Raw genomic sequence first — 72089 nt, 5'->3', positions numbered from 1 at the left:
CTGTTCCACAGAAGCTTCATTTTTGAAAGCCCAAGAAGAGGAGACAGCCCTATTGGAATGAGCCGTAATTCTCTCAGGAGGCTGCTATCCAGCAGTCTCATAAGCAAAATGAATCATACTTCTTAACCAGAAGGAAAGAGAACTAGTAGTAGCCTTCTGACCTTTGCATTTTCCGGAAAAACAAACGGCAGAAGACTGGCGAAAATTCTTAGTCGCCTGTAGGTAGAACTTTAGAGCACGCACAACATCCAAGTTGTGCAACAGACGTACCTTATGAGAAGGATTAGGACAAAAAAAGGAACAACAATTTCCTGATTAATATTTCTAACCAAAACCACTTTAGGGAGAAACCCCAATTTAGTACAAAGAACCGCCTTATCCACATGAAAGATAAAATAAGGCAAATCACACTGCAAAGCCGAAAGTTCAGAAACTCTCTGAGCAGAAGAGATAGCAACAAGAAAGAAAACCTTCCAAGATAACAACTTAATATCTATGGAATGCATAGGCTCAAACGGAGCCTGCTGCAAAACTTTAAGAACAAGGTTAAGACTCCAAGGAGAAGTAACAGGTTTAAACACAGGCTTGATTCTGACCAAGGCCTGACAAAAGGAATCAACATCTGGCACATGCACCAAACGCTTATGTAACAGAATAGATAAAGCAGAAATCTGACCTTCTAGAGAACTGAAAACCCTTTCTCTAGACCTTCGTGGAGAAAAGACAAAATTCTAGGAATCCTGACCCTACTCCAAGATTAGTCCTTTGATTCACACCAATAAAGGTATTTACGCCATACCTTATGGTAAATCTTACGAGTTACAGGCTTGCAAGCCTGCAAAATGGTCTCAATAACTGACTCAAAAAACCCATGCTTAGCAAGAACTAAGCGTTCAATCTCCAAGCAGTCAGCTTCAGAGAAACGAGATTTGGATGGAGGAAAGGACCCTAAAAAGACCCTAAACTAGAAGGTCCTCCCTCAGAGGTAGCCTCCAAGGAGGAAGAGATGACAACATGTTCATTAGGTCTGCATACCAGATCCTGCGAGGCCAAGCAGGAGCTATCAGAATTACTGACGCTCTCCTTTTTGATACAAGCAATGAGTCGTGGAAGGAGCACAAACGGAGGAAACAGGTATGCTACACCGAAATGCCAAGGAACCACCAGAGCATCTACCAGAGCGGCCTGCGGATCTCTTGACCTTGAACCGTACCTTGGAAGCTTGGCATTCTGCCAAGAGGCCATCAGATCCAACTCCGGCATCCCCCACTTGAGGGTTAACCTGGAGAACACCTCCGGATGGAGAGCCCACTCCCCAGGATGAAAAGTCTGTCTGCTCAGGAAATCCGCCTCCCAGTTGTCAACTCCTGGAATGTGGATGGCAGACAGACAACAATTGTGAGCTTCTGCCCACTGAAAAATCCGAGACACCTCCTTCATAGCTAAGGAACTCCAGGCTCCTCCCTGGTGGTTGATGTAAGCCACTGAGGTGATGTTGTCCGACTGAAAAAGCCATCAAAGCATTGTAAATCGCTCTCAACTCCAAGATGTTTATGGGAAGAACAGACTCCTCCCGAGACCATAGACCCTGCACCCTTAATGAGTTCCAGACTGCTCCCCAGCATAGCAGGCTGGCGTCTGTGGTCACCATCACCCAGGAAGGTCTCCGGAAACATGTGCCCTGAGACAGATGTTACTGAGAAAGCCACCATGAGAGAGAGAGAGAGAGACTCTTGTCGACTGGTCTAGATCTATCCTCTGAGACAGATCCGAATGGTCTCTGTTCTATTGTCTGAGCATGCATAATTGCAGAGCTCTTTAAAATGGAATTGAGCAAAGGGAATGATGTCCATGGAAGCAACCATCAGACCAATTACCTCCATACATTGAGCCACTGATGGCCGAACAGTAGACTGAAGAGACAGGTAAGAGGAGAGAATTTTGGATTTTCTGAATCTATTAAGGTCCCAAAGAAAACCACCCATGTAGCTGGAACAAGGAAACTCTTTCCCAGATTCACTTTCTATCCGTGGGAACGTAGAAAAGACAACAAGATCTCTGTATGAAAGTTTGCTTGTTGAAAAGCTGGCGCTTGAACCAATATGTCGCCCAAGTAAGGTGCCACTGCAATACCTCGAGACCTGACCACTGCCAAGAGAGCCCCCAGAACCTTTGAAAAAAATCTGGGAGCTGTGGCAAGGCCAAAAGTAAGAGCCACAAACTGAAAGTGTTTGTCTAGAATAGCGAATCTCAGGAATTTGTGATGATCCCTGTAGATGTGAACATGAAGATATGTATCCTTCAGGTCTATGGTCGTCATGAACTGACCCTCCTGGACCAAAGGAAGAATAGACCGAATGGTTTCCATTTTGAAAGACGATACCCTGAGAAACTTGTTGAGGCACTTTGGGTCTAAGATAGGTCGAAAAGTTCCCTCTTTTTTGGGAACCATGAACAGATTTAAATAGAATCCTAGACCCTGCTCCTTACTGGAACTGGAACAATCACTTCCAGGGAGGAAAGATCCTGAACGCAGTTCAAGAATGCCTCTCTTTTTACCAGGTCTGCAGATAATCTTGAGAGGTGAAACCTGCCCCTGGGAGGAAGAGATTTGTATTCTATTTTGTAACCCTGAGATACTATATCCACAGCCCAAGGATCTGGCACATCTCGTATCCAGGCTTGACAAAACAGGGAAAGTCCGCCCCCCCCCCACTTGATCAGATCCCGGACCGGGGGCAGTGCCTTCATGCTGACTTAAACTCAGCTGCAGGCTTCTTAGACTGTTTCCCCTTATTCCAAGACTGATTGGGTTTCCAAGAAGACTTGGACTGTTCCTGCTTGGAAGAGGAAGAAGAAGACTTTTGAATTCTGAAGTTACAAAAAGGAACAAAAATTACTTTGATTTCCTTTAGATCTATTCTTCTTATTTTGTGGCAGAAAAGACCCTTTTCCATCCGTAATCTCAGAAATAATTTCTGCCAGACTGTAAGGAAGCGCCAAAAAGCTTGGACTTGGAGGTAACATCAGCTGACCAAGATTTAAACCACAAAACCCTGTGGGCTAGGACAGAACCTAGACATCTTGTCTCCCAGTCTAATAACTTGCATGATAGCATCAGAAATAAAATAATTGGCCAATTTGAGAGCCTTAATCCAATCTTGGATTTTCCTCCAACAGAGTCTATTCTAAAAAAGATTCAGACAAGGCATCGACCAATAAGATTCCGCACTTGCTACAGTGGCAATACAAACTGCAGGTTGCAATTGAAAATCCTGATGAACATACATTTTTTTTTCAAATAAGCATCCAGCTTCTTGTCAATATGATCCTTAAATGAACAGCAATCCTCTATAGGGATTGTAGTTCTCTTAGCCAGAGTAGAAATAGCCCCTTCTACTTTAGGCACCAAGCGCCATTAATCCTTAAAGGAATCAGCAACAGAAAACATCTTTTTAAAAACAGAAGATGGGGAAAAAGGAATCCCTGGCTTCTCCTATTCCGGAGAAATAATTTCTGTAACACGGTCTGGAACAGGAAATACTTCCACAGAAGAAGGAACATCATAGTATTTATTAAATTTACTAGATTTCTTAGGATTGACAATGGCAGATGAATAAGAATAGTCCAAAGTAGCCAAAACCTTCTTTAACAATACACAAAGGTGTTCAAGCCTAAATCTGAAGTTAACTTCTTCAGTATCAGGCAAATAAAAAACCATGTCTGAATCTGGGATTTCACCCTCAGAAGCTACCTCCCCATCAGACTTATGAGGGAGGACAACCTACGTATCAGCAGCTGAAACAAACACCTTACTATCTGATAAATGTTTAGTTTTCCTCTTGCATTTTTTCCAAAACAGGAAAAGCAGATAATGCCGCAGATACAGCAGAAGATATCTGTGCAGCAAAATCTGCAGGCAAATATACTCCTACAGGAGGTTGAGAGGAACTGCAGGGCACTGCATGTGATGTCAATGAGGCTTGGGACATTAGAGGGGAAAGCTGTGGCGTTGCCTGAACAGCATCATCCTGAAAGACTTTATTGGGCTCAGAGGGCAATAATTTATCTTTATTTTGCAAAGTCATATTTAAGCAGCACAGAATTGCATAAGCAAAAAAAATTGTGCCTCAAGGCATAGCAAACACTTATCACAAGCAGGGGATTGTTCCATATCCATATTGCTTAAACCAAAAAATACAAAAAGGTACTGTCACTTTAAAAGGAGCAAAAAAACAAACAAAAAAAACTTCTACAATAGTAGCCAACAAAACAAAACCCAGGCTACCTCTACACCCCAGATATACTGGGGTGCCCTTCCTGAGCTCAGGAACCAAACAGAAAGGAGAACCGCCACACAGCACCCTCCTATCTCACACTCCAGATTGCTAATGCCGGAAAAACAAGACGCCGCTCTGCATAATGTCTAAAAGTGGAAGAGCAGGCCACATGACCATCCGGCCAAAACAACTGCGCCAAAATGTAAAGCGCGCTTATCTGATAAAGACAGGCATCAGCAAATCGCAGAGCGGTCAGAAAAACACGCCCACATCCTGTGAGGAGAAGTCTATATGGCAAATTCACTGACTGATAAAAGTGAAATAAAGCCAGGACCGCCATGCTACTGAAAATATTCTAAAAAATACACATGAGAATGTTACACAAAACATGCCATAAAGATCCAAAAAAGAAAATGAAAATAAAGTCTGAACTTAACATATTTGAGCCCTCATCAACCCCTCATCTCCAAGTCACATTAACCAGTGCCTGCACCCTGCCAATAAATATTATTATTATTATCAGGTATTTGTAGAGCGCCAACAGGTTCCGCAGCACTAAATATCCTATCAAAGGCTATAAAATGTCCCAAACAGAAATTGCAAAAAAAACATTCTTAAAGTGCAAGTCTCCAATATCTAGAAGACAAAAGCACTTACCTGCAATCCAACTGTAAGGCAAGACAGTTCACAAGGTGTGAAAGGACACATACTCCTTACAGAGACCTGTAGAAAAAAAAGAAAGAACAGAATAATCTTACTCTGGCTTTCTATAGGGCAGCAATATGTTAGGAAACAAAGTAAGCACAACCTCACAACTTCCTAACTGCTTAAAAGCCACCACTATTCTACTGAAGAGATTAACGTGGACTACAGCTAGACCCAAATCCTTGCTTGCAGGAAAAGTAATTAATTTCTTCAGACACCAAAACTTCACCTCCTCCATTGACAGAGGCAAAGAGAATGGCTGGGGATTATGGGTAGGGGAATGACATTTAACAGCTTCGCTGTGGTGCTCTTTGCCTCCTCCTGCTGGCCAGGAGTGATATTCCCACTAGTAATTGAATGAGGTCATGGACTCTCCATATCTTAGGAAAGAAACAGAAATATACATACAATATATTAGTCCTCACCCCCCCCCCTTTCCAAGTTAACTAGGCCACTCTTAGACCTCTGAATTGTGGGCACTATGGTTATCAAGGGGTTGTTAAATGTAAGCAATATAGAAATGACAAACCATAAAACATATAAAATTGCATTCTAAATGGATATTAAGCAACATAGAATATATTAATGTAACAGCCAGAACTGGATACAGAATCTAGATATGACAGTACAGTGCAAAAAATCTCTCTATAACAGTGTTAAGTCTTCTAAACAATGAAAATATAATTATAGGTATAAAGGAATGAGGACACTATGATAAATTAATTTTGTCTCACCTCAGAGGATGGTTGGCTTGTTATAAGGAAAAGCCGAAGTGAAAAACTGAGATCGTAATACCTTTTACAATGCAAAGATGGCCCTCTAGTGGCCATATTCAGAATTTACATAAATATAAAGATAGAAGCGCTCAACCTGGAAACAAACAATAGCATAATAGCGTGTTCTATGGCTAGTTACCACCCAAGAAGCAGCCTCTTTTTGCTCAATATGTACCACCACCGAAATACCAGGCAAACCCTCTCTGAAACAGAGAAACGGCAAAACCTCAGACGTACGTTTCAGCCTAGTGTGGGCCTCGTCAGTGAGGTGCAGCCATACCCCTCTAGGCACACTGAGCAACGGGTCCTAGTCTGGATACCCACATCACACATAGGGAGACTTCCCCAAGAGTCATAATTTGCATAAATAAAAAGAGAGAAGCGCTCAACCTGGGAACGAACAATAGCATAATAGCTTGTTCTATAGCTAGTTACCACCCAAGAAGCAGGCTCTTTTTGCTCAATATGTGCCTTTCAGAGAGAAGAACTTTCCTGAAGCATATCAGTCTGATCCTGACTTAACAGTACAGTCCAGCACCGAAATACCAGGCAATCCCTCTCTGAATGAGATAAATGGCAAAACCCCAGGCGTACGTTTCGGCCGAGTGTGGGCCTCGTCAGTGAGTGTGCCTAGAGGGATATGGCTGCACCTCACTGACGAGGCCCACAATATGCTGAAAAGTACATCTGGGGTTTTGCTGTTTCTCTCGTTTAGAGAGGGATTGCTTGGTATTTCGGGGCTGGACTGTACTGTGAAGTCAGGATCAGACTGATATGCTTCAGGAAAGTTCTTCTCTGTGAAAGGCACACGTTGAGCAAAAAGAGGTTGCTTCTTGGGTGGTAACTAGCCATAGAACAAGCTATTATGCTATTTTTGGTTCCCAGGTTGAGCATTTCTCTCTTTTTCTTTTTTTCTTTATGCTTATTCTGAATTTAACTGGATAAAAAGCAAGTCATGCAAGATTGTTAAATGATTATAAATAAAGGTTAAACACAGTGATATAAATAAGAATACCATTCCCATAGATTAGCTATAAATTGCTGGGATGAGTTATTCAGGTCTGAGTAAATCCGGATACAAGGAAATGGTCAATCTCACAGATTAAAGGAGATAAAATGACAGCTCCGGCCGCTAGCTGCCCTGTGAAAATAATTTTGGTAAGAGAACCCATCTTGTAATAGAACCTATGAGCTACAATATGGTAAATGCAACGACCCATGATCCCACATAAAAACAGAAAGGGGAAATTTTAGTGTATAATTTATATAAAAGTGTAGGTCATCAAATGAACTGTGATAGTTAAATCAACCTTTACAATAACAAAAGTACAATCTCCACAGCGAGAATAAGGTTTATACATAATCAAAATAGTCCTGATATGGTATGTAGTATATTGAATAAGATGTTAAACTAGTGCTCAGTCTCTAACCTTCTCCAGGCCTCTCAAACCTCTGTGTGTTATTGCGTTAGCTAATCAGATGAGGCATATGTGAGTTGGTCGTGAGGAAGCAATTGAAATTTGTGGGCACCTTATGAATACTGGGCAGTCCGGCAGGATAAAAGATGTAAAAATCAGGTAAGTACCGTGAGCGATTTGGGGGTCAATTATAAGGAGTGTTTCTTCCAGTAGATTCCCAGATGAAAGCCCAAATGCTGTTAGTCCCTTAGAGTTGGGTCGCCACAGTTTTTTGTAAGGAGGATTTCCATCAAGGGTGGTCTCACTATGCTCTTCAAGCCCTATGGTTTTAGGGAGGTTTTCCACCGTAGCCAATGTTGACCTTGTTAGGCTATGTTGTGCTAGATTGGGTGGCATGCTAACATGTGAGACTGCGGGCTCCAGATAATTGTATATCTATGTAAGCAGCATAGAATTATGGTCGCGCTGGTCATCTTGAAGATCTTTGGTTGACTCACGAACCGCTGATTTAGCCGTGAAAGCGTGTGGGAGACAAGGTTTTTTTTTCTGTAACTTGCTGTATCTTCCGGTCGCCATTCAAAAAGCCCTGCTCAGGTTCTTCTAAAGGTAAGTGCTCTGATAGCGGTTTGAAGTTCTCTATGAAGTCTCTAGGCAGAGATCTTTGGTAGAGTTTGATTAGCAGATCCTCTACCTTTGCAAAGCGTTAATCTAAGATCTGCTCTAGATCGCTCTAACTCGCGGTCGCCATCTTGGAGTAGTCTTCTGGCAGATGTATTAAAAGTTATAGATTCTTTAGGCTGCTGGGGTGACAATAGTATATCGTACTGTCTGGTGTTGGAAAGAAGCTCAGTAAGACAGAGATCAGCTGTCAGCACTGGTAACCCGGTGAGGAGCCGCTACCTAGTAGTGGACCGCCGCCTTAGGCCTTATGCTTCCGATCTGTGGCTCTTGGTTTCATAAACGCAGCAACTATAAGGTGACATATAGCGATAGACTGTTATGTAGCTATTGTTTGATGGTAAATGTAGAGGGATGTGCTGTTTAAGTTCAATAATCGGCGGATTAAAGAGGATTCTTGTAGAGCTTGCAGAAAATGCGTCCTGTCAGGTACGCTGTTCGGACACGCCTCGTATAAGCACAATTTTTACATAAAAGTAGATGTTTAATGTGTCTTTAAAAACAAAAGGTTTCAACAATTAGAAAATTGGGGTTGAAATTAAGCAAACTAAAAGCTTTATAAAAAGATTAAAAAAAATAATAATCAGATTCTGTGTTCAACTTAAAGGGACATTAACACCCAAAATGTTCTTTCATGATACAGATAGGCCATGCAATTTTAAACAACTTTCCAATTTACTTCTATTATCTAACTTGCTTTTTTCTTTTTGGTATCATTTGTAGAAGGAGCAACAAAGCACTACTGGGAGTTATCTGAAAGCTAATTACGAGGCATATATGTGCAGCCTCCAATCAGCAGCTTCTGGAATGTTGTTTCAATTGTTTTTTTCTTTCGTGATTCAGATAGAGCATAGAATTTTAAATAACTCTAATTTATTTCTTTTTAAGTTTTTTTCATTTCCTTTGTTGAAAAAGTATACCTATACTTTTTCAACAAAGGAAATGAAAAAAACTTAAAAAGAAATAAATTAGTTATTTAAAATTCTATGCTCTATCTGAATCACGAAAGAAAAAAACAATTGAAACAACATTCCAATTTACTTCTGTTATCAATTGTGTCAAGTTATCTTGCTATTCTTTGTGCATGTGTGTTTAAAAGAATGCTCAAACCAGTGTTATACATAATTGCAAACTCTGTTGACATAGACTGACTGTAGCATTCTATGGCAGCTGTGTTTGCAACTATGTATAACATTGCTATAAATATTGTTGCAAACACTGCTGCCAGATGGCTAAGAATGATTGTAAACTTTAATGAATTAAAGCCCAGTATAAAAAAATAATCTTAAAAACAGGGGCACTTTAATTCATTAAAGTTTACAAAACAACTTATTAATTAAAATACCTTTGCGTTCTGGTAAACATAATGCCGATCCTTTGCCCGCCCCTCCTGACAATGACAAATCTCCAATCCTTGTGTGCCCCCTTTGGCATCCAGCTTGTGGGGCACACAACGATGGGAGGAAGCCGCATTCATCATACGTGGGGTTTCTTCCAATTCCTTGCTGAGGTAGATTTGACACTATTAAGTATAATTACTAGTTATGAGTTTCACTTTAATTTTACAGATTCCCTTTATTGGTTTATTAAATAAGGCTGTAAATGTTTCCAATCGAAAATCAGTTTTCTCTAGAATGTGTTGAATGCAAAGGATAACTTCAGACCACACATTTTGATTATAGGGCAATGCCACCATATATGTTTCATGGTTCCAATTGATCCACAACCTCTCCAACATCGGCTAGATGTGTCTGGGTAATTACTATGTAGCCTAGCTGGGATTAAAGGGACATAATACTCATATGCTAAATCACTTGAAACTGATGCAGTATAACTGTAAAAAGCTGACAGGAAAATATCACCTGAGCATCTCTATGTAAAAAAGGAAGATATTTTACATCACAATTTCCTCAGCTCACCAGAGTAAGTTCTGTGTAAAAAGTTATACTCAGCTGCTCCCAGCTGCAGGTAAAAATTTTAAAAAAAATGAAGAAATGAGGAATTCCGGTGTGCGGCTCTAGAAGATGGCTGCGAGCTTGTGTAGCTCTGAAGAAACCGTCTCCTAATACCTGCTACACTGCCATCACCCTTATGCCATCTGCATCTCCCTTGACAGATAAGCTGTCCGGGAATCTCAAGCAGATAGAAGTAATTTCATCTCTTCTCCCCTGGAAGGCACTTAATAAGGCCATTTGGTGTTCTGGCGTGTTTTTTATCGCCACGTTGTACTTAACTCCACTTCAATTCATTAACCTCAAGAAATGGAGGGACACATAACTAAAGAATCAGACTCCAACAGTTATGTTCTTGCTGAACTAAGAGCCATATTCTTACCTAAGTTAACCCGACTAATATCATCCTGCACTGAACTATGTGAATTGGCGAAGATGAAGGAACAGCCTCCACAACTAAGTGGATCCGTTTCCAGCCGACGTGCCCCTACCTTACAAACTAAGGCCTAGATTTGGAGTTCGGCGGTAAAAGGGCTGTTAACGCTCCGCGGGCTTTTTTCTGGCCGCACCATAAATTTAACTCTGGTATCGAGAGTTTAATCAAATGCTGCGTTAGGCTCCAAAAAAGGAGCGTAGAGCATTTTTTCCGCAAATGCAACTCTCGATACCAGAGTTGCTTACGGACGCGGCCGGCCTCAAAAACGTGCTCGTGCACGATTCTCCCATAGGAAACAATGGGGCTGTTTGAGCTGGAAAAAAACCTAACACCTGCAAAAAAGCAGCGTTCAGCTCCTAACGCAGCCCCATTGTTTCCTATGGGGAAACACTTCCTACGTCTGCACCTAACACTCTAACATGTACCCCGAGTCTAAACACCCCTAACCTTACACTTATTAACCCCTAATCTGCCGCCCCCGCTATCGCTGACCCCTGCATATTTTTTTTAACCCCTAATCTGCCGCTCCGTAAACCGCCGCCACCTACGTTATCCCTATGTACCCCTAATCTGCTGCCCTAACATCGCCGACCCCTATATTATATTTATTAACCCCTAATCTGCCCCCCTCAACGTCGCCGACACCTGCCTACACTTATTAACCCCTAATCTGCCGACCGGACCTGAGCGCTACTATAATAAAGTTATGAACCCCTAACCCGCCTCACTAACCCTATCATAAATAGTATTAACCCCTAATCTGCCCTCCCTAACATCGCCGACACCTAACTTCAATTATTAACCCCTAATCTGCCGACCGGAGCTCACCGCTATTCTAATAAATGTATTAACCCCTAAAGCTAAGTCTAACCCTAACACTAACACCCCCCTAAGTTAAATATAATTTTTATCTAACGAAATAAATTAACTCTTATTAAATAAATGATTCCTATTTAAAGCTAAATACTTACCTGTAAAATAAATCCTAATATAGCTACAATATAAATTATAATTATATTATAGCTATTTTAGGATTAATATTTATTTTACAGGCAACTTTGTAATTATTTTAACCAGGTACAATAGCTATTAAATAGTTAAGAACTATTTAATAGTTACCTAGTTAAAATAATAACAAATTTACCTGTAAAATAAATCCTAACCTAAGATATAATTAAACCTAACACTAGACTATCAATAAAATAATTAAATAAACTACCTACAATTACCTACAATTAACCTAACACTACACTATCAATAAATTAATTAAACACAATTCCTACAAATAAATACAATTAAATAAACTAGCTAAAGTACAAAAAATAAAAAAGAACTAAGTTACAGAAAATAAAAAATATTTACAAACATAATAAAAATATTACAACAATTTTAAACTAATTACACCTACTCTAAGCCCCCTAATAAAATAACAAAGCCCCCCAAAATAAAAAATTCCCTACCCTATTCTAAATTAAAAAAGTTACAAGCTCTTTTACCTTACCAGCCCTGAACAGGGCCCTTTGCGGGACATGCCCCAAGAATTTTAGCTCTTTTGCCTGTAAAAAAAAACATACCATACCCCCCCCCAACATTACAACCCACCACCCACATACCCCTAATCTAACCCAAACCCCCCTTAAATAAACCTAACACTAAGCCCCTGAAGATCTTCCTACCTTGTCTTCACCATACCAGGTTCACCGATCCGTCCTGAAGAGCTCCTCCGATGTCCTGATCCAAGCCCAAGCGGGGGCTGAAGAGGTCCATGATCCGGTCAAAGTCTTCATCCAAGCGGGGCAGAAGAGGATCTTCCATCCGATTGAAGTCATCATCCAGGCGGCATCTTCTATGGTCTTCCATCCGGAGCGAAGCGGCAGGATCCTGAAGACCTCCAGCGCGGAACATCCATCCGGACCGACGACTGAACGACGAATGACTGTTCCGATTGGCCGATCCAATCAGCCAATCAGATTGAGCTCGCATTCTATTGGCTGATCGGAACAGCCAATAGAATGCGAGCTCAATCTGATTGGCTGATTGGATCAGCCAATCGGATTGAACTTGATTCTGATTGGCTGATTCCATCAGCCAATCAGAAAATTCCTACCTTAATTCCGATTGGCTGATAGAATCCTATCAGCCAATCGGAATCCGAGGGACGCCATCTTGGATGACGTCCCTTAAAGGAACAGTCATTCGTTGTTCAGTCGTCGGTCCGGATGAATGTTCCGCGCTGGAGGTCTTCAGGATCCTGCCGCTTCGCTCCGGATGGAAGACCATAGAAGATGCCGCCTGGATGATGACTTCAATCGGATGGAAGATCCTCTTCTGCCCCGCTTGGATGAAGACTTTGACCGGATCATGGACCTCTTCAGCCCCCGCTTGGGCTTGGATCAGGACATCGGAGGAGCTCTTCAGGACGGATCGGTGAACCTGGTATGGTGAAGACAAGGTAGGAAGATCTTCAGGGGCTTAGTGTTAGGTTTATTTAAGGGGGGTTTGGGTTAGATTAGGGGTATGTGGGTGGTGGGTTGTAATGTTGGGGGGGGGGTATTGTATTTATTCTTTTACAGGCAAAAGAGCTGAAATTCTTGGGGCATGCCCCGCAAAGGGCCCTGTTCAGGGCTGGTAAGGTAAAAGAGCTTGTAACTTTTTTAATTTAGAATAGGGTAGGGAATTTTTTATTTTGGGGGGCTTTGTTATTTTATTAGGGGGCTTAGAGTAGGTGTAATTAGTTTAAAATTGTTGTAATATTTTTATTATGTTTGTAAATATTTTTTTATTTTCTGTAACTTAGTTCTTTTTTATTTTTTGTACTTTAGCTAGTTTATTTAATTGTATTTATTTGTAGGAATTGTGTTTAATTAATTTATTGATAGTGTAGTGTTAGGTTAATTGTAGGTAATTGTAGGTAGTTTATTTAATTATTTTATTGATAGGGTAGTGTTAGGTTTAATTATATCTTAGGTTAGGATTTATTTTACAGGTAAATTTGTTATTATTTTAACTAGGTAACTATTAAATAGTTCATAACTATTTAATAGCTATTGTACCTGGTTAAAATAATTACAAAGTTGCCTGTAAAATAAATATTAATCCTAAAATAGCTATAATATAATTATAATTTATATTGTAGCTATATTAGGATTTATTTTACAGGTAAGTATTTAGCTTTAAATAGGAATCATTTATTTAATAAGAGTTAATTTATTTCGTTAGATAAATATTATATTTAACTTAGGGGGGTGTTAGTGTTAGGGTTAGACTTAGCTTTAGGGGTTAATCCATTTATTAGAATAGCGGTGAGCTCCGATCGGAAGATTAGGGGTTAATAATTGAAGTTAGGTGTCGGCGATGTTAGGGAGGGCAGATTAGGGGTTAATACTATTTATGATAGGGTTAGTGAGGCGGGTTAGGGGTTCATAACTTTATTATAGTAGCGCTCAGGTCCGCTCGGCAGATTAGGGGTTAATAAGTGTAGGCAGGTGTCGGCGACGTTGAGGGGGGCAGATTAGGGGTTAATAAATATAATATAGGGGTCGGCGATGTTAGGGGCAGCAGATTAGGGGTACATAGGGATAACGTAGGTGGCGGCGATTTGCGGTCGGAAGATTAGGGGTTAATTATTTTAAGTAGCTGGCGGCGACGTTGTGGGGGGCAAGTTAGGGGTTAAGAAATATAATATAGGGGTCGGCGGGGTTAGGGGCAGCAGATTAGGGGTACATAAGTATAACGTAGGTGGCGGTCGGCAGATTAGGGGTTAAAAATTTAAATCGAGTGGCGGCGATGTGGGGGGAGCTCGGTTTAGGGGTACATAGGTAGTTTATGGGTGTTAGTGTACTTTAGGGTACAGTAGTTAAGAGCTTTATAAACCGGCGTTAGCCAGAAAGCTCTTAACTCCTGCTATTTTCAGGCGGCTGGAGTTTTGTCGTTAGAGCTCTAACGCTCACTTCAGAAACGACTCTAAATACCAGCGTTAGAAAGATCCCATTGAAAAGATAGGCTACGCAAATGGCGTAGGGGGATCTGCGGTATGGAAAAGTCGCGGCTGAAAAGTGAGCGTTAGACCCTTTAATCACTGACTCCAAATACCAGCGGGCGGCCAAAACCAGCGTTAGGAGCCTCTAACGCTGGTTTTGACGGCTACCGCCGAACTCCAAATCTAGGCCTAAGTCTGGTAATAACGTACACCACTCCCAGGGAACAGTCGGCAGTCTTAAGACCCTCGCTCCCCCACAGAACAGACCAGAAGCAGGAACATTGGAGAATAGAGCACCTTCTTCCTGCCGGGGCTTCTCAGGATCTGCCACTGAACCACTTTCGGATTCAAGGGGGGACTTGTCGAATCCTATGTTCTTACAGGGGTCTGCTATAGCTGTGAACCTGGATTTGAGCTCAAACAGAGAAGACGGCATACGATACCTCTGTTCCGGCAGTGAAATCCAACGGCTCCCAACCCGCATTGTTTCTCACTGTGCAAGCGGTGTGGAGGGCACACCTGTGGGAATGCCTGTCAGGTCTGGGACGGCCATAATTGTCACAGTGGACCCGGATCATGGTGACAAGATACAGCGTAACACAAGCATGCAGAAACCACTCATCTGCTGTCCCTACATGACAGATTTTTCTGAACTCCCATATGCCACCACATCATTGCGGGTTCTAGAGATACTAGCAGTCCAGATGGTTACAGCATCGGCAACAAAACAGTCCGCAGCTTCTCACAACTCCAGCCCTCATGTAGAGAACAATGCACAGAACATTGGTTGGAAAATGGGCATCGGCTGACTGAAGCTAAGAGTAAAGCCGCAGCGGCACTGTTATGGTTAGCCGTTCTGGTCTCAGTTATGACGGCACAAACTGTCACCCTCTAAAGTCCATGTTAATGTTGGGCTATATAGTCTGTGTTTGCCTCAAATTCCCTATGAAGCTGGGTGTTTTTTTTTTATTCTTTTTATTTTATTTCAACATAGATCTCTTGTAGAAACTTTGGAATGCAATTGTATTTTGTTAATACCCACTCTCCTGAAGTGCATACAATTCTCTTTTAATGTCTCCCATGAGCATCAATATCGTATCAGTTTGGGCGACACAGGTCGCTATATTATTCATAGTAGCTTAACAAAATTAACCTCTACACTACGGCAGCACGTGCTGTTCTAGCGTCTCTGTAGGCTCAACCCTTGCCCTTATTATTAAATATAAATGTCAACCCTATAAGCAGTCCAAAAGTGTCAGCATATTTATTGAATTTCCTTACTATAAGTCTGCAGTTTTCTCAGTAGCTGTTCTCATAGACCCCCCATCAGCGAAATCCATGTTGTTGTCTGAGGACTGCACAAATCCATGTGGTCTTCTTGACTGTGTGCTTGTTATTTTAATATCTGGAGATTTTGGAATGTTATTTTATTTTATTCTGTTAATACCCACTCTCCTGCAGTACATACACCTCTTTCTTAACGTCTCCCATGAGCAATATGTTGATATATCATGGGTGGTGCCACCTGCTCCAGAAGATTTTGAATTCCATACTTATACCTCTATCTGCCACTTTGACATCAAATTCAACCTGCAAACTATTTCCTACCACCTCACTTAAACTTGTGGATACCCCAAGTCATACTGAGGCTTTATAACTAAACACGCACTACTAACTTTTAGAATATTACCCCTCTGCTTGTTATTAGGTTGCTGTGACACGGATGTCTTTCTTTAATTACCATCCCGAAACCCTACTTTTAATCTTAGACCATAGCCCCTGGACCCTGGGGCATCTGGATAACTCTTAAAATAAGAATAAAGGAAAATTCCCAATTTGCATATCATGGCACAAACAATTGTTCTCATTACGCAATGCGCAGGGTGACATACACTTAATATAGGAGAAAGTATTGGTTGTAGTTTTTTTTTTTTTTAGTTATAAGGTGGTTAGTGTTTTGGGGAGAGGGTCCGGGGACTAGTTGGGGATGAAAATGTAAAATGAGAGGGCTAAACATATGTAGATACCAAAAATGTAAATTGTTATTAGCATCCGGATTATCTTAATTGTCATGTATTGATCTACTGAATTTCTGTTATGTCCTGAATAATATCATCCTTCAGGGGATGGTATACCTACTGTATCTGTGGATGCAACCTTCATGATAATGTGTGGAACTGTTGATTATTGTACTCATGTGTTGGCTCTCAATAAAAAGAATTTAAAAAAAAAAATAAAAAAAATGAAGAAATGAACAGCAGCCAATCAGCATCAGCAGTGCTGAGGTCATGAACTCTTGCTGTGATCTCATGAGATTTGACTTAACTCATGAGATTTCATAGTAAGCTTCCTTTACCTGATTGGTGAAATAATATGAGAGTGCACGAAGCTCATCCTTTCAGTTGTCCCGGGACAGACATACTGATTTGCTGCTTAGAAATCCTTTACAATGGGAGGTGGCTACTGAGGAACTTTTGAGGTAAAATATCTTTCTTTTTTACATAGAGATGTTCAGGTGATATTTTCTAATCGGCTTTTTACAGCTATGCTGCATCACTTTCAAGTGTTTAAACATTTGGGTATTATGGCCCTTTAAGTACCATCTAGTAAGAATCTTAAAATTTTGTTCTTGAATGTTTGACGATGAGGATGATCTTGCAGTATTAGAGAAAACTTGGAGCCACTCTGGATTATCCAGACTAGACCCTATTATATATAATTAAAATTTTTAGGATCATCTGGAGTAGTTAGAAGTTTATAACTAAAATAAATTATACCCCGCTTACAGGTTCCAAATGTGCAGTGTTTTTCAAAGAGTGTTAGAGGCCGAGTTAATCTCAGCTTTTGTGGATGTAGCTCTATAAAATTTTGCAGTTGTAAATATTTTAACCATTTAGCGAAGTTACCTCTAGCCAAAATCGGTAACAATAGGGATGGAAAAGATGATATATTGGGGTATTGAGAAGTAATTGCATCCCATTTTGTAACTATGTGATTTATTAGAGGGTATTGTTTTATAATATTTGGTCTACTCTGTTGGGATCCAGCAAAGATTTTTAATTGGTTGAAAATTAAAGGACCAGTAAACACAGTAGATTTGCATAATCAACAAATGCATGATAACAAGACAATACATTAGCATTTACTCTGAATTTCAAATGAGTAGTAAATTCTTTTCTAACACATTTCAAAGTTATGTATATTTCCACTCCCCCTGTAACATGTGATAGCAATCAGCCAATCACAAATGCATATACGTATAGTCTGAGTTCTTGCACATGCTTAGTAGGAGCTGGTGACTCAAAAAAGTTAATATAAAAGACTGTGTACATTTTTTTTAATGGAAGTAAATTGGAAAGTTGTTTAAATTACATGCTGTATCTGAATCATCATGAAAATTTAATAAAACCTGAGTGTCCCTTTAAGTTAGCTTCTAACGATATATAAGCTTTATTGGCGGCATTCGTTTGCCAATCTATTATTCTTTGTAATACTACAGTTTTATAATAATTCTGAATATGAGGTACACCTAGACCTCTGTTTTTCTTAGGAACATACAAAGTACTTACATTTATTCTAGGTTTCATTTGGTTCCATATAAAAGAATGAATTGCTCTTTGGAGATTAATACAAAAAGGTATTAGGCAGTTTGATAGGTACTGTTTGTAAAATATATAAGATACAAGGTAAGACCTTCATCTTTATTGCTTGAATGCGACCAAGCAAGGATAGTGGTTTGTGTTTCCAAGATTGTAAGTCTTGTTGAGTAGTTGACAATAATGTTAAATAATTTTGTGAAAAAAGGTAGGAATCATCCGAGGTAAGGTATACCCCCAGGTATTTTAATGCTTTATCTTTCCATTTATATGGGCTATTAACTTTATAAGTATTAAGTGTTTGCAAAGATACAGAAGTACAAATAGCTTCTGATTTACTTTTACTTATTAGAAAGTTTGAAAACTTACCGAATTAAAAAAAACACCTAATCTAAAGCTTTCATGGAGGGGTACGTGTTTGTGAGGGTCAATAATACGTCATCGTCATAAAGTGACACCCCTGTCTATTTCCATTTGTTATGTTGAATGATTCTGATAACAAACCATTAACTCGTACTTTTGCAGAGGGACATGTGTAGAGCTGGAATATACGTTGAATACCTTTCCCAAATCCGAATCTCTGAAGGGCATGGTTTAGAAAAGACCAATCTAAGTGATCAAACGCTTTTTCAGCATCCATTGAAAGCGTAATAAGTGGGATCTTCTGAGTCTTAGCGTATTTAATTGTAGGACTTTGATGGTATTGTCCCTAGCATCTCGGCCCGGGACAAACCCCACTTGATCTAAATTAATAATGTTCATTAAAATATTATTTATTCTGTTGCTATTCAAAAGAGATATTGGTCTAAAATGTGCTGGATTGTTAGGATCCTTATCTGGTTTCGGGATAAGCACTATCCTTTCTTCAAGCATCTGTCGTGAACATTTTTGGTTTTTATCTAAAGCATTAAATAAGTTAAGTAATTTTGGTGCTAAAAGATCTGGGAAAGTCTTATAATATTAGGTAGGAACTTCTATTTCCGAAATATATTTCAGTTTATCTTGTAAATATGTTGGGGATTCAGTCCATTCAATAGATCTCCCAAGCGACAGAGCTAGAGGGCTCCAAGTAACACCTTTACCCCCTCAGGATCCCTTCATATTTTTTGTCCTGTCATTTATAGGGTTTAACATGGGGTGCGAAGACATTATAGACATTTGCGAGGGGAAAGTAAAAAACGGAGCTTCAGTGGTTTGCGGCCATCTTTAACCACGTCCGGCTCCACCCTCAGCCTGGCTTAACTTTTAGCCAAACAGCTGCCAGTACTTGGCGGGAAACAGGTAGAGGGGGGAGGGTTAGAGAGCTGTTTTGGGGGGGGGCTATACTGCAGAAATTATATATATAAAAAAAACAAAAACCTTTTATTTTAGCACTGGCAGACTTTCTGCCAGTACTTAAAGGGACACTAAACCCAATTTTTTTCTTTAACGATTCAGATAGAGTATGCAATTTTAAGCAACTTTCTAATTTACTTCTATTATGAATATTTCTTCGTTCTCTTGCTATCTTTATTTAAAAAGCAGGGATGTGATGCATAGGAGCCGGCCCATTTTTGGTCGAGAACCTGGGTTATGCTTGCTTATTTTTTAGGTAAATGTAAGCCTCCAATAAGCAAGCGCTATCCATGGTACTGAACCTAAAATGGGCTGGCTGCTAAGATTTACATCCTTGCCTTTAAAATAAAAATGAAAGAACGAAGAAAAATTGATAATAGGAGTAAATTAGAAAGTTGCTTAAAATTCCATGCTCTATCTGAATCATGAAAGAAAACAATTTGTGTTCAGTGTCCCTTTAAAATGGCAGTGACAATTGTGAGGTGGGTGAGGTAAGAGAGCTGTTTGAGAGGGGTCAGGGAGGGATCAAGGGGTGGGATGTGTCAAGTGGGAGACTGATCTCTACACTAAAGCTAAAATTAATCATACAAGTTACCTAATTAACCCCTTCACTGCTGGGCATAATAAAAGTGTGGTGCGCAGCGGCATTTAGCGGCCTTCTAATTACCAAAAACCAATGCCAAAGCCATATATGTCTGCTATTTATGAACAAAGGGGATCCCAAAAAAGCATTTACAACCATTTGTGCCATAATTGCACAAGCTGTTTGTATATAATTGAGAAACCTAAAGTTGGTGAAAAATGTAACTATTTGGCGGTGAAATGGTGGCATGAAATATACCAAAATGGGCCTAGATCAATACTTTGGGTTGTGTACTAAATAAAAAAATATATACATGAGAAGGGTTTTTCAGGGATTCCTAAATTATATCAGGGTTACAATATAACTATCGCTAATTTTGGAAAAAAAAAATGGTTTGGAAATATCAACGCGCTACTTGAAACTTATTGCCCTATAACTTGCAAAAAAAGCAAACATGTAAACATTAAGTATTTCTAAACTCAGGACACAATTTAGAAACTATTTAGTATGGTTGTTTTTTGGTGGTTGTAGATGTGTAACAGATTTTGGGGGTCAAAGTTAGAAAAAGTGTTTTTTTTTAATATTTTTATATAGTAAATTATAGGATATGATGAAAACAATGGTATCGTTAGAAAGTTAATTTAATGGCGAGAAAAACGGTATATAATGTGTGGGTACAGTAAATGAGTAAGAAGAAAATTACAGCTAAACACAAACACTGCAGAAATGTAAAAATAGCCCTGGTCCTTAACGGTAAGAACATTTGTCTGGTCACTAAGGGGTTAAGAAAGGATATCAAGAGAACTAAGCAAAATTGACAACAGTAGTAAATTGGAACGTTGTTTAAAATGTATTGCTCTATCCAATTCAATTTTTTTTTTACTTTACTGTCCCTTTAATTCCCAAGGGTAAATAATGAAATTGTTTTCAAAGTAATTTAAATAAAAACAAAAAGACAGCAGTGAGTTTTTGTGTGATTTATTGTTTTTAATATACAGAAGTTGATGTTTTATAACTTATTTTATGTATGTTTTCTTGTAATTTAACATTTGTATTGATTGGTTAACACAAAAAGTGTTATTTTACATACTATACGTGTTAAAAATCATATTCTGGCAGATCCTGCCTACAGCCCACATAATAGGGCATAAGAAGCAAGCCAAGATGATTATTATGCTTGACATTGAAATCGGTTGTAAAAATGTTTGTAAGTGCTTAAAGGGACACTGTAATAATTTCTCATAGTTTAATCTAAAACATGGCATTTAAAAATATATATTGTTACTTTGCCAGATTAGAGTAGCTTTTTATTAATGTATGGTAGAAATTCTTGTCCACAATATTATCAACGTGTTGTTTAGAGAATGTATACATTAATTATCTTAGATAGTGATGATATTGTTTTACATTTAAGCTTTCCATATATTCATATTAAGGGACAGTATATCTTAATAACGTGGCACTCAATTTACAGGGGTATTATATGTTTTAGCAAAAATTAATCTATCGAGTGCCACTTTGTTATAATGTTTACTGTCTATATATACACATACACACACTTTATAAAGATCTTCATTTAAGAGTTGGGTCATGTTTTTAAGGACCAGGCACACGGTGCTCACTTTCTACACAGATATAGGCAGTCTGGTAAATGGAAATTCACTGTATTTTGTAAAGTCCACTCATCTCCTCCATCTACAATGGAAACAAAAGGTAAATTGGTGAAATAGGTTAGGCAAGCATAGATATTCTACTTGTGTGCAGGAAATCTACACAAATTACATAAAGCCATTTGTATAAAAAATATAAATAAATATATTTGTGGTTCACAAGTAAAATAGACAAAGCAAAGTAGATGCCTGGTAATCAAAAAAGTTGTCAGCATAGAGGGAAAGCAATTATATATTTGTGGGCTTTTTTTTGTTAAGCATTTAGTTGCTATATTGCTAACGTATGTCTCTCTCCTTCACATCCAATGTGAATGTCTAAAATCCTTGAGGGACCTAGCAGTACTGAGCAGAGAACTTTAGATCATCAGGCCCTGAGTGAGATATGGAGAGAAAGAAACAAGAAAGGTTAAGGAGAGAAACAGATTAGTGATTAAAAAGGACATTAAACGGTAGGGCACAACTACAATAACATGGTTACTATTAAATATGCTATTGTTTTTCCTCCTGTGCCTGTAACTCTTTTTCAGAACCACTCTCTTATTGTAATGCTTACAGCTGGCGGCTCTCCAAACTCCTCATCTTCATACTGGGTGTTGCCATCTTGGAGCTTAGGTATTCTTGCACTCTGACATTTTAACAGCTGTATTGTGCACTCGAGATTAGCGTGCTTGATTCAGAACAAAAGCTTTACATTTTGTCAGTGGGTGAATTGCATCCCAATTACATATTGTGAGTGCTAGCCCAAAGCACACAATACAGCTGAACCACTTCTGTCAAAGAAAGCGGGAATATGTGAGCTCCAAGATGGCTGTGCCCAGCATCAAGATGTAAAGCTTTACCATTAGGTACCTGTAAAGGGTTAAATAGCAATAGAATAGTGACTAGTAACTATTCTCTTCAAACTGTGTCCAGCAGTTTAATAGGGGGAGAAAGAAAGCAACAGAAAGAGTTTCAGAAAGATATTGTGATTGAGAGAATGGCACAAACTATTTCAATAAATAAATAATAGAATTAAAGGGATTGAAATCTGGACGGGTGCATTTCAGCTTCAAATAGACCAATATTCAAGCTCAGACAGCTGGCAGTGGTGTGTATTGTGTCTGAAGACGTAATTTGTGTCATACAGACCACTAATGACTCTGAGAAGGTGCAGTGTTTAAATACTGGTGCACAGGCCCTCACAGAATATGTGAGTATGCCACTGAAAAACAGTAATGACTTACTAGAAGCAATTTTGGTAATGAAAATATATTGCAAAAATGCTTGCATTTAAAATTAAAATGCCCATTTTAATTGTGAGCTTTCTATCCCTTTAATTCAGCTATTATTCAATGCAAAGCATTTATGTATGTGACGGCACACTTACATCCTTAAACACTTATCCTTTCCTCCACTGGCTACTCTCTGTCCATCGGGGCTCCAGTCAACAGCATAAACCTAAAAAACAGAATTTATGTTTACCTGATAAATTACTTTCTCCAACGGTGTGTCCGGTCCACGGCGTCATCCTTACTTGTGGGATATTCTCTTCCCCAACAGGAAATGGCAAAGAGCCCAGCAAAGCTGGTCACATGATCCCTCCTAGGCTCCGCCTACCCCAGTCATTCGACCGACGTTAAGGAGGAATATTTGCATAGGAGAAACCATATGATACCGTGGTGACTGTAGTTAAAGAAAATAAAATATCAGACCTGATTAAAAAACCAGGGCGGGCCGTGGACCGGACACACCGTTGGATAAAGTAATTTATCTGTTAAACATAAATTCTGTTTTCTCCAACATAGGTGTGTCCGGTCCACGGCGTCATCCTTACTTGTGGGAACCAATACCAAAGCTTTAGGACACGGATGATGGGAGGGAGCAAATCAGGTCACCTAGATGGAAGGCACCACGGCTTGCAAAACCTTTCTCCCAAAAATAGCCTCAGAAGAAGCAAAAGTATCAAACTTGTAAAATTTGGTAAAAGTGTGCAGTGAAGACCAAGTCGCTGCCCTACATATCTGATCAACAGAAGCCTCGTTCTTGAAGGCCCATGTGGAAGCCACAGCCCTAGTGGAATGAGCTGTGATTCTTTCGGGAGGCTGCCGTCCGGCAGTCTCGTAAGCCAATCTGATGATGCTTGTAATCCAAAAAGAGAGAGAGGTAGAGGTTGCTTTTTGACCTCTCCTTTTACCGGAATAAACAACAAACAAGGAAGATGTTTGTCTAAAATCCTTTGTAGCGTCTAAATAGAATTTTAGAGCGCGAACAACATCCAAATTGTGCAACAAACGTTCCTTCTTTGAAACTGGTTTCGGGCACAGAGAAGGTACGATAATCTCCTGGTTAATGTTTTTGTTAGAAACAACTTTTGGAAGAAAACCAGGTTTAGTACGTAAAACCACCTTATCTGCATGGAACACCAGATAAGGAGGAGAACACTGCAGAGCAGATAATTCTGAAACTCTTCTAGCAGAAGAAATTGCAACCAAAAACAAAACTTTCCAAGATAATAACTTAATATCAACGGAATGTAAGGGTTCAAACGGAACCCCCTGAAGAACTGAAAGAACTAAGTTGAGACTCCAAGGAGGAGTCAAAGGTTTGTAAACAGGCTTGATTCTAACCAGAGCCTGAACAAAGGCTTGAACATCTGGCACAGCTGCCAGCTTTTTGTGAAGTAACACAGACAAGGCAGAAATCTGTCCCTTCAGGGAACTTGCAGATAATCCTTTTTCCAATCCTTCTTGAAGGAAGGATAGAATCTTAGGAATCTTAACCTTGTCCCAAGGGAATCCTTTAGATTCACACCAACAGATATATTTTTTCCAAATGTTGTGGTAAATCTTTCTAGTTACAGGCTTTCTGGCCTGAACAAGAGTATCGATAACAGAATCTGAGAACCCTCGCTTCGATAAGATCAAGCGTTCAATCTCCAAGCAGTCAGCTGGAGTGAGACCAGATTCGGATGTTCGAACGGACCTTGAACAAGAAGGTCTCGTCTCAAAGGTAGCTTCCATGGTGGAGCCGATGACATATTCACCAGATCTGCATACCAAATCCTGCGTGGCCACGCAGGAGCTATCAAGATCACCGACGCCCTCTCCTGATTGATCCTGGCTACCAGCCTGGGGATGAGAGGAAACGGCGGGAATACATAAGCTAGTTTGAAGGTCCAAGGTGCTACTAGTGCATCTACTAGAGCCGCCTTGGGATCCCTGGATCTGGACCCGAAGCAAGGAACTTTGAAGTTCTGACGAGAGGCCATCAGATCCATGTCTGGAATGCCCCACAGTTGAGTGATTTGGACAAAGATTTCCGGATGGAGTTCCCACTCCCCCGGATGCAATGTCTGACGACTCAGAAAATCCGCTTCCCAATTTTCCACTCCTGGGATGTGGATTGCAGACAGGTGGCAGGAGTGAGACTCCGCCCATTGAATGATTTTGGTCACTTCTTCCATCGCCAGGGAACTCCTTGTTCCCCCCTGATGGTTGATGTACGCAACAGTTGTCATGTTGTCTGATTGAAACCGTATGAACTTGGCCCTCGCTAGCTGAGGCCAAGCCTTGAGAGCATTGAATATCGCTCTCAGTTCCAGAATATTTATCGGTAGAAGAGATTCTTCCCGAGACCAAAGACCCTGAGCTTTCAGGGATCCCCAGACCGCGCCCCAGCCCATCAGACTGGCGTCGGTCGTGACAATGACCCACTCTGGTCTGCGGAAGGTCATCCCTTGTGACAGGTTGTCCAGGGACAGCCACCAACGGAGTGAGCCTCTGGTCCTCTGATTTACTTGTATCCTCGGAGACAAGTCTGTATAGTCCCCATTCCACTGACTGAGCATGCACAGTTGTAATGGTCTTAGATGAATGCGCGCAAAAGGAACTATGTCCATTGCCGCTACCATCAAACCTATCACTTCCATGCACTGCGCTATGGAAGGAAGAGGAACGGAATGAAGTATCCGACAAGAGTCTAGAAGTCTTGTTTTTCTGGCCTCTGTCAGAAAAATCCTCATTTCTAAGGAGTTTATTATTGTTCCCAAGAAGGGAACCCTTGTCGACGGAGATAGAGAACTCTTTTCCACGTTCACTTTCCATCCGTGAGATCTGAGAAAGGCCAGGACGATGTCCGTGTGAGCCTTTGCTTGAGGAAGGGACGACGCTTGAATCAGAATGTCGTCCAAGTAAGGTACTACAGCAATGCCCCTTGGTCTTAGCACAGCTAGAAGGGACCCTAGTACCTTTGTGAAAATCCTTGGAGCAGTGGCTAATCCGAAAGGAAGCGCCACGAACTGGTAATGCTTGTCCAGGAATGCGAACCTTAGGAACCGATGATGTTCCTTGTGGATAGGAATATGTAGATACGCATCCTTTAAATCCACCGTGGTCATGAATTGACCTTCCTGGATGGAAGGAAGAATTGTTCGAATGGTTTCCATCTTGAACGATGGAACCTTGAGAAACTTGTTTAAGATCTTGAGATCTAAGATTGGTCTGAACGTTCCCTCTTTTTTGGGAACTATGAACAGATTGGAGTAGAACCCCATCCCTTGTTCTCCTAATGGAACAGGATGAATCACTCCCATTGTTAACAGGTCTTCTACACAATGTAAGAATGCCTGTCTTTTTATGTGGTCTGAAGACAACTGAGACCTGTGGAACCTCCCCCTTGGGGGAAGCCCCTTGAATTCCAGAAGATAACCTTGGGAGACTATTTCTAGTGTCCAAGGATCCAGAACATCTCTTGCCCAAGCCTGAGCGAAGAGAGAGAGTCTGCCCCCCACCAGATCCGGTCCCGGATCGGGGGCCAACATTTCATGCTGTCTTGGTAGCAGTGGCAGGTTTCTTGGCCTGCTTTCCCTTGTTCCAGCCTTGCATTGGTCTCCAAGCTTGCTTGGCTTGAGAAGTATTACCCTCTTGCTTAGAGGACGTAGCACTTTGGGCTGGTCCGTTTCTACGAAAGGGACGAAAATTAGGTTTATTTTTGGCCTTGAAAGGCCGATCCTGAGGAAGGGCATGGCCCTTACCCCCAGTGATATCAGAGATAATCTCTTTCAAGTCAGGGCCAAACAGCGTTTTCCCCTTGAAAGGAATGTTAAGTAGCTTGTTCTTGGAAGACGCATCAGCTGACCAAGATTTCAACCAAAGCGCTCTGCGCGCCACAATAGCAAACCCAGAATTCTTAGCCGCTAACCTAGCCAATTGCAAAGTGGCGTCTAGGGTGAAAGAATTAGCCAATTTGAGAGCATTGATTCTGTCCATAATCTCCTCATAAGGAGGAGAATCACTATCGACCGCCTTTACCAGCTCATCGAACCAGAAACATGCGGCTGTAGCGACAGGGACAATGCATGAAATTGGTTGTAGAAGGTAACCCTGTTGAACAAACATCTTTTTAAGTAAACCTTCTAATTTTTTATCCATAGGATCTTTGAAAGCACAACTATCTTCTATGGGTATAGTGGTGCGTTTGTTTAAAGTGGAAACCGCTCCCTCGACCTTGGGGACTGTCTGCCATAAGTCCTTTCTGGGGTCGACCATAGGAAACAATTTTTTAAATATGGGGGGAGGGACGAAAGGAATACCGGGCCTTTCCCATTCTTTATTTACAATGTCCGCCACCCGCTTGGGTATAGGAAAAGCTTCTGGGAGCCCCGGGACCTCTAGGAACTTGTCCATTTTACATAGCTTCTCTGGGATGACCAAATTGTCACAATCATCCAGAGTGGATAATACCTCCTTAAGCAGAGCGCGGAGATGTTCCAACTTAAATTTAAACGTAATCACATCAGGTTCAGCTTGTTGAGAAATGTTCCCTGAATCTGTAATTTCTCCCTCAGACAAAACCTCCCTGGCCCCATCAGACTGGTTTAGGGGCCCTTCAGAACCATTATTATCAGCGTCGTCATGCTCTTCAGTATCTAAAACAGAGCAGTCGCGCTTACGCTGATAAGTGTGCATTTTGGCTAAAATGTTTTTGACAGAATTATCCATTACAGCCGTTAATTGTTGCATAGTAAGGAGTATTGGCGCGCTAGATGTACTAGGGGCCTCCTGAGTGGGCAAGACTCGTGTAGACGAAGGAGGGAATGATGCAGTACCATGCTTACTCCCCTCACTTGAGGAATCATCTTGGGCATCATTGTCATTGTCACATAAATCACATTTATTTAAATGAGAAGGAACTCTGGCTTCCCCACATTCAGAACACAGTCTATCTGGTAGTTCAGACATGTTAAACAGGCATAAACTTGATAAAGTACAAAAAACGTTTTAAAATTAAACCGTTACTGTCACTTTAAATTTTAAACTGAACACACTTTATTACTGCAATTGCGAAAAAATATGAAGGAATTGTTCAAAATTCACCAAAATTTCACCACAGCGTCTTAAAGCCTTAAAAGTATTGCACACCAAATTTGGAAGCTTTAACCCTTAAAATAACGGAACCGGAGCCGTTTTTAACTTTAACCCCTTTACAGTCCCTGGTATCTGCTTTGCTGAGACCCAACCAAGCCCAAAGGGGAATACGATACCAAATGACGCCTTCAGAAAGTCTTTTCTATGTATCAGAGCTCCTCACACATGCGACTGCATGTCATGCCTCTCAAAAACAAGTGCGCAACACCGGCGCGAAAATGAGGCTCTGCCTATGATTTGGGAAAGCCCCTAAAGAATAAGGTGTCTAAAAAAGTGCCTGCCGATATAATCTTATCAAAATACCCAGATTAAATGATTCCTCAAGGCTAAATATGTGTTAATAATGAATCGATTTAGCCCAGAAAAAGTCTACAGTCTTAATAAGCCCTTGTGAAGCCCTTATTTACTATCTTAATAAACATGGCTTACCGGATCCCATAGGGAAAATGACAGCTTCCAGCATTACATCGTCTTGTTAGAATGTGTCATACCTCAAGCAGCAAGAGACTGCTCACTGTTCCCCCAACTGAAGTTAATTCCTCTCAACAGTCCTGTGTGGAACAGCCATGGATTTTAGTAACGGTTGCTAAAATCATTTTCCTCATACAAACAGAAATCTTCATCTCTTTTCTGTTTCTGAGTAAATAGTACATACCAGCACTATTTTAAAATAACAAACTCTTGATTGAATAATAAAAACTACAGTTAAACACTAAAAAACTCTAAGCCATCTCCGTGGAGATGTTGCCTGTACAACGGCAAAGAGAATGACTGGGGTAGGCGGAGCCTAGGAGGGATCATGTGACCAGCTTTGCTGGGCTCTTTGCCATTTCCTGTTGGGGAAGAGAATATCCCACAAGTAAGGATGACGCCGTGGACCGGACACACCTATGTTGGAGAAAACAATACGTGATTAATATATATGGTCTAGTAGCACCTGTATATGACTGTCAAGCAGAAAATACAATTTACAAATGTAAACATAAAATGTATTTCCACATATGATGTATAAATATGAAGACTTTGCAATGCACTTTCATTATTTATAAACTGCTAGCTTTTTATGCCATTCTGAAATTTGTAATCTCCACTGTCCCCAGAAAGGCTAGAGAACATTCCATGGAGGTCAGAATCCTGACAATACTACATTATTGCCCAAAATACCTTTTAATGTTTTAGACTCCTCAATAAGGAAGCTGTAGGGAAAATATTGTCTGTTTTATGGAAAACACAAACCCATAATGTCCCCATGCAAGTTAAAATGCACTGCTTGTGAGCAGAAGAGGAGTAAGATGAGGCATGCCACAGCTGATGCAGATGGTAAGAAATTAAAAGAATACCATCTAAGCTCAATGCTATCAAGCTGACTGTTCAGTGATCTAATGGCCAGTACCATATACTTGTGCAAAATATAAAAGCTCAGTGAAGATCTTTTTCATCACACCATTAAAAAAATAAATTAATAAACAAAAAACAAATACCTGGTAATAAGCCTTAGCTTTAAATGGGATATGAAAAAAAATAATAATAAAATAAATTAAAAAAAAAAAATACAATTTTAAACAACTTTCTAATCTATTTCTATTATCACATTTTCTTCATTCTCTTATTATATTTTGTTAAAAAGCAGGGAGGTAAGCTCAGGAGCGTGCACGTGTCTGGAGCACATAATATCATGGCAACTAAGCAAATTTGATAATAGAAGTAAATTAAAAACATTTTTTTTTAAATTGTAGGCTCTGTCTGAATCAGAAAATGGTTGGAATTCATATTCCTTTAATATAATATATATATATATATATATATATATATATATATATATATATGAAGGAAACGAGGAACTCCAAGACTATTGCCAATGTTGGTTTATTAGAACAGGTAAGTGAGAGACACAGTCACAGTGTGCAAGTATTAGATCTGACGCGTTTCCTGCATGCTCACATGCGCTTCATCAGAGATCACTGTTTATATATATATATATATATATATATATATATATATTTTCACACATATATATATATATATATATTCATATAACATGTTCATTCTTGATCATAAAAAGGAGGATGCTTTTTATTTTTTTAAATTAAAGTGGATAAAATACAAAAACACAAGTTATGCAGCATATAAAATATCACATCAAGGTAAGAAGGGTTTAGAAGATTCTCTGAATAGCTCTGCAAAATGTAGCAAATCAGTTCAATATAATATGAGGGTTAGTATTAACATTTTATAAAAACAAACATCTTGTTTACTACATTTGTTTGGAGGAGCCAATATGGACATGAGTCTGCAGAAAACAAGACTAGACAAAGTCATAGTTAGTAGAAGGAGCAATATTTTGCAGATGAATTCTGTAAGAAGACAATTAGGAAAGACATGTAGCAGGGTTAGCCTTGAGAAGTCTACATAGTGAGAAGTCTACATCCTTTTCTGAGAATTAGAAAAAAAATAGAATTTGCAGAGCTAAATTGGGGCAAAATAAATAAGTATATTGCAAAGTTGTTCTACCACACTTGACTAAAGGTGTTTACTGTACCGTTAAACACTAAACCACAAAATGTCTTAATACATAATTATAAAGCTAAAGAGAAAGCTTATCGATTTAAGTTTCCAAAGAAAAGTCCAAACTACAGTTCAAAACATTCCACACCTCATCTGCATGTCCAGGGAGATCAACAGAAATCTTCTTGGTCTTTGTATCCCAAACCTTGAGAGTGCTGTCACTGCTCCCACTTACTAAAAGCCTGCTGTCAGCTGACCATGCAATCTGATATACTGCAGAGACGTGACCACGCAAAGATGCCAAGTATCTAATAATCAAAGAAGAAAAAAAAAATATCTTACAATGTCTCCAAAAGTTAGTTCTCATTGCGCCAGGGAGATATTTAGGCTAAGTCAGAAAGGTTTAATTGTTTTCTATATAGCAAGTTTAGCTAATATCAAGATATAGTGCTCTTAAAGGGACAGTCTAGTCCAAAATAAACTTTCATGATCCAGATAGGACATGTAATTTTAAACAACTTTCCAATTTACTTTTATCACCAATTTTGCTTTGCTCACTTGGTATTCTTACTTGAAAGCTAAACCTAGGTAGGCTCATATTTCTAAAGACCTTGAATGCCGCCTCTTATCTAAATGCATTTTGACAGTTTTTCACCACTAGAGGGCATTAATTCATGTGTGTCATATAGATCAAATTGAGCTTATGCATGTGAAGTTACCTAGGAGCCAGCACTGATTGGCTAAAAAGCAAGTCTGTCAAAAGAACTGAAATTAGGGGGTAGTTTGCAGAGGCTTAGATACAAGTTCATCACAGAGGTAAAAACAGAATTTATGCTTACCTGATAAATTTCTTTATCTTGTGATGTATCGAGTCCACAGATTCATCCATACTTGTGGGAAATTCTCCTTCCTAACAGGAAGTTGCAAAGAGAGCACCCACAGCAGAGCTATATAGCTCCTCCCTTAGCTCCGCCCCCCTGTCATTCGACCGAAGGCTAGGAAGAAAAAGGAGAAACTATAGGGTGCAGAGGTGACTGTAGTTTTTAAAATAAAAATATAATACCTGTCTAAAACAGACAGGGCGGGCCGTGGACTCAATACATCACAAGAGAAAGAAATTTATCAGGTAAGCATAAATTCTGTTTTCTCTTGTAAGATGTATCGAGTCCACGGATTCATCCATACTTGTGGGGTTCCAATACCAAAGCTTTAGGACACGGATGAAGGGAGGGACAAGACAGGTACCTTAAACGGAACCTTTCTCCCAAAAATAGCCTCCGAAGAAGCAAAAGTATCGAATTTGGAAAAAGTATGAAGCGAAGACCAAGTCGCCGCCTTACAAATCTGTTCAACAGAAGACTCATTTTTAAAAGCCCATGTGGAAGCCACTGCTCTAGTAGAATGAGCAGTAATTCTTTCAGGAGGCTGCTGTCCAGCAGTCTCATAAGCCAAACGGATGATGCTTTTCAGCCAAAAAGAAAGAGGTAGCCGTAGCCTTTTGACCTCTCCGCTTACCAGAATAGACAACAAACAATGAAGATGTTTGACGGAAATCTTTGGTTGCTTGCAAGTAGAACTTTAAAGCATGAACCACATCAAGATTGTGCAACAGACGTTCCTTCTTTAATGAAGGATTAGGACACAGTGAAGGAACAACAATCTCCTGATTGATATTCCTATTAGAAACAACCTTAGGAAGAAACCCAGGTTTGGTACGCAAAACCACCTTATCTACATGGAAAACAAAGTAAGGTTAATCACACTGTAAAGCAGATAACTCAGAAACTCTTCGAGCCGAAGAGATAGCTACTAAAAACAAAACTTTCCAAGATAGAAGCTTAATATCTATGGAATGCATAGGTTCAAACGGAACCCCTCGAAGAACTTTAAGAACCAAGTTTAAACTCCATGGTGGAGTAACAGGTTTGAATACAGGCTTGATTCTGACTAAAGCCTGACTAAACGCTTGAACGTCTGGAACATCTGCCAGACGCTTGTGTAAAAGAATAGACAATGCAGAAATCTGTCCTTTTAAAGGAACTAGCTGATAATCCCTTCTCCAATCCTTCTTGGAGAAAAGACAATATTCTCCAAGAAGGAGAAAGTTACTCCATGAGTAACCCTTGGATTCACACCAATTAAAATATTTGCGCCAAATCTTATGATAGATTTTCCTGGTGACTGGCTTTCTAACCCTGAATCAGGGTATCAATGACCTGCTTTGATGAAATCAGGCGTTCAATCTCCAAGCAATCAGGCGCAGAGAAATTAGATTTGGATGGTTGAAAAGACCTTGGATTAGAAGGTCCTGCCTCATTGGCAGAATCCACGGTGGAACCGATGACATGTCCACTAGGTCTGCATACCAAGTCTTGTGTGGCCACGCAGGTGCTATCAGAATCACTGAAGCTCTCTCCTGCTTGATTCTGGCAACCAGACGTGGGAGGAGAGGAAACGGTGGAAATACATAGGCCAGATTGAAGGACCAGGGCACTGCTAGAGCATCTATCAGTACCGCCTGTGGATCCCGGGACCTGGACCCGTAACAAGGAAGTTTGGCGTTCTGCCGGGACGCCATCAGATCCAATTCTGGTGTGCCCCATAGCTGAGCAAATACCTCCGGATGGAGCTCCCACTCCCCCGGATGAAAAGTCTGACGACTTAGGAAATCCGCCTCCCAGTTCTCTACCCCTGGGATATGGATTGCTGAGAGATAGCAAGAGTGATCCTCCGCCCATTGGACTGTTTTAGTTACCTCCATCATCGCTAGAGAACTCTGTGTTCCTCCTTGATGATTGATATAAGCCACAGATGTTGTCCGACTGAAATCTGATGAATTTGGCCACAGCTAACTGAGGCCACGCCTGAAGCGCATTGAATATCGCTCTCAGTTCTAGAATGTTTATCGGGAGGGGAGTTTCCTCCTGAGACCATAAGCCCTGTGCTTTCAGGGAGTTCCAGACTGCACCCCAGCCTAGCAGGCTGGCATCTGTCGTTACTATGAGCCACTCTGGCCTGCGGAAACACATTCCCTGAGACAGGTGGTCCTGAGACAACCACCAGAGAAGAGAGTCTCTGGTCTTCTGGTCCAGATGCAGTTGAGGAGATAAATCTGCATAATCCCCATTCCACTGCTTGAGCATGCATAGTTGCAGTGGTCTGAGGTGTAGGCGGGCAAAAGGGACTATGTCCATTGCTGCTACCATGAGTCCGATTACCTCTATACACTGAGCCACTGATGGCCGTGGAATGGAATGAAGAGCTCGGCAAGTGGTTAAGAGTTTTGACTTTCTGACCTCCGTCAGAAATATTTTAATTTCTACCGAGTCTATCAGAGTCCCTAGGAAGGGAACTTTTGTGAGAGGGAAGAGAGAACTCTTTTTTATGTTCACCTTCCACCCATGAGATCTCAGAAAAGCCAACACAATGTCCGTGTGAGACTTGGCTAGCTGGAAAGTCGACGCCTGAATTAAGATGTCGTCTAGATAAGGCGCCACTGCTATGCCCCGCGGTCTTAGAACCGCTAAAAGGGACCCTAGCATCTTTGTGAAAATTCTGTCCAGAAAGGTGAATCTGAGGAATTGATGATGATCTCTGTGAATAGGGATGTGTAGATACGCATCCTTTAAGTCCACGGTAGTCATATATTGACCCTCCTGGATCAATGGCAGAATAGTCCGAATAGTCTCCATCTTGAATGATGGTACTCTGAGGAATTTGTTTAGAATTTTGAGATCCAATATTGGTCTGAAAGTTCCCTCTTTTTTGGGAACCACAAACAGGTTTGAGTAAAACCCTAGCCCTTGTTCCGCTTTTGGAACTGGGCGGATCATTCCCATGGTATGTAGGTCTTCTACACAGCGTAAGAACGCCTCTCTCTTTGTCCACCCGGGACCACCCTTGAAGTTCCGAAAGGAACGAAAAGTATTTTGTTTGGTCCTCAATTTATTTGTTTTATCCTGAGGGAAGAGCATGGCCTTTCCCTCCAGTGATGTCTGAAATAATCTCTTTCAGTTCAGGCCCGAATAGGGTCTTTCCTTTGAAAGGGATGTTCAAAAGTTTAGATTTTGATGACACATCAGCAGACCAGAACTTAAGCCATAACGCCCTGCGTGCTAAAATGGCAAAACCTGAATTCTTTGCCGCTAACTTAGCCAGTTGGAAAGCGGCATCTGTAATGAAAGAATTAGCCAACTTAAGGGCCTTAATTCTATCCATAATATCCTCTAATGGAGTCTCCATCTGAAGAGCCTCTTCTAGAGCCTCAAACCAGAAAGCAGCTGCAGTAGTTACAGGAACAATGCACGCAATAGGTTGGAGAAGAAAACCTTGATGAACAAAAATTTTCTTCAGGAGACCCTCTAATTTTTTATCCATAGGATCTTTGAAAGCACAACTGTCTTCGATAGGTATAGTTGTATGCTTAGATGGAGTAGAAATAGCTCCCTCCACCTTAGGAACCGTCTGCCACGAGTCCCGCATGGTGTCAGATATGGAAAACATTTTCTTAAAAACCGGAGGGGGAGCGAACGGAATACCTGGTTTATCCCACTCCTTAGTAACAATATTCACAATCCTCTTAGGGACTGGAAAAACAGTGTAAACAGGAACCTCTAAGTATTTGTCCATTTTACACAATTTCTCTGGAACCACTATGGGGTCACAATCATCTAGAGTCGCTAATACCTCCCTGAGCAATAATCGGAGGTGTTCAAGCTTAAATTTAAAGGCCGTCATATCAGAATCTGTCTGAGGGAGCATCTTTCCTCCCTCAGATAACAAATCCCTTACCCCTACTTCAGAACATTGTGAGGGTATATCAGATACGGCTACTAAATGCTCAGCACTTGTTCTTAACCCAGAGCTGTCACGCTTTCCTTGTAAAACAGGCAGTTTAGAGAAAACCTCTGATGGTTTTATTCATAACTGTGGCCATGTCTTGTAAAGTAAATGAATTTGACGCACTAGAGGTACTTGGTGTTACTGGTGCAGGCGTTACTGGTTGTGACACTTGGGGAGAGCTAGATGTCAAACACTCATTTCCTTATGTCTGAGAATCATCTATTGCTATATTTTTAAGTGCTAAAATATGCTCTTTATAATTTACAGACATATCAGTGCAAGTGGGACACATTCTAAGAGGGGGTTCCACAATGGCTTCTAAACACATTGAACAAGGATTTTCCTTGGTGTCAGACATGTTAAACAGGCTTGTAATGTAACAAGCAAGCTTGAAAAACACTTTAATCAAAGCAAATAACACTTAGAAAATAAATGGTACTGTGCCTTTAAGAGAAAAAAAGCTGCACAAACTCTGCAAAACAGTGTAAAAAAGCAGTAAACTCAACAAAATTTTTACAGTAGCATCATAAAGCCTTAGTAACTTTGCACAGCTATGCAAATAAACAATTAACCCCTTACTGTAAAAACCGGTAAAAAAACGTTCAGCACCTTGCCACAGCTCTGCTGTGGCGCCTACCTGCCCTTTATGAACGATTTGTGGGGAAAAAAACTTCTTTACAGCCCTCAAACACAGTAGGAACCTTTGGAGAAGCAGCTGGATGTCTCTAAGGAAAAGAAACTGCGCAACTGAGGCGCGAAAATAGGCCCCTCCCACCTCACTCGATGTCATGGGGCCTAAAAGAAACACAACAGAGTGTTTCTTAAACTAGCCATGTGGGTTAATAACCCTTAAACAAGCCACAAAGACCCCTTAAAGTTCCTCAAAAAACGTTATATTTGCTAACAACAATAAAAACGTTTTCCTTATCAGTGTCACCAGTAACTAATGAGCCCTTTGTGCAAGCTGGGATTCCTACTAAGTCTCTGAATACAGCTTACCCTTCCCTCATGGGGATATTGCCAGCCTTTTCTAGAATTAACACAGTCTGTCTAGAAAAAAAATAGACTGAACATACCTCAAAGCAGTTTAGCCTGCAAACCGTTCCCCCAACTGAAGTTTTCCTGTACTCTTCAGCCCTTGTGAGAACAGCAGTGGATTTTAGTTACAAAGTGCTAAAATCATCATCCTCCTTGGAGAAATCTTTATCTCTTTTCTGCCAGAGAGTAAATAGTACACACCGGTACCATTTAAAATAAACTTTTGCTTGAGAAAATAAAAACTAACATTTTTTGTCACCACACTCACTTTACCCTTCCTAGCAGTTAAGCAGGCAAAGAGTATGACGGGGGGGGTTATGCAAAACTGTTGTTGGTTATGCAAAACTAGGGGATGAGTAATAAAGGGATTATCTTTCTTTTAACCCCTTAATGACAGAGGAAAAGCTCCCCTTAATGACAATTGACGTCCTCTGTTGTTTGAAGTGCTGGAAGCGATCATGATCGCTTCCAGCTGCTTAGAAGGGATTGTAGTGATGCCTCAACATTGAGCCATTACTGCAATCCCATATTTTACCCACCGATGCAGAGAGGGCCACTCTGTGGCCCTCTCTGCATCGGCTATTGCGGCTAATACATTCGTTGGTGGGTGGGAGCAACTCCTCTCAATTGTGTTGGCTTTTTTTTTCTTCTAAGTTCTAGCCCAATCGGCTCAAATGTTGTACTGTCGGCGGTTGCGGCGGGGGGCGGGTTGAAGGAAGGGATCTCCGTTGTCAAGTAAGGGATCTGGGAGGGATGTAGATTATTGAGGGGGCCAGACAGCTGCCAGTACCCAAGATGGCGGCAAATAGGTAGGGGGGAGGGTTAGAGAGATGTATGGGGGGGGATCAGGGAGGTTGTAAGGTAAGGGGGATCCATCACTGCAGACTGTATGAAGAAAATAAAAAAATGCTTTTTATTTCAGTACTGGCAGACTTTCTGCCAGTACTTAAGATGGAGGGGACAATTGTGGGGTGGGGGAAGAGAGCTGTTTGAGGGGGGTCAGGGGGGATCAGGGGGTGGGATGTGTCAGATGGGAGGCTGATCTCTACACTAAAGCTAAAAATTAACCCTACAAGCTACCTAATTAACCCCTTAACTGCTGGGCATATTACAAGTGTGGTGCGCAGCAGCATTTAACGGCCTTATTATTACCAAAAAGCAACGCCAAAGCCATATATGTCTGCTATTTCTGAACAAAGGGAATCCTAGAGAAGCATTTGCAACCATTTGTGCCATAATTGCACAAGCTGTTTGTAAATAATTTCAGTGAGAATCCTAAAATTGTGAAAAATGTAACAGTTTTTTTTTTATTTGATCGTATTTGGCGGGGAAATGGTGGCATGAAATATACTAAAATGGGCCTAGATCAATAATTTGGGTTGTCTACTACACTACAATAAAGCTAAAATTAAACCTAAAAGCTCCCTAATTAACCCCTTAACTGCTGGGCATAATACACGCGTGGTGTGCAGTGGCAATTAGCAGCCTTCTAATTACAAAAAAGCAACGCCAAAGCCATATATGTCTGCTATTTCTGAACAAAGGGGATCCCAGAGAAGTATTTAACACCATTTATACCATAATTGCACAAGATGTTTGTAAATAAATTCAGCGAGAAACCTAAAGTTTGTGAAAAAATTTGTGAAAAAGTCAACAATTTTTTTTATTTGATTGCATTTGGCGGTGAAATGGTGGCATGAAATAAACCAAAATGGGCCTATATCAATACTTTGGGATGTCTTCTAAAAAGAAATATATACATGTCAAGGGATATTCAGGGATTCCTGACAGATATCAGTGTCCCAATGTAACTAGCGCTAATTTTGAAAAAAGGTGGTTTGGAAATAGCAAAGTGCTACTTGTACTTATTGCCCTATAACTTGCAAAAAAAGCAAAAAACATGTAAACATTGGGTATTTCTAAACTCGGGACAAAATTTAGAAACTATTTAGAATGGGTGTTTTTTGGTGGTTGTAGATGTGTAACAGATTTTAGGGGTCAAAGTTAGAAAAAGTGTATTTTTTTCAATCTTTTCCTCATATTTTATATTTTTTTATAGTAAATTATAAGATATGATGAAAATAATGGTATCTTTAGAAAGTCCATTTAATAGCGAGAAAAACGGTATATAATATGTGTAGGTACAGTAAATGAGTAAGAGGAAAATTACAGCTAAACACAAACACTGCAGAAATGTAAAAATAGCCATTGTCATTAAGGGTAAGAAAATTGAAAAATGGTCCGGTCATTAAGGGGTTAAAACAATACAAATTCTGGTGTATACTGTCCCTTTAATATGTGTGCTTTAAAGGGACAGTCTACACCTTAATCATTTTAAAGTCTTACCTTAGATTAAGCTGCAAATAGCCTTCTGCACCCTATCTATATCATGCAACAGGAATGGTAAAAAATGTTATTTTAAAATGAATACGGTTTCTGGCTGCCAAGCTCTGCCTAATGACGACATCACAATCTGTGCTACATCTAGGCACTCTGCTGAATAACATTGACAGTGTATTGAATCCAACTAGTGAAGCTTTTGTGACTGGATGCCATATGCAGCACTGATCGTGATGTCATCAGTGGGCGAAGCGTGGCAGCCATTTCATAGTGGTCAGAAACAAAATTAATTTTAAAATAACTTTTTTACCATGACTGCTGGCATAGATTAAGTTGCAAATAGCCTCCAACAGCTTTTCTATAATAAGGTAAGAGTTAAGTTTGTAGACTGTCCCTATAACTGTATTTTTTGGTTATTTACTCCTTTTTAAAATATTACTATTATTTAAAAAAACTAAAATGTAAGTTATATTCTAAAGCTTGTATGTTCAATATCTCAGATCGGCAATACTTTATATTTTTCAACATCATTAGAAGATGTGAGCCAAAACACACACAATTAGTTAGATATGGCTTGTCATATTGTGATATTAGGAGTGCATGTCCTGTACATTTATTTAACCCTTTACTGAAAGGGTGAGTAGCAACTCAGTAACAATGCACTTTTCAGCTGCAACTGCAAGAAAGATTAATTATTCTGACTCCATAATTGCCCCTTTTCTGGTAAAACAGATGGCATAAGAGAATGTATATACTTCATGTGATCTTTGAGACATCACAGCAAAGGTGATATTAATGCAGAAAAATTCACATTAAAATTATAATAAAATTATAATAAGAATCTCAAAAATGTCCTTTAGTGAATGTTTTGTTTGTTACTGTAAACCCTGTTTTAACCCCCCCCCATCTAAACCTGTTCCTGTACTAAAGATCACCAAACAAGAGAAACAAGAGCGCTAGTTGTGAATATAAAATATAACCTTTATTGGTTAATAAAATAGGACATGCAGTTTAGTTTAAACAGACAGAGATGGGGCACCTCTGGCTGGCAGGCTTATGCGTTTCGGCATAGCCGTAATCATAGCATACTGATGCCAGTCACAGGCTATGCACCAAGTTGTGACAATATGTGATAGTGTCACTATTTTATAAAAGCTTCTATAGCATTTCATGTATTGCTTACTGTTTTACAGTACAACATATAAGGTTCTTTCAGATGCACAAGCAGATGGTAATAGTTAATGTGCTAGACAAATGACTTACTTCCCAGTCTTTCCATCCCATAGCTTGATAGATTTATCAAAAGAGGCACTAGCAATGATTCTAGTGTCAGGAGAGAACAGAACTTGGTTAATCAAAGCCTGATGTCCAGTCATTCTTTGTACGGGTTTCTTATCTTCTGCTGGGGCCCAGAGAAACAATGTGAAGTCATCAGAGCCTGAAACTAGTCTCTCGGGACCTTGCCCCTGTGTTAACAGAAATAAAAAAAGTTGGAAAGTGGACTATGATTTTCTATAGAAAGTTCACATTTTGCTCCTAGATACAATATCTCTTTGTAAATCCAAAATTATGAAAATACAACTATAAACATTATGCTAAAAATGCTATAGCATTTGTGGCAATTAATAAATATATTCAGTACGATATTGATACCTAGTACCAGGCCATGCAAGTCATTAATTAAACAGACATAAAAGTGCAAAAATAAAAAGCTCTACTGTATTTGGCATGTGTGTGTAGTCACCAATCGCCATCAGCCAGTAGTACATTGCTGCTCCAGAGCCTACTAAAATGGTATGTTTTTCAACAATCTATACCAAGAGAATGAAGTCAAATGTATCATATAAGCAAATTAAAAAGTCTTGTAAAATTCCATGTAACACTCTGGCGCAAAGGATGGATCCCTACACTACAGAAAATAAATGATAATACAAAAGCCCTAAAGATAATGGTGACCTGAGGGGGGAGGAGGCAAGAGCCGTTTGGGTGGGATCAGGGAGGTGTTAGGTGGGAGGGTAACCACTACACTACATATTGCTCCTTGCAGCTGTTTAACCTCTTTACTATCATGAATTTCAGAAATGTAGTGCGCAGTACCAATTAGCAGCCTTCTAATTACCAAAAACCAGTCACAAAGCCATGCATATCTGCCATTTCTGAACAAAGGGGATCCCAGATAAACTTTTACAACCATTTGTCTTATGACTGCACAAGTTGTGTATAAATAATATAATAATTGAGAAAGTTAAAGTTAAGTTATACAAAAATGGGCCTAGATCCCTGTGTGTGTATATGTTTGTATATAAAGAGAGAGATTTGATAGGCAAATAAAACAAAACAAAGGCTATATTTCTGTTTAAATGGAGTGATAGCGAATGGGTTAAACAGATGCATTATTTGTATTTATAAAAGTCACAAATAAAAATAATTTGATTTCTTAACCCAGACATACCCGAACTTCTCTGTATCTCTGTAATGCTTTCTCCTTTAGCTCTTCTACTAAAAAGGAAAAAATAAACAGCGTCACTACAACAAATATATATTATGAATATGAATACACTATATATTACTTAAACATGATTAAAAAAATAACATGTAGACTAGCAGACACAGAAAAAACACAATTTATGCTTACCTGATAAATTTATTTCTCTTGTGGTGTATCCAGTCCACGGATCATCCATTACTTGTGGGATATTCTCATTCCCAACAAGAAGTTGCAAGAGGACACCCACAGCAGAGCTGTAATATAGCTCCTCCCCTAACTGTCATAGCCAGTCATTCGACCGAAAACAAGCCGAGAAAGGAGGAACCATAGGGTACAGTGGTTACTGTAGTTTAAATTTAAAAATTACCTGCCTTAAAATGACAGGGCGGGCCGTGGACTGGATACACCACAAGAGAAATAAATTTATCAGGTAAGCATAAATTGTGTTTTCTCTTGTAAGGTGTATCCAGTCCACGGATCATCCATTACTTGTGGGATACCAATACCAAAGCTAAAGTACACGGATGAAGGGAGGGACAAGGCAGGAACCACTGCCCGTAAAACCTCTCTCCCAAATATAGCCTCCGAAGAAGCAAAAGTATCAAATTTGTAAAATTTTGAAAAAATATGAAGCGAAGACCAAGTCGTCGCCTTGCAAATCTGATCAAAAGAAGCCTCATTTTTAAAGGCCCAAGTGGAAGCCACAGCTCTAGTGGAATGAGCTGTAATCCTTTCAGGAGGTTGCTGTCCAGCAGTCTCATAGGCTAAGCGGATTAAGCTTCTTAGTCAAAAAGAAAAAGAGGTTGCCGAAGCCTTTTGACCTCTCCTCTGTCCAGAGTAGACAACAAACAAAGCAGATGTTTGACGAAAATCTTTAGTAGCTTGTAAGTAAAACTTTAAAGCACGGACCACGTCCAAATTGTGTAACACAAGGATGGAACAACAATCTCTTGATTGATATTCTTGTTAGATACCACCTTAGGTAAGAACCCAGGTTTGGTACGCAGGACTACCTTATCCGTATGAAAAATCAGATAAGGAGAATCACATTGTAAGGCAGATAGCTCAGAGACTCTACGAGCCGAGGAAATAGCTACCAAAAAAAAAAAAAAAAGAACTTTCCAAGATAAAAGCTTGATATCTATGGAATGAAGAGGTTCAAACGGAACTCCTTGAAGAACCTTAAGAACCAAGTTTAAGCTCCATGGTGGAGCAACAGGTTTAAACACAGGCTTGATTCTAACTAAAGCCTGACAAAATGCCTGAACGTCTGGAACATCTGCCAGACGCTTAACTAGCTGACAATCCTTTTTCCAAACCTTCTTGGAGAAAAGATAATATCCTAGCAATCCTGACCTTACTCCATGAGTAACCCTTGGATTCACACCAATAAAGATATCTACGCCATACCTTATGGTAAATTTTCCTGGTGACAGGCTTTCGTGTCTGTCTTAAGGTAACAATAACTGACTCTGAGTAGCCACGCTTTGATAAAATCAAGCGTTCAATCTCCAGGCAGTCAGCCTCAGAGAAATTAGATTTGGATGGTTGAAAGGACCCTGAAGTAGAAGGTCCTGTTTCAGAGGCAGAGACCATGGTGGAAAGGATGACATGTCCACTAGATCTGCATACCAGATCCTGCGTGGCAACGCAGGTGCTATCAGAATCACTGATGCTCTCTCCTACTTGATCTTGGCAATCAGTCGAGGGAGCAGAGGAAACGGTGGAAACACATAAGCCAGGTTGAAAGACCAGGGCGGTGCTAGAGCATCTATCAGTGTCGCCTTGGGATCCCTGGACCTGGATCCGTAACACGGAAGCTTGGCGTTCTGGCGAGACGCCATGAGATCCAGTTCTGGTTTGCCCCAACGATGAATCAGTTGTGCAAATGCCTCCGGATGGAGTTCCCACTCTCCCGGATGAAAAGTCTGACGACTTAGAAAATCCGCCTCCCAGTGCTCTACACCTGGGATATGGATAGCTGATAGGTGGCAAGAGTGAATCTCTGCCCAGCGAATTATTTTTGAAACTTCTAACATCTCTAGGGAACTTCAAGTTCCCCCTTGATGGTTGATGTAAGCTACAGTCGTGATGTTGTCCGACTGAAATCTGATGTACCTCAGAGTTGCTAACTGAGGCCAAGCCTGAAGAGCCTTGAATATCGCTCTTAGTTCCAGAATATTTAATGGAAGGAGAGACTCCTCCTGAGTCCACGATCCCTGAACCTTCAGGGAGTTCCAGACTGCACCCCAACCTAGAAGGCTGGCATTTGTCGTAACAATTGTACAATCTGGCCTGCGAAAGGTCATACCTTTGGACAGATGGACCCGAGATAGCCACCAGAGAAGAGAATCCCTGGTCTCTTGGTCCAGATTCAGTTGAGGGGACAAATCTGTGTAATCCCCGCTCCACTGACTGAGCATGCATAGTTGCAGCGGTCTGAGATGTAAGCGTGCAAACGGCACTATGTCCATTGCCGCTACCATTAAGCCGATTACTTCCATACACTGAACCACCGAAGGGCGCGGAATGGAATGAAGAACCCGGCAGGAATTTAGAAGCTTTGATAACCTGGACTCCGTCAGGTGAATTTTCATTTCTACAGAATCTATCAGAGTCCCTAGAAAGGAAACTCTTGTGAGTGGGGATAGAGAACTCTTTTCCTCGTTCACTTTCCACCCATGCGACTACAGAAATGCCAGTACTACGTCCGTATGAGACTTGGCAATTTGGAAGTTTGACGCCTGTATCAGGATGTCGTCTAAATAAGGGGCTACTGCTATGCCCCGCGGCCTTAGGACAGCCATAAGTGACCCTAGAACCTTTGTAAAGATTCTTGGGGCTGTAGCTAATCCCGAGGGAAGAGCTACAACTGGTAATGCCTGTCTTAAAAGGCAAACCTGAGAAACCGATGATGATCTTTGTGTATCGGAATGTGAAGATAAGCATCCTTTAGATCCACTGTAGTCATATATTGACCCTCCTGGATCAGTGGTAGGATGGTACGAATAGTTTCCATCTTGAACGACGGAACTTTGAGGAATTTGTTTAAGATCTTTAGATCCAAAATGGGTCTGAAGGTTCCCTCTTTTTTGGGAACCACAAACAGATTTGAGTAAAAACCCTGTCCCTGTTCCTCCTTTGGAACTGGATGGATCACTCCCATAACTAGGAGGACTCGTACACAGTGTAAGAATGCCTCTCTCTTTATCTGGTGTGCAGATAATTGTGAAAGGTGAAATCTCCCTTTTGGGGGGAAGCTTTGAAGTCCAGAAGATATCCCTGGGATATAATTTCCAACGCCCAGGGATCCTGAACATCTCTTGCCCACGCCTGGGCAAAGAGTGAAAGTCTGCCCCCTACTAGATCCGTTCCCAGATAGGGGGCCGTTCCTTCATGCTGTCTTAGAGGCAGCAGCAGGCTTTTTTACCTGCTTACCTTTTTTCCATGTCAGGTTTGGTCTCCAGACCATCTTGGATTGAGCAAAAGTTCCCTCTTGTTTATTATTAGAGGAAGTTGATGCCGCACCTGCCTTGAAGTTTTGAAAGGCACGAAAAATAGACTGTTTGGCCCTAGATTTGGACCTGTCCTGAGGAAGGGCATGACCTTTTCCTCCAGTGATATCAGCAATAATCTCCTTCAACCAGGCCCGAATAGGGTCTGCCCCTTGAAGGGAATGTTAAGTAGCTTAGATTTTGAAGTCACGTCAGCTGACCATGATCTAAGCCATAGCGCTCTGCGCGCCTGTATAGCAAAACCAGAATTCTTAGCCGTTAGTTTAGTCAAATGAACAATGGCATCAGAATAAAAGAATTGGCTAGCTTAAGTGCTCTAAGTTTGCCAAGTATGTCATCCAATGGAGTCGCTACCTGTAAAGCCTCTTCCAGAGACTCAAACCAGTACGCCGCAGCAGCAGTGACAGGGGCAATGCATGCAAGGGGCTGTAGGATAAAACCTTGTTGAATAAATATTTTCTTAAGGTAACCTCTAATTTTTTATCCATTGGATCTAAAAAAAAAAAAAAAAAAAAAAAAAAAAAAAAGCACAACTCTCCTCGACAGGGATAGTAGTACGCTTTACTAGAGTAGAAACTGCTCCCTCCACGTTAGGGACTGTCTGCCATAAGTCCCATGTGGTGGCGTCTATTGGAAACATTTTTCTAAAAATAGGAGGGGAAGAGAATGGCACACCTGGTCTATCCCATTCCTTATTAATAATTTCTGTAAACCTTTTAGGTATTTGGAAAAACATCAGTACACACCGGCACTGCAAAGTATTTATCCAGTCTACACAATTTCTCTGGCACTGCAATGGTATCACAGTCATTCAGAGCAGCTAAAACCTCCCTAAGCAACACGTGGAGGTGTTCAAGCTTAAATTTAAATGTAGAAATATTAGAATCAGGTATCTTTCCTGAGTCATTAACATCACCCACTGACTGAAGCTCTCTTTCCTCAGCTTCTGCATATTGTGAGGCAGTATCAGACATGGTTCTTAAAGCGTCAGTATGCTCTGCATTTTGTCTCACCCCAGAGCTATCTCGCTTACCTCTAAGTTCAGGTAGTCTGGCTAATACCGCTGACAGTGTATTATCCATGACTGCCGCCATGTCTTGTAAAGTAAACGCTATGGGCGCCCTAGATGTACTTGGCGCCATTTGAGCGTGAGTCCCTTAAGCTGGAGTCAAAGGGTCTGACACGTGGGGAAAGTTAGTCGGCATAACTTCCCCCTCGTCAGATTCCTCTGGTGATACATTTTTTAAAGACAGAAAATTATCTTTATTGCATAAAATGAAATCAGTACATTTGGTACACATTCTAAGAGGGGGTTCCACCATGGCTTTTAAACATAATAAACAAGGAGTTTCTTCTATGTCAGACATGTTTATACAGAATAGCAAGCTTGGAAAACACTTTAAATCAAGTTAACAAGCAAATATAAAAAACGGTACTGTGCCTTTAAGAGAAACAAATTTTCTCAGAATTTGAAAAACAGTGAAAAAAATGCAGTAAATCAAACAAAATTTTTACAGAGTGTATAATAGGCTAACAGAGCATTGCACCCACTTGCAAATGGACGATTAACCCCTTAGTTCAAAAAACGGATCAAAAAAACGAAATAGACGTTTTTTTAACAGTCACAACCAACTGCCACAGCAAGCTGTGGCCCTACCTTCCCCAATAAACGACTTTGGAAAGCCTTTGAGCCCTTTAGAGATGTCCTATGGCATTCAGAGGGCCTTTGAGGGAAGCTGGATGTCACAGTTTGTAATTTTAACTGCACCAACTGTAACTTTTATACTACAACAGTGGAAATTGTTTCTAGTCAAAATTTAAGCCAGCCATGTGGAAAAAACTAGGCCCCAATAAAGTTTTATCACCAAAGCATATATAAAAATGATTAAACATGCCAGCAAATGTTTTATATTGTAAATATCATAAGGGTATTACCCCTGGGAGTAAGCATGATACCAGTCATTATTAAATCACTGTATTCAGGCTTAACTTACATTAATCCGGTATCAGCAGCATTTTCTAGTGTTTTCCATCTCTAGAAAAAATTATAACTGCACATACCTGATAGCAGAATAAACTGCACGCCATTCTCTCGCTGAAGTTACCTTATCTGTGTAATCCCCTCAGACATATGTGAGAATAGCAATGGATATAGTTACAACCTGCTAAGATCATAGAAACCTCAGGCAGATTCTTCTTCTATTTACTGCCTGAGATAAAATAGCACAACTCCGGTACTATTTAAAAATAAACTTTTGATTGAAGAAAATAAACTAGCTATATTTAACCACTCTCTCGTACAACGTCCTAGCTTGTTGAGAGTTGCAAGAGAATGACTGGCTATGACAGTTAGGGGAGGAGCTATATTATAGCTCTGCTGAGGGTGTCCTCTTGCAACTTCCTGTTGGGAATGAGAATATCCCACAAGTAATGGATGATCCGTGGACTGGATACACCTTACAAGAGAAATAGATTACAGATTATAGCTAGAGTAAAGAGTGAGGGAAATGTGTACACTATAATTCATGTAACACTGGAATGTCACTATATTGACTGGATGTTGATTGGTAATCTATTAATGAATCCTTTAGAATATAGAACGCTGCCTCTTCAGGATATATTTTTTCCTCATACTTTAACAAGTAGATGCAATACATAAAAATATATTGCAATCAATACAAGGTATAACTATTTTCTTATTTACAGAGTAGAATTGGTAACAATAAAATACACAGATATAGACAGTGTAACATTGCATCATTTAGAAAGCCTTGCATCTGAATAATTTTAACCTATAGGTTCCCAGGTTACAAGACTAAAACTAATGTTTTATCTTTGTACGACAATCACAATGAAACTGTATGGTGACCTATGATTGATATAATTAGTTATAACACAAACTTGTACTTACAAGAGCCACTCATGTCTTGAGGGTTGATGGACGCTTCTGCTGGATTAAAAGCCCCTGTGCGGAGCACATAGTCTGTACTGAGTGCCATTGTGTTAACCCAGTGAGCGTGACCTTGCAGTGTGCGACATAGCACTCCCTGTAATAAAAAAACCCAAATCAGACAAAGTAGGGTTGAAAGCAAGCACAAGATTCAGAAAACACTCTGGGGGTGACGTAGAGGGGAGGAGCTATATGCAGCTCTGCTGGGTGAATCCTCTTGCATTTCCTGTTGGGGAGGAGTTATATCCCAGAAGTAATGATGACCCGTGGACTGATCACACATAACAGAAGAAACACTGTTTATTTTAAATCAGATTAAGACTACATTTTTGGATGAAGGCTAAAATAAAGGAAAAACAAAAAGTTTTCATATGAAGCCCAAAAGGTCCTAAAAAATGAACAGTAAAATAAAATAATTAAAGGCAAAGGACATCATCTTTTTTCACTACAGTGGAATGTACTCTGCAAAGCATCAAAATGTCATATCACTAATAAATATTGTGTGTGTGTGTGTGCCAGATTGTCTAATTAAAAAAATAATAATACATATACACACACACACATATATATATACATATACACACACACATATATATATAAAAAATGTATATTTAGTAATTATAGCGCCTGTCCTTTTTTATAATTTCAAATGTTGCTCTGCCTGAACAAAGAGTATATTGCCATCTTGAATAATTGCTCACAGTGTGTTCTGATAGATCAAAGTGTCAGAGCACCAGAAGCAGCAAAATGCTTCACCTTAAAAAAAAGACAGTCTAGTCAAAATGAATCTCACGATTCAGATAGGGCATGCAATTTTAAACAACTTTCCAATTTAATGTTATCATTAAATTTGCTTTGTTCTCTTGGTATTCTTTGCTGAAAGCTAAACCTAGGTAAGCTCATATGCTAGTTTGTAAGCCCTTGAAGGCAGCCCCTCTCAGTGCATTTTGACAGTTTTGCAGCTAGACAGTGCTAGTTCATGTGTGCCTTATAGATAACATTGTGCTCCCTCACGTGGAGTTATTTAGGAGTTGGCAAGTCTTTCAAAAGAACTGAAACCAGGGAGCAGTGTGCAGAGGCTTAGATACAAGGTAATCACAGAGGTAAAAAGAATATTAATAAAAAAATGTTGGTTATGCAAAATTCAGGAATGGATAATAAAGGGATTATCTATATTTTTAAACAATAACAATTCTGGAGAAGACTGTCTCTTTTAAAAGGGACTTGACACCCAAATGTTTTCTTTCATGATTTACACAAAGCACGCAATTTTAAATAACTTTCCAAATTGTTATTATCTAATAGGTTTCATTTCTTTGTGTCCTTTGTTGAAAAGTATGCTTAGGTAGGATTATAAGCTGTTGATTGGTGGCTGCACATATTTGCCTCGTCGTTGGCTTTAAGCTAGCTCCCATTAGTACTTAGTACCAAGCGAATGAAGCAAATTACATAATAGAAGTAAATTGGAAAGTTGTTTAAAAATTGCATGAGCTATCTGAATCATGAAGGAAAAAAATTGGGTTTCATGTCTAAGTTCTGTGGGGTGCATGACTGGCTACACCTAGGTAACCTAAAGTGTGCATAACTACAATGTCCTTAACCACTGTGTTGCAACACACTATGCAGCAATAAACTGAAGTTAAGTGATTAAGGACATTTTTTTTTTTTTTTTTTTACAAGAACAACTTTGCATAAATATATTTATTGGTAATTTAAACCAAGATGCATGTTCCAAAACAAACATTTATCTTAGACGATTAGAAATCCCTCCAGTTATACATTCATGTAAGCGTTACCAGACTTTGGTTAAAGTGAAGGTAAAGTTCGCATCTTTCTAACTTTTCAAATGTAAGTAGCATTAAAACTAATGTGAGTTTAATTCATCAATTTCTTTAAAAATCGATATTTAACCTTTTATCCGCTTTTGAAAACTCTAATCTCCTTGTTCTGTAATCTGCCCGTAATTAATTTTTTTTTTTGGCAGCCAGGTCACGTTGTTCTATTATCCAATTATCTGTCTGGCCGCTAGGCGGCCGTCATTTGACGTCACTGCATAACTGTTTCATATGCGCATGCGTTAGATACACTTCCTGTATCTTATAAGCCGTGCTCGTTCCAGCTTTGCGCTTGCGCACATCGCCTTCATTCAAGCAACTGGCCCGAACGCACTTTGTTTAGCAACAATTGGCAACAGATGGTAATAGTATTTACTCGCGCAGGCGCAAATTGAGGTTGATGCGTAATGTGCGCATGCGCAAGATTGAAGAAAATCGAGAACGCGCATTTACCATACGTATAGAGCGGGTGGAAACGCTCTATACGTAATACAACCAGAAAGCAGGAAATAACTGGAGGGAGGAGCTTTAATCGGCCGGTCACGTAAAGAAAAACTGTTTATTTTATATTGATATATATAGTAATATGTAATACAAACTTAGCGATCTTGCTATATTTTGAACAACTAACACAATACTGCTTTCATTTCCATAAAACTTTACCTTCACTTTAATTGCCACTGAAAAGATACGGTCAGTCATTTTATTTGCAAAAAATAAAATCAGCAAAATAAAGATGTCCATGCAAATAAAGTAACTGAATCATAAAACGGAGAGGAACACAAACAAAACGTGACAGTATGGAAAGAAAAATGATAAATAACATTTTGCAGGGGAATAAAGACATTAAATGTTTTTTAGCCAATAGATATTTCCGCAATATATACTCACAATTATTTGGCCTCAATGATATTAAATATCCTGCCTCAAAAATGCAGACGGCGCTAGTAAGCTTATATAGATAACAAGAACAAAACAAATGAAGCCATGCTGCAGTATTCATACTTAAAAAGTGCAAAATAACAAAAAATATCTAGATATTCACATATGTCTACAGCTTTTGCTACTATCCAATACTGAAAATGTTCATCTATGAAGTACAGAATTTTAAATCAGATTATCATGTAAATTCAGCATCACATTTACGTTACAGTTTCCTGTTAATATACTAGAAGATATTTGTGCTGTGTGCATCATCAGAAATATACAAGATGCTCTGCAGTCTAGTTTTGAAAGAGCAATATCATGCAAAATGGTTAGCAACATGGCAACTTTCCAGTAAAACTCCATTTATGAGGGGAAGGCCTGAAACACATTTGCAAGTCATTTAAAAAATGAAAGGCTTAAAGGGACACTATACTCAAACATTTTCTTTCATGATTAAGGTAGAGAATACAACTTTAAACAATATTCCAATTTACTTCTATTACCTAATTTGCTTCATTCTTTAGATATACTTTAATGAAGAAATAGCAATGCACAAGGTGAACCAATCACTGGAGGCACCTATGTGCAGCTACTAAGCATATCTAGATATGCTTTTCAGCAAAGAATATCAAGAGAATGAAGCAAAATAGATAATAGAAGTAAATTAGAAAGTTGTTTATAATTGTATGCTCTTTCTAAATCATGAAAGAAAAAATAAAAAATTTGGGTTTCATATACTACAGTATATACGTTAAAGCAGCAATTCCATTATTAAAATATGATGGTTTAATTTCAAATGGCAGTATCAGTAAATGTGCATTCAACATTTTTGAGCCAATGGAGTGAATTTGCTCCAGTAGATTTTACCACAAAAATTCCAGGTCGATTACTGCTACAAATAATGTATTAACCCTTTGTGTGCTAATGATGGCTCTGAGCCGTCACAGAGTTTCCCACTCTGGTGCTAATGACGGCTCAAAGCCGTCACTAGCACTCTCCCACCTTGAGGGAGATCTGGGGGCTCCCACCCGCTCCTACCCCAGCGATCCTGCCTGTAGAGTGACAGGCATCGCCGGGGCTTCCCGTTTTGCATGGTGACGTCACGTGCAATAACGTGATGACGTCACTGCGCAACTTTATTTATACTTAACAATGTTAAGTATAGGAGCAGGGGGCATGCTGCTTAGAAGCTTGTATCTCAGGCATCTAAGCAGCTACAGACCCCAAAGACCCACCATCGGAAAGGTAATCACCTAACCTTTCCAACAGTGTAAGTCTTGGGGGTCTGAAAAAATAAAAAGTTTAAAAAAAAAAAATTGTTCAAAAAAATAAAAGAATAAAAATAACATTAAAAAATCTTAGCACCCAGGTGGCAAAGTGCTTAGCACTCAAAGGGTTAAAAGATACTGCAGTAAAGATTGTGGTCAGAATAATAAAAGGGAGCAAATCATTGTATAAAAAGAAGTAAAAGCTTTGTTTAATTAAGTGGCACTGCTACTTTAAAATTTATAGATCAAGATTGTCCATCTCTTTTCAAGGAATCCAGTCTTCTCGGCAGGGCATTTCCACATGCCTTGCGGTACGCTGGGCTAAGGGAGTCCAGTAAGGAATAAATCATCTCATGGTATGGATTATGTGACTCTTCATCTACATGATCAAAAAGCATTGCCAACCACCCTGAGTCCAGCATCTGTAAGCTCAAGGCAGTATCTGGTCCCTTCCTTTATCTCCACATTGTTGTAGGCCACATCCACAGCACAAGGTAAGCTTTTTGAAACAAACATATTACTAACGGCAAACAGGACATCGTTGACAACCGCCTCTGCTTCTAACCGCATATCTTTTACGTCTGTTCCTTCCAAATCTTTGAATTCTGAATTTGCCATTGGTGCTTTACAACGTCCCCAAAAAGACTGCAAACAATTTCTAAGCAGCTTCCGAAGCCCTTCCACCCTGCTAGATGTTTCTCCCGGGATGTACTCGATTAAGGACATTTTTATTTACATGGATTGTCTATAAAAAAAAAAAAAAAAAACCTAGGGAAACTCAGTGGCTCTGCCAGTGGTGTCCGGCTGCTGGCTAAAGGGCTGTGCACTTGTACTACCAGCCACTAGCTAGGTGCGTAAGAAAATAGCGAGCTTTGTGAGGAAGGAACACTTTTAATTTTAACAATTTTAGTTGCAAAAATTTGAATATATATATAACATAGAAACCCAGCACTCACCAGCTAGCTCACAGCTAAGATAAAATCACAACTGGAAAGGTTAGTTACCACATCTGGCCAAATGGGAAAGCTCAGGCACCACGTCAAGGTCCTTTCCATTGCCTGAGTCCCTAACACAGCCACACCATCATGCAAGCTCACAAAGCCAAACAGACTGAGAACAAAGAAGGGGTGCACAGGTGGATGTAATCACCCAGAGAAAATACAAAAACATGAAAGGGAACTGCACTCCAAGACCGGACCAGGTACACATCCTGTGACTCAGCAACATCCAGCCCTGGGTGCTAAATAGCACTCCAAAAAAGCTGTGATGTCACCAGAGCCACAGGCAGTTAACCCCAGTCCAGAATGGGTGCAAGAAACAAGGGGGATTACAAACAAAAAGTAATATAACACATAGAAACACCCAGCACTCACCAGCTAGCTCACAGCTAAGATAAAATCACAATTGGAAAGGTTAGTTACCACATCTGGCCAAATGGGAAAGCTCAGGCACCACGTCAAGGTCCTTTCCATTGCCCGAGTACCTAACACAGCCACACCATCATGCGAGCTCACAAAGCCAAACAGACTGAGAACAAAGAAGGGGTGCACAAAAACATCGAGCCCTGGGTGCTAAATAGCACTCCAAAAAAGCTGTGATGTCACCCATTCCGGACTGGGGTTAACTGCCTGTGGCTCTGGTGACATCACAGCTTTTTTGGAGTGCTATTTAGCACCCAGGGCTGGATGTTGCCTGGTCCGGTCTTGGAGTGCAGTTCCCTTCCATGTTTTTGTATTTTCTCTGGGTGATTACATCCACCTGTGCACCCCTTCTTTGTTCTCAGTCTTTTTGGCTTTGTGAGCTTGCATGATGGTGTGGCTGTGTTAGGGACTCAGGCAATGGAAAGGACCTTGACGTGGTGCCTGAGCTTTCCCATTTGGCCAGATGCGGTAACTAACCTTTCCAGTTGTGATTTTATCTTAGCTGTGAGCTAGCTGGTGAGTGCTGGGTGTTTCTATGTGTTGTATTACTTTTTGTTTGTAATCCCCCATGTTTCTTGCACCCATTCCTGACTGGGGTTAACTGCCTGTGGCTCTGGTGACATCACAGCCAGGGCTGGATGTTGCTGAGTCACAGGATGTGTACCTGGTCCGGTCTTGGAGTGCAGTTCCCTTCCATGTTTTTATATATAAAATGAAGGGTTCTGTTGAAACCAAACCATGGTCAGGTAAACCAACTAAAATTTCAGTCACAACTGCCAGGAACATTGTTCGGGATGCAAAGACAAACCCACAAATAACTTCAGGTGAAATACAGAACATGTGGTGTGGCTGTTTCAAGATGCACAATAAGGAGGCACTTAAAGAAAGATGGGCTGCATGGTCAAGTCACCAGAAGAAAGCCAATACTACGCAAATGCCACAAAGTATCCCGCCTAAAATACTCCAAACAACAGAGACAAGCCTCAAACCTTCTGGCACAAAGTCATTTGGAGTGATGACACCAAAATTGAGCTTTTTGGTCACAACCATAAACGCTGCATTTGGAGAGGAGTCAACAAGGCCTATGATGAAAGCTACACCATTTCTACTGTGAAACAAGGAGGTGGATCGCTGATGTTTTGGGGATGTGTGAACTACAAAAGGCACAGGAAATTTGGTCAGAATTGATGGCAAGATGAATGCAGTATGTTATCCAACAGAACGCCTCATTTTCCACTTGCCGATTTGCATTCTCAATTCCTTGGATATCTTTATATCCCTTTCCTGTTTAATACAGTTCAACTACCTTTTCCCACAGATCCTTTGACAATTCTTTTGCTTTCCCCATGAGTCAGAATCCAGAATTGTCAGTGCAGCACTGGATGAAAGATGCAAGGGTCTCTCAGGAGTCCAGAAATTCATTGACCTTTTATACACACACACACTAATTACAAGCAAACAGATCACAGGTGAGGATGGTTACCTTTAATAGCCATTCAAAACCCTGCGTGTGTGTGCGCATGTTATCAGGCCAAAATCACCAGGGTATGCAAACTTTTGATCAGGGTCATTTGGGTAGTTTCTGTTGTCATTATGATTTAAAAAGAGTAAACACAGTTGATTGATAATAAACGGCTTCAGCCAGACACGTGAGTGAAAGAAAAGTTTGTGTTTTATCATTCATATTCTCTGAAAAATGGCCAAGAAATCTTAAAATTCTGCCAGGGTATGTAAACTTATGAGCACAACTGTATATAAGCGATAGTTTTTCAAATATTGTACTTTGTATTACAGTGTCCTTTTAAGCAAGTTAAAGTAAATGTTCATGAATGAAAGCCCCGTTTTTAAAAATACCATTAAAAACAGGGGGAACTTTCATTCATGAAAGTTTACATTTCAGCCATTTTTATAAAATACTTACCTTTTCTTCCTTGCAAGCGTGGAACACCCGAGCAGCGATTCCCCCGCCCCCAGGTCGTCTCTTCTTTTGTCAGAAATTACGAATCTGGCTTCTTCCAATCACTGCGTGGCCTCAAGCAATGTTTGCTCGGGGGCGGGGGGAAAGTCGTTATTAGAGGAAGCCGAATTAGTCATTTCTGACGTAAGACGAGACGAACTGGGGGTGGGGGAAACGCTGCTCCGATTTTCCACGCTTGCAAGGAAGAAAAGGCAAGTATTTAAAAAAAAACAAACAAACAAAAAAAAAACGGCTGCAATGTAAACTTTCATGAATAAAAGTGCCCCTGTTTTTAATAGTATTTTTAAAAACAGGGCTTTCATTCGTGAAAATTTACATTCACTTTAACCAGATTTGTTAATTTCTTGAAAGTTAAAAAACACCCCCTTAAAAAGGGACATTAAACACAAAATAAATGCTAGATAGAATGAAGCATCCAAAGAATAGTCTGAGAATAACATGTAGATATATATATTTTTTAAAAGCTTCATTCGCTGTTTAAATATTGACAAAATAAGTGTTAAGTTTTAGTGTCTATAAAACAATGGGGTCTGCCATGTTGTAACTTAGGTTACCTTCTCTGCTGTGTCCAATTAGGGACAGTTATAAATAGGTCACTAGAATGTGCAGCCAATGGCTGTGAGAAAAGGAAGTGCAGAACACATATTCCAAACAGGAACTGAAAACCTCACAATATCAGAATGGAATTACAGGAAAAGGGCACAAAAAAATGAAAGTATATTGCAAAGTTGTTTTTATAAATATGATTTATGATTTTATATTACCATATCAAAGTGTAATGTCACTTTAACTGATTTGGCTTCTGAGTTCTGTTGAAAGGACATTTTTTTTATTTGTAAATCCAAATGTATTTCAAATACGACACAATGATTATATAGTTAACTTAAAGGGACACTGAACCAATTTTTTTTCTATTGTGATTCAGATGAAACATGCAATTTTAAGCAACTTTCTAATTTACTCCTATTATTAAATTCTTTTCATTCTCTTGGTATCTTTATTTGAAATGCAAGAATGTAAGTTTAGATGCCGGCCCATTTTTGGTGAACACACTGTTGTTCTTGCTGATTGGTGGGTAAATTCACCTACCAATAAACACGTGCTTTCCATGATACTGAACCAAAAAATAGCTTAGATGCCTTCTTTTTCAAATAAAGAAAGCAAGAGAACAAAGAAAAATTGATAATAAGAGTAAATTAGAAAGTTGTTTAAAATTGCATGTTTTATCTGAATATATCTGAATCACAAAAGAAAAAATGTGGGTTCAGTGTCCCTGTAAATATATTATTCCAAATACTTTTAGCAAACTTACATCATGTGCTCTCCAGGCTTTTATTGTCCTGTCCTGCGAGGAAGAGTAAAGCAGACCATCACCACCCCATTTCACCCCAGTCACGGATTGTGTGTGGCTGGTAAGAATCCTCTGACACTGCCCTAATATAGTATCCCAAATACGAACACTGCAGTCCTTGGAGCCACTAGCAATATATCTGCACTCTGGGTTGCTAGGGAAATAGAAAACAATGTAGTTTTTGATACAAAGAGGAAAAAATAACAATTCAAAGACAATTGCACATTTGGACTGGGAATAAAAAGCAACCCTGGAAAAATATGAAGACCAGCCCTATTTTCTGTTGAGTCAGTAGAATGCAAATGCCCCATTTTTCTCAAAGGGGATTCTTGGATACTCCTATCCCAATATTATTTTTAGAATTAAATTATATTACTTTGTATTAAGTACAAATGTCAGATTGATGAGTTATATTGGCACCCTACAGCGCAATTACATCCAGTAATCCCCCCTTTAAATTGTAGCTTTATAGCCCTAGTTGCTGCAGCTGTTATTTATTGTTATTATTATGTTATTGTAATATATTTATAAACATGTTAGAGCTGCAACAACTAATCGTCATAATCGATAATAATCGATTATGAAAATAGTTGTCAACGAATCTCATAATCGATTAGTTGGTTTGCAATTAGTTGGTCTGTGCACAACACCAGCTGCTTCACTCCAATTAACTCATGCATATGGTATTGTGTTTTATGGTTATGTCCTTAGCCTAAAGGACATCTACAGACATCTACTTTTCACTTTTTCAGGACAGTATACGTTTACAACTACCCCAGGCTTATGTGCAACCCAGATATAATAGTCATCATTTGGATTGTTTATATTAAATAAGGTGATTTGGAACTATGCTTTGCATAATATAGTGCTGAGCTTATTTACACCTAGTCCCTAGACTGAAGGGAGTTATTTAAATTGATGTGCACTATTATCTGTTTGCACAATTATTAGCGTATTGCTTGTTATTGCTCATTATATGTACTGTAAAAATAAATGTGTAAGGCTTTGTCCTGTTATTGATATACAGTCCTTAGCGTGTTTGATTTGTTTTTGTTTGATTTGTTTTTTTATATTTAATATATTGTGATAATATGTACCAGATTCAACCTATATGTATATATCTGTTATGTTTAGAGCGGACTAGATATTTCCCCTAACCTTATAACTGGTTATTTACCATTGCATATAGATATTTTTTTATGTAAGAATTGAAGTCAAGGATTACTTTATTGAGAGGCCCCTTGCCAAGGGGAAAACCCCTTTGCATTGGTGAAGAGCTAACAAAGATAAATATCCCACTTTGGTGAAATTGGCAAAACCCTACTTATACATCTCAAGCACCTCAACACTATTTGAGTGCCTTTTCTCTGCTGCAGGAAATATAGCTGCAAACAGAGAACCAGCCTTAGCCAGAAGCATGTGGACATGTTGAGATTTTTGCATTTCAATGCAAAGTTTCTGAAAGAGTGAATAACAGAATGTTATTAACAGTGATAGTCTCTTTCTAGTTCTACCTCTTTTCAGGCAGGTTTTGTTTTTGTTTTGTTTAATTATAAAACTGTTCTCTGCTGCTTAAAAATTGGACAAACAGTTGTGTTAATGTAAAGTTTTAGTCTGAAGTTTATATTTGTAACACTCAGGCCCCAATTTATCAAAGGTCTTGCGGATCAGGTCTGCAAGACCACCGCTAAATGCGGAGAGCAATACGCTCTCCGCATTTAACATTGCACCAGCAGCTCACAAGAGCTGCTGGTGCAACGCCGCCCCCTGCTGACTTGCGGCCAATCGGCCGCCAGCAGGGAGGTGTCAATCAACCCGATCATATTCGATCGGGTTGATTTCCGGTGATTCCTGTCCGCCTGCTCAGAGCAGGCGGACAGGGTTATGGAGCAGCGGTCTTTAGACCGCTGCTTCATAAATTGTGTTTCTGGCGAGTCTAAAGACTCGCCAGAAACACGGCCCTTCAAGCTCCATACGGAGCTTGATAAATGGGCCTGTATGTATGTGGATTTTATTTAAAGTATAGGAAACAATTATTGGGTTTTTTTTAATCCAATTAGTCGATTAATCGAAAAAATAATCGGCCGATTAATCGATTATGAAAATAATCGTTAGTTGCAGCCCTAAAACATGTTCTGTAAACTTTGCGACAACAAGCACATAAAACTGTTTTATTATTTCAAAATGTCAGTTCATAATTATAAAGAAGTGATCTGAAATCATTACTCTGTAATGTGCTAGGTAAACTGTCATGACATAAAAAAGTATTGGTAATTGGTATCGGTGAGTATTTGAAAAAAAGTATCGGTACTTGTACTCTGTCTTAACAAAAATGGTATTGGTGCAACCCTAATATATATATATAATCAAAGGAAGATGGTAGAAGCACTCCTGGTTAAGAACAAGGCCCAAACCGGCCCGTGGTGCCCGGGTGCACTCCAAGGTAAATACACAGCAACAGAAGAAGGGAGTCACTCACAGGGTCTTGCGGTTGCAAATCGTGTCTTTATTGACGTTTCGGGGTTATCCCCCGTTTTCAAAATAGGTATATCAAAAAATAGGTATATCAAACAACAAATACTTACCCCCTATATACCCCTACTAATCACCAAACACCCGTCGGTAGATTGTGGCCACGAACGGAAGTGACATCGCATCACGTGACCCAAACGTCACAGTGTTACCATGGCAACCGGACGCTGTACCGGAATAAACCGAAGTGACCTCTAAAAATAAAACAAAACACAGCCGATACCCACGTAACAGGGCTACATGTGGGATGCAGGATAAATGAAATACATTATAAAAATGCAGACTAAATTACTAACCTGCTGGCAATAGTGTTTCATGACCATAGAATACACCTATTCAAAAGATACATAGACGATCTGTTTCTACTGTGGCGTGGCACAGAGGATGAGCTATTACAGTGGTTTGAGGAATTAAAGGGAGTCCACCCCATTGTGAAATTCAAAATGATATACAACAGGGAATCGGTGGATTTCCTTGGCATAAGGATTATAAAATAGGGGGAAGCATTGATCACCACTCTCTTCAGTAAGCCCACAGATAAGAATTCTCTTCTATGTGCCTCCAGTTGCCACCCTCCAAGTCTAAAGAAAGCACTACCAACTTCACAATTCAAAAGGGCGAAACACCACCAGTATTGAACGGAGGAATGTACAAATGATGGAGATGGAGCACAAATTTATCCAAAGGGGTTACCATAGTAGGAACTTGAAGGACTGCAAAGACCATGGAATGAGGGAGACCCAAAGGGAACTACTCTACAAGATGAAAAACAGAGAGACAGACAAACTGACCTTCACTACAACATATACCACAGGCAAAGAGGGCATCGCAAAGGCATTACGGAGAACTGGAACCTCCTTACTACAGACAAGGGCCTACCCTTTAAGAACATGCCTCCACCAAGGATTGGATACCGCAGGGCCCAGTCCCTCAGAGACCAACTTATTAAAACAGACCCTATCAAATGTTACAGCAGTGAGACTTGGTTAAAAAACAAACCAGGATGCTTTTGCTGTCTTGGCTGTACATGTGGGGGACTCACCACAGGCAACCACTTTAGCCATCTCTACTCAACGAAGAAATATAAAATCAAACACAGGGTTACTTGTACCACAAGTTTCATAGTCTACCTACGCCACTGTGTTTGTGGGATGTTCTACGTGGGCAAAACCGTAGACGACCTACGAACTAGGATGACCAACCACCGGACAGCCATAAAGAAGGGGTCCTCTGACCAGCCTGTAGCCAGGCATTTTTTTGGCAGCAGGCCACAGAGGGTCTTACCTTAAGTAGATCATCATCGACCATGTCCCCCCCCCCCTCACTAGGGGAGGAGATAGGGCCAAAATCCTCCTCCAAAGGGAGTCGAGGTGGATCTTTGATCTAGGAACAATGACACCCAGAGGGCTTAATGTACATTTGGACAGGCATTGTTGCTTGTAAATGGCATAAAACTTGGCTATTGATGCTTGGAATATAACTTTGCTCCTTAGTTTGCATGCAACTTTGTACTTCACGCCTAGTTTATATCCTGTATTCTGTATATACTTTCTTTATATATTTTTCATATTTTTTATTTTTCTGTAGTACGTTATAAATGATATGCAGCTTGTCAGAGAATACATGTAGACATTTATGGCTTGGATCTACAGCCCATACTTAAAACTTCATATCAATATCAATCAGCAAGTGGCTTGATAACCTAATCAGTAAGGATCATACTGCTCCATAGCTTGCATGCAACTTTGCACTTATTGCAGTCTCCCATACACACTTAGTTCTGTAGTTAGTTTGTATATATATTATTAGTTTCCATACATGGCGCTAGGCTGCTGACACTATACCTTATCTATTAGTGTCTATATGCAGGGATTGACGTCTGGTAGCACCCCCTTAAGATAGCTGTCTTATGCACATATGTGTACTTCGTGCTGTGATTATGTTTCTTGCTTAAGTAGCATAACTGAATACGCTGTTATAGTACTATTGCCAGCAGGTTAGTAATTTAGTCTGCATTTTTATAATGTATTTCATTATGCGTAAACTTTACTATTGTACTGCCATGTAATATGATGCCTGGTATCTAATGTTGGACAATATCTGTCTACCAATGTATTTTTCCTGCATCCCATATGTAGCCCTGGTACGTGGGTATCAGCTGTGTTTTGTTTTTAGCTCCAAATAAACAAAAGATTGTTCCAGCCACCAGTAATTTTAAAAGACCTTTATTTTCTCATATTCTTGGGTCTAAGCAAAAAAATACAACGTTTCAGGCCTGCTATAGGCCCTTAGTCATGTATACTTAAAATACACAGGTTCATCATTTAAATACCCTTCACCTGTTCACACGTGATTTTCCATTTTTACAACAGTGCCATCTTATGGACAACCAGAATATATATTTATTTTTTAGTTGTAATAGACATTCTTACTAATCACATGAGAAAAGTTAAAAATAACAAATAAAGTTTAAAGATAAAACCATATGTACAAAATAAAAATAGAAGAGATATTGCACATAATAAGCAGATCAAAGATAATTTTTTCATAAATGCTAGTTATATAAACCAATTCATTATAGAGTTCTCTTACTTATTTGGAAAACATGCAATTTCATTTGGTATAATACAGGTCGTTTCCCATGGTATAGATATCAGTATCACACTACTCAAACCCCTTTAAAAAGGGGTGAGGAAAATTCTTTTGTGCATCTGTATTTCACTACTCAGCCCAGTAAAAAGGGTAATTCAAGAAATATATTTAACCCCTTAATGACAACTGACGTACCAGGTACGTCATGCATTAACAAGTAGTTAATGACAATGGACGTACCTGGTACGTCAGTTGTCTAAGAGAGTGCTGGAAGCGATCGCAATCGCTTCCAGCAGCTCTCAGGGTATTGCAGTGATGCCTCCATATGGAGGCATCCTGCAATACCTTTTTAGAAGACTCCGATGCAGAGAGGGCCACTCTGTGGCCCTCTCTGCACCGGTAGAGATGGTGCCGGTTCGTTGGTGGGTGGGAGCGCAACAGGGAGGCGGGTGGGCGGCCCATCTCTACCCGGCATCCGGTTCCTAGAAGTGCAATGTGCACGCCGGGTGCCGGGAGCGTGCGTGCGCGTGGGTGTGCGAGCGCATTAGCTGGCCACTGACACCAATGAGGAGGGAAGGGGGGGGGGGGGGGGGGAAAGATTTTTTTTTTTAAATAATATAAAAGGATCTGGGAGGGGGAGGGGGTATTGTGGGGGGCTGCTACACTACAGAAAACCTAAAAAAAAGAAAAAGAGCAAAAAATACTTTTGTTTTTGGGCAAATTGGGTACTGGCAGGGGGGGGGAGATCATGGAGGTTGGGGCTAAGGCAGGAGTCCATCACAGCTAAAATATTTTATTTTTTTTATTAAAAAAAAAAAAAAAAAAACTCCTTTTATTTAGTACTGGCAGACTTTCTGCCAGTACTTAAAATGGCGGGGACATTTGTGGGGTGGGGGAGGGAAGAGAGCTGTTTGGGAGGGATCAGGGGGTGGGATGTGTCAGGTGGGAGGCTGATCTCTACCCTAAAGCTAAAATTAACCCTGCAAGCTCCCTACAACCTACCTAATTAACCCCTTCACTGCTGGGCATAATTTACGTGTGGTGCGCAGCAGCATTTAGCAGCCTTCTAATTACCAAAAAGCAATGCCAAATCCATATAAGTCTGCTATTTCTGAACAAAGGGGATCCCAAAGAAGCTTTTACAACAATTTGTGCCATAATAGCACAAGCTGTTTGTAAATAATTTCAGTGAGAAACCTAAAATTGTGAAAAATGTAAAGTTTTTTTTTTATTTGCTCGCATTTGGCGGTGAAATGGTGGCATACAATATACCAAAATGTGCCTAGATCAATACTTTGGGTTGTCTTCTAACAAAAAATATATACATGTCAAGGGATATTCAGGTATTCCTGACAGATATCAGGGTTCCAATGTAACTAGCGCTAATTTTGAAAAAAAGTGGTTTGGAAATAGCGAAGTGCTACTTGTATTTATGGCCCTATAACTTGCAAAAAAAGCTAAGAACATGTAAACATTGGGTATTTCTAAACTCAGGACAAAATTTAGAAACTATTTAGCATGGGTGTTTTTTGGTGATTGTAGATATGTAACAGATTTTTGGGGGTCAAAGTTAGAAAAAGTGTGTTTTTTCCCCATTTTTTCCTCATATTTTTTTTTTTTTTTGTAGTAAATTATAAGACATGATGAAAAGTCCATTTAATGGCGAGAAAAACGGTATATAATATGTGTGAGTACAGTAAATGAGTAAGAGGAAAATTACAGCTAAACACAAACACCGCAGAAATGTAAAAATAGCCATTGTCATTAAGGGTAAGAAAATTGAAAAATGGTCCGGTCATTAAGGGGTTAAAGAATATTTAAAGGGAAAGGTATGATGTCATACAATACAATATAAAACAATTGCCATAATATATGTATCTATGTCTCACTACTCAGCCCAATAATATGAAAAAATAAAGGTCTTTTAAAATTACTGGTGGCTGGAACAATCTTTTGTTTATTTGGAGTACCTGCAGGACAAGGCAGACCCTGGGTTCCGTGCCCCATAAGCCACATATATTAAGGTGCTGTCTTCTTAATTACTTTTGTTTTTAGCTGTCACTTCGGTTTATTCCGGTACAGCGTCCGGTTGCCATGGTAACACTGATGTTTGGGTCACATGATGCAATGTCACTTCCGGTCATGGCCGCAATCTACCGACGGGTGTTTGGCGATTAGTAGGGGTATATAGGGGGGTAAGTATTTGCTGTTTGATATGACTATTTTGAAAACGGGGGATAACCCTGAAACGTCAATAAAGACACGATTTGCTACCGCAAGACCCTGTGATTGACTCCCTTCTTCTTCTGCTGATAGATATATATATCTATCTAAAAACACAGTACTGTTACTACCAGTCACTTCAGTAACATGGTTCAAATGTTAGACAAAGGCAAAAAAACTTAAGAAACATTTATTATGAACAAAAAGTAGTCAAAGTGCATTTATATATATATAAAAAAAAAAAAATTACACAAAGTAACAATTTTTAAAACAAAAAGGAGAAATGTAACAGAACCTAATAATGTATTAGTTTAGATATCTGTGCCAAACAGAGTGGATAAAAAAAAAATATATATATTTTTTTATTTACATTTTTAAGAAAAATCTATCTAAAATATACTGGTAGTTTATATTTAATATACATTATAAAATACATTGTTGTTCATCCTGAAATAAGGACTAGTTTATTATTATGTAGCACGAGGCTCTATATTTATGGCTGTAATGTTATTTTTTTAATTCATTTCATTAATACATTCACAATGTCACACTCTCCCAAAAGCTTCTTTTAGATTATTTTGGGCAATTTTCTGTCTAGATTAGGGTTGCCACCTCAGCCATGTTTTCCTAGACACTTATAAGTTACACATGCTGCAGGGTGTGCAGGGAGGAACATGTATTGTATTTCTGAACAGCACTATTCATATTCCTCCTTGCACACCCTGCAGCATGTGTAACTTATAAGTGTTCTGTATTTTAAGGGACGGGTGGCACTGGCAACCCTAGTCTAGATATCACAGTAGCACATGGCTCGTGAGCCCACCTAGGTATGTTTTTCAACAATGGATATCAAGAGAACAAAGTACATTAAAGTATAGAACTATATTGGAAGGTTGTTTACAACTGAATGTTCTATTGTAATCATGAAAGTTTAATTTTGACTTTCCTGTTCCTTTAATGACATTGTTCCCCTGCAAATCTATGTACACAGAATCATTTACTAAGCTTTAAAAAGACTCACTAAATAGAAGATTGTTTGAAGTTGAATAGATCTGTAAAAGAAACCAAAGTGTGAGGAGGGATGGGCAAGCAGTAAAAATAAAATGTTATAGTTTTAGTTAATTAAAACTAATTGTTAAGGTAATTATTTTTCTTTACTTAAATAAAACTATTCAGGTTGTTATTATTAAGGTAATCAATATTTTTCTCCTTCCAATAAAGTACACCTGAGACGTTTATTAAAAATAAATGATTACCCTATTAAAAAGGGACAGTCTAGTCAAAATTAAACTTTCATGATTCAGATAGGTCATGCAATTTTAAACAACTTTTCAATTTACTTTTATCATCAAATTTGCTTTGTTCTCTTGGTATTCTTAGTTGAAAGCTTAACCTAGGTAGGCTCATATGCTTATTTCTAAGCCCTTGAAGGCCAACTCTTATCTAAATGCATTTGACAGTTTTTCAGCACCATATAGATAACATTGTGCTCACGCCCATGGAGTTACTTATGAGAGGGCACTGATTGGCTAAAATGTGAGTCTGTAAAAATAACTGAAATAATGGGTCAGTCTGCAGAGGCTTAAATACAAGGTAATCACAGAGGTAAAAAATATATTAATATAACAGTGTTGGCTATGCAAAACTGGAGAATGGGCAAAATGAATGATCTTTTAAACAATTCAAATTCTGGCGTAGACTGTCACTTTAAAAAATATTTTTTCCCAGGAGGTCAGGTTTATGAGCAGGCCCCTTCCAGAGTAAGCAAAGAAGGTAGTCAACCCCTCTTTTATGGCAGGCCATAAAAACCCTGGCTGAAAATCATTTTTTCATTTATTTTTTTATGTATATCCAGTACATATACCCATATATACACATAAATACATATGTATATAAGCATATACATGTATATTTACAGGAATACACAGTCCTCCTAGACCACAATGTAAAGGCACTTTTCAGTGCCTTTTTATTTTATTCTTCTAACACCCCACACCCGCCAACTTTAACCCCTCATAACCGTTTATTGCAGTTATTTTATTAAAAAATAAAGATGCTACTATCATTATTTTTAAATAAAGATCACTATACTTAAAATTGGGGAACATTTAGAAAATTAAAAAGCAATCTGATCTCTGGTTAATTTGCTGTTGCTTCCAGAGGCAGTTTGGAACTCTGTAGTGAGTGAGGCAACAGTTGATAGGCAATTTTTACACACTACCCTATTAAGCACTCTCCAGAACAGCTGTGTGTGCTTGCATGGTCTACCACTTTGTGGATGGGCTGCTGTTGCTGCTAGAAATTTCCACTTCAAAATAATAACAATTACAGTTGACTGGGGCAGATATAGTAGGACAGAAAATTCACAAACGAACTTGTAGCAAAGGTGGAATCCTATGATAGTGCCACATTTAAAATTACTGAGCTCCTCAGTATGACCCATTGTATTGCCAATGTTTAGCTGTGTGCTGGGTTTTTGCACATGTTAGCAATGGATGTGACCTAAACTCAATAATTAGTAGGGGTGTCCCTAATATTGAAGTATTCATGCATATATCATACTTCACACATGCTGTGACACATTGTAAAAAAAAAACTGCAAACAAAATAAAAATGGATAATGCAGTTTTGGATCAACAAAACTGCCTAAAATGCTTGTGTTCTCTGCAAGATGAGAGCTATAAAAACTTTTTTTTTAATTTTTAAAAACAAACACAACAATAATATTCTTCATGGTCAGCTATTAATAATCCAAGAAAAGAAACAGCTTACTTACAGGTGAAGAGGCTCCCAGCACAAGGATGTTATCCACTTTGAGTGTCCTACTAATGTTTTGCCAATCTGCTTTCCTGTATTAGGATCCCAGATGATTATCTGAAACACCACAACACGTTAACAGCAAAATGTATAGCATGTAATTATATATTAAAGAAAATAAACAAGAGGAAGTAAAATATGATTTTGGTAAGCGAGTTCATGTAAGGTCACATGAACCCCCCCCAAAAAAAACAAAAAAAAAAATTAATAAGCAAACATCATAATGAATGATTAAATATCTAAAAAAAACTAAAGATAAGCCCATATGTGAAAATATAAGATCTAATAATAATAACAACAATAATATGGAATAATATTCTGCAATCTTCTTTCAAAAATCTATCAGGGACAAGCAAACAAGTGTTCAGATACCATATAACAGTACATTGCACATATGCATTAATATTGACATGTGAAGCAACAAAATACACACCTGACTATTTTTACAGCCTGATGCAAGTTTTTTGCCGTCTGGGGACCAAGCAATACTGAGCACCCAGTGTGTGTGTCCTAGAGTTTGAAAAAATAACTTTCAAAATTATTATATCCATAATCAAGCAGATTTAAAAAAAAAAAAAAGTTGGCAAGCATCTATGAAAACATATCCATTAGTTATTAAAAAAGTTCTCAAACTCCTGTGGGCAAGAAAATTTACAAAATCACTTTTAAAAGTTTCCACACTGTAGACAATAACACACAACGTTCAAATGTGCGTCTATTAAATAAACAATTAAGCTCCTTAATAAATATGAAAGTAAAATTCAAAATTAATTCAATTGAAGTTGAATACACAACAGTTACATGTTTTACGCTGATGGTTTCAAATATGTTTCCTTATATTATTTCATTTTTAATGAAAGACTATGGCAGACAATTTGCTGTATTACACTAAAAGAGATCCACTGCATAACATGCAATTTTAACTGCAATGAAAAATAGTCAGAAGAAAATCAACTTTTATTTTATTTCCTTTATTACAACATAGTATTACATTATTCAGCAGATCCCAAAAAATAGCAAAAACTATATTATTACCTTTTCAATGAAACTAAAGAACTAACACAAACACTAAATATATTATATAACTGTAAGGGAATTAAAACCAAAACAATTGTAAAAGTAACAGTAATACACAAAAAGAAAAGTAATAGGGGGGTAACATTAGCATGGATTATTGTGTTCACTAATAGGAAAGGGACAATTAAGGTGTTTTTTTTATTACATGAGGGGGGGGGGGGTGACTTGGGGATACCCAAAACATCAGGAGAATGCTGAGGATGTCATAAATGGAATGCAAGATCCTGTTACTTGTTATGCCCCAAATTACCAGCCATTGTTTTACTCACCTTTGGATGTAAAATGGGGTGTTTCTGTGCTGAGATCCCAGAACCGAACTGTTGTGTCCCCTGATCCACTGGCCAAGTATCTGAAATAGAAATTGTTGTTATATATATATATATATATATATCATACATAATAAAAACACTACTGGTTCTTTCAGAAGTTTTAGCCTTTCAAGCCATGGTTTGTGTGGGATGTATAACATTTAGTATGACTGCTACTAGCCAGTTAACATAAATACCAACTAATATATAAAAACACTGTGCATTTTTGACAATGTCCTCACTTACTTTCCAGTTGGGCTGAATGCTACGGAGATGACTGCCTCAGTATGTCCTTCCAAGGAACTAGTGCAACGTGTTACAGCACGAACTTTGAATACAGCTTGTGGTTGATATATTATGTCCAACACCCTTTCTGTTTCCACAGTCTGCTTTTCTAAAGTCTTGTCAAGAGAATCGATTATCTCCAAGTCGTGGACATAGAAGGCCAATGGTAGAGGATCCTCCTTCACACACAATGAAGAAAAAACAAATATGTACACACAAATATTTACTGTCTATGAAGAAGTTAATTTGCCTTGATTGTACAAAATTTGTGATAACAATGTAAACTATAGGTGAGCTAAAGTTATAATCAACAAAACATTTATTTGATGGCACATGAGTTATAATGTTTACAATAACTATCAGTTTTATAAAACAATAAGAACATAAATAATAATTGCTTGTATCTGAACCTGTGTCTGATGTAGATAATAATGAGATAAACAGTTATACCTGCAGTAAAAGGGCATTACAGACTAGCTGAAGTTTATCAGGTGTTATATCCACAGGTACATCAAAGGGGGTTCCAAGAACTTCTCCATTTTCATCCTTAAATTGAATCAAAAGTCTTCCAACGTCGTCCTTCATGACTGTGATCAAAAACACAAATGTATTAGCAAGTTTTCAAATTGCTGCCACCAAAGCTACTAGACAAATTGCAGAGACTTCCAATAAAATACATTTTAGCACACATAATATTGTGATTAATAACGGACATTATAAAGTTTGCATCCTATGAATGATGAAAGCAAAATGTAAGCAGTAACGCATACTGACTGCCTCAAATATGTAGTTCATGCGAGCTTTTTATCTTTGATTTTCAGATGCAAAATAGTTCATTCAAGCTAGTTCTAATTTTACTGACAAGCACAATATGCATAAACAACACATATGAACTATGCAATAAAGCAGCCTATAATCGTAATCTCTGGGCTGTTTATAAAAACAAATGCTAAATCGCCTTACTTGCAAGCAGCAAAAGCTAATATTCCATAATACTCAAGCCTCTAGCAGCTCAGTAACAGGACCAGCCGTATTTACTGCAAGCACGTGTAAGGAAGAGAATGACATCATCAGCCACCGCGGCGTAAGTACCATAGAGTTGTAGGGAGCGTCTGACAGGAGTTTTGTGAGTTTTCTAGCTGTAGCACCGCGTATGCTGTTGGAGGAGCAAGCGTTTTGGGAGATAGTTGATTGTAGTAGAGCTGGTGATTCATAATAGAGGGTAATTTCTGAAAATATCACTTACAACTATTTAAAAAAACAAAACAGGAAGCAACGTTAAGACTTTTATAGAAGCAAAAAGTGTTTAACTAAATTATGTCTCAGACCGATTCAGATTATGGCTATTTTATAACTCCGTGGTGGCCATTTAAGGGGATTTCCCTCATAGGCATAGATGATAGATCCCTTTTTGGATCTGCTACTGGCTGACCACTCAGTTGGAATACGGTGGTGAGCCATCATGTGGTTGAGTGGCTCACGCAGCTTCCTAGCAATACCTATGCCCAACAGCCCCTCAACAAAAAAAAAAAAACACATGCCTTTCACGAGGCTGAAGTTGGCTTCTTATTAAGCCATCTTCTTATTGGGTAACTGATTACAATCAGACACAAAATCAGTTTAAACAAAATATCTACAATTAATTTTATTTTAAATAAAATAATAGACTTTCCCAAAACCTAAACAAAAAACTTACATTTTATACAAATACATGTGTTATAGTGCAAGAAATAGATGGTAAACATGGCACAATTTTGGTTATGTTTTGAATAAGTAACTTGTATATTGAAAAGCTTAAAATAATTTGGACCACTAATTTATGTAACGATATACAGGTGAAACTCGAAAAATTCGAATATTGTGCAAAAGTTAATTTATTTCACTAATGTAACTTAAAAGGTGAAACTAATATATGAGATAGACTCATTACATGCAAAGCAAGATAGTTCAAGCCGTGATTTGTCATAATTGTGATGATTATGGCTTACAGCTCATGAAAACCCCAAATCCACAATCTCAGAAAATTAGAATATTGTGAAAAGGTGCAATATTCTAGGCTCAAAGTGTCCCACTCTAATCAGCTAATTAAGCCATAACACCTGCATAGGGTTCCTGAGCTTTTAAATGTTCTCTCAGTCTGGTTCAGTAGGAATCACAATCATGTGAAAGACTGCTGACCTGACAGTTGTGCAGAAAACCATCATTGACACCCTCCATAAGGAGGGAAAGCCTCAAAAGGTAATTGCAAAAGAAGTTGGATGTTCCCAAAGTGCTGTATCAAAGCACATTAATAGAAAGTTATGTGGAAGGGAAAAGTGTGGAAGAAAAAGGTGCACAAGCAGCAGGGATGACCGTAGCCTGGAGATGATTGTCAGGAAAAGGCCATTCAAAAGTGTTGGGGACTTTCACAAGAGCCACCACACACAGACAGATCCTGGACATGGACTTCAAATGTCGTATTCCTCTTGTCAAGCCACTCCTGAACAACAAATAACGTCAGAAGCGTCTTACCTGGGCTAAAGAAAAACAGACCTGGTCTGTTGCTCAGTGGTCCAAAGTCCTCTTTTCTGATGAGAGCAAATTTTGCATCTCATTTGGAAACCAAGGACCCAGAGTATGGAGGAAGAGTGGAGAGGCACACACTGCAAGATGCTTGAAGTCCAGTGTGAAGTTTTCACAGTCTGTGTTGATTTGGGGAGCCATGTCATCTGCTGGTGTTGGTCCACTGTGCTTCATTAAGTCCAGGGTCAACGCAGCCGTCTACCAGGAGATTTTGGAGCACTTCATGCTTCCTTCCGCAGACGAGCTCTATGGGGATGCTGACTTAATTTTCAAGCAGGACTTGGCACCTGCCCACACTGCCAAAAGCACCAAAACCTGGTTCAATGACCGTGGGATTACTGTGCTTGATTGGCCAGCAAACTTGCCTGACCTGAACCCCATAGAGAATCTATGGGGCATTGCTAAGAGAAAGATGAGAGACATGAGACCGGACAATGCTGAAGACCGCTGTTGAAGCATCCTGGTCTTCCATAACACCTCAGCAGTGCCACAGGCTGATAGCTTCCATGCCACGCCGCATTGAGGCAGTAATTGCTGCAAAAGGGTCCCAAACCAAGTACTGAGTATATACAGTATGCATGCTTTTACTTTTCAGAGGTCCGATATTGTTCTATGTACAATCCTTGTTTTATTGATTGCATGTGATATTCTAAATTTCTGAGATTGTGGATTTGGGGTTTTCATGAGCTGTAAGCTATAATCATCACAATTATGACAAATCACGGCTTGAACTATCTTGCTTTGCATGTAATGAGTCTATCTCATATATTAGTTTCACCCTTTAAGTTGCATTAGTGAAATAAATGAACTTTTGCACAATATTCCAATTTTTCGAGTTTCACCTGTATACAGGGTGTGACCCCCTTCTCAGAATCCACATGTTTTCAGACTGGCCCAACGGTTTCTATGGCAAACAAACTGGTGCCAACCTTGCCACTTCATATATTTTACCTTTTCTGAGTAAGTAACTGGTATTTTAGAAGGGTTAAAATCCTTAGGGCCACTCATTTCTGTGTGTATATATATATATATATATATATATATATATATATATATTTATATATGTATACAGGGCTTGAATCCCTTCATACAATCCACACAGACTGGTCCAATGCCTTTTTATGGCATACAAACTGGTGCCAAACTTGCCACTTCATATATTTTACCTTTTCTGAATAAGTAACTGGTATTTTGAAAGGGTTAAAATAATTTGGGCCACTAATTTATGTGTGGTTAAATACAGGGCTTTAGCACCTTCATAGGGCAGACATGTTCTCAGCCTGGCCAAACGGTTTCTATGGCAAACAAACTGGTGCCAACCTTGCCACTTAATATATTTTTCTTTTTTCTAAAATAAGTAGTATTTTAAATGGGTTAAAATACTTTTGGCTACTCATTTCTGTGTGGATATATACAGGATGTG

At 39.3% G+C, this 72089-nt stretch overlaps 1 protein-coding gene and 1 pseudogene across 2 annotated transcripts; both read right to left on the bottom strand.

The window, feature by feature from the left end:
* Positions 1–20700: 20700 nt before the first annotated feature.
* NLE1 (notchless homolog 1) lies at positions 20701–69184 on the bottom strand. Of its 2 annotated transcripts, XM_053707355.1 has the most exons (13): positions 69068–69184; positions 68555–68691; positions 68066–68283; positions 67781–67860; positions 66868–66944; positions 66394–66491; positions 56232–56424; positions 47452–47587; positions 40990–41036; positions 39801–40003; positions 30466–30625; positions 22775–22845; positions 20701–21433 (listed from the first exon to the last, which is right to left on the bottom strand). In XM_053707355.1, exons 2-13 carry the CDS (start codon positions 68687–68689, stop codon positions 21421–21423), a joined length of 1431 nt encoding a protein of 476 aa, XP_053563330.1. In that variant the 5' UTR covers positions 68690–68691; positions 69068–69184; the 3' UTR covers positions 20701–21420. The 2 variants fall into 2 exon arrangements, with proteins under 2 accessions (XP_053563330.1, XP_053563331.1); XM_053707356.1 differs by lacking the exon at positions 22775–22845.
* On the bottom strand, positions 51728–52246 carry LOC128651459 (GSK3-beta interaction protein-like; annotated as a pseudogene).
* Positions 69185–72089: the final 2905 nt, after the last annotated feature.

The sequence above is a fragment of the Bombina bombina genome, chromosome 3 (assembly GCF_027579735.1).
Source record: "Bombina bombina isolate aBomBom1 chromosome 3, aBomBom1.pri, whole genome shotgun sequence".
NCBI classification, from domain to species: Eukaryota; Metazoa; Chordata; class Amphibia; order Anura; family Bombinatoridae; genus Bombina; species Bombina bombina.
The sequence above is the reverse complement of the archived record's forward strand: the minus strand, read 5'-3'. Positions and strand labels throughout refer to the sequence as shown.

Bases quoted from the DNA above. Each gene is read 5' to 3' on its own strand.
- NLE1 (XM_053707355.1), bottom strand. From the start codon at position 68,689: ATGAAGGACGACGTTGGAAGACTTTTGATTCAATTTAAGGATGAAAAT. The intron at 67,861-68,065 runs GTAAGTGAGGAC...TTTCTATTTCAG, and splicing joins GCATTCAGCCCAACTGGAAA to ATACTTGGCCAGTGGATCAG. The intron at 66,945-67,780 runs GTGAGTAAAACA...TTCAAACTCTAG, and splicing joins ACCCCATTTTACATCCAAAG to GACACACACACTGGGTGCTC.